The sequence below is a fragment of the Homo sapiens genome, chromosome 7 (genome assembly GCF_000001405.40).
Source record: "Homo sapiens chromosome 7, GRCh38.p14 Primary Assembly".
NCBI classification, from domain to species: Eukaryota; Metazoa; Chordata; class Mammalia; order Primates; family Hominidae; genus Homo; species Homo sapiens.
In genome coordinates this window covers 59,279,921-59,352,009 of record NC_000007.14, presented here as the reverse complement: position 1 = coordinate 59,352,009, position 72,089 = coordinate 59,279,921, and the positions used below count along the sequence as shown (strand labels likewise).

Here is a 72,089-nt window from a genome sequence, read left to right as displayed (position 1 = left end):
TAGAATGATTCTGTCTAGTTTTTATTTGAAGATATTTCCTTTTCTACTGTTGGCATCAAATCGCTTGAAATCTCCACTTGCAAACTCCACAAAAAGAGTGTTTCAAATCTGCTCTGTGTAAAGGGACGTTCCACTCTGTGAGTTGAATACACACAGCACAAAGAAGTTACTGAGAATTCTTCTGTCTAGCATGAAATGAAGAAATCCCGTTTCCAACGAAGGCCTCAATGCGGTCCATATATCCACTTGCAGACTTTACAAACAGAGTGTTTCCAAACTGCTCTATGAAAAGAAAGGTTAAACTATGTGAGTTGAACGCACACATCACAAAGAATTTTCTGAGAATGATTCTGTCTGGTTTTTATTTGAAGATATTTCCCTTTCTACTGTTGGCATCAAATGGCTAGAAATCTCCACTTGCAAATTCCGCAAAAAGAGTGTTTCAAATCTGCTCTGTCTAAAGGGACGTTCCACTCTGTGAGTTGAATGCACACAACACAAAGAATTTACTGAGAATTCTTCCGTCTAGCATTCAATGAAGAAATCCCGTTTCCAACGAAGGCCTCAAACAGGTCCATATATCCACTTGCAGAGTTTACAAACAGTGTGTTTCCAAACTCCTCTATGAAAAGAAAGGTTAAACTCTGTGAGTGGAACGCACACATCACAAAGCACTTTCTGAGAATGATTCTGTCTGGTTGTTATACGAAGATATTTCCTTTTCTGTAATTGTCCTCAAATCGCTTGAAATCTCCACCTGAAAATGCCACAGCAAGAGTGTTTCAAATCTGCTCTCTCTAAAGCAAGGTTCAACTCTGTGAGTTGAATACACACAACACAAAAAAGTTACTGAGAACTCTTCTTAGTCTAGCATGAAAGGAAGAAACCCCGTTTGCAACGAAGGCCTCAAAGAGGTCCAAATATCCACTTGCAGACATAACAAGCAGAGTGTTTCTAAACTGCTCTAAGAAAAGAAAGGTTAAACTCTGTGAGTTGAAGGCACACATCACAAAGTAGTTTCTGAGAATGATTCTGTCTAGTTTTTATTTGAAGATATTTCCTTTTCTACTGTTGGCATCAAATCGCTTGAAATCTCCACTTGCAAATTCCACAAAAAGAGTGTTTCAAATCTGCTCTGTGCAAAGGGACGTTCCACTCTGTGAGTTGAATACACACAGCACAAAGAAGTTACTGAGAATTCTTCTGTCTAGCATGAAATGAAGAAATCCCGTTTCCAACGAAGGCCTCAATGCGGTCCATATATCCACTTGCAGACTTTACAAACAGAGTGTTTCCAAACTGCTCTATGAAAAGAAAGGTTAAACTATGTGAGTTGAACGCACACATCACAAAGAATTTTCTGAGAATGATTCTGTCTGGTTTTTATTTGAAGATATTTCCCTTTCTACTGTTGGCATCAAATGGCTAGAAATCTCCACTTGCAAATTCCGCAAAAAGAGTGTTTCAAATCTGCTCTGCCTAAAGGGACGTTCTACTCTGTGAGTTGAATGCACACAACACAAAGAATTTACTGAGAATTCTTCCGTCTAGCATTCAATGAAGAAATCCCGTTTCCAACGAAGGCCTCAAACAGGTCCATATATCCACTTGCAGAGTTTACAAACAGTTTGTTTCCAAACTCCTCTATGAAAAGAAAGGTTAAACTCTGTGAGTGGAACGCACACATCACAAAGCACTTTCTGAGAATGATTCTGTCTGGTTATTATACGAAGATATTTCCTTTTCTGCAATTGTCCTCAAATCGCTTGAAATCTCCACCTGAAAATGCCACAGCAAGAGTGTTTCAAATCTGCTCTCTCTAAAGCAAGGTTCAACTCTGTGAGTTGAATACACACAACACAAAAAAGTTACTGAGAACTCTTCTTAGTCTAGCATGAAAGGAAGAAACCCCGTTTGCAACGAAGGCCTCAAAGAGGTCCAAATATCCACTTGCAGACATAACAAGCAGAGTGTTTCTAAACTGCTCTAAGAAAAGAAAGGTTAAACTCTGTGAGTTGAAGGCACACATCACAAAGTAGTTTCTGAGAATGATTCTGTCTAGTTTTTATTTGAAGATATTTCCTTTTCTACTGTTGGCATCAATTCGCTTGAAATCTCCACTTGCAAACTCCACAAAAAGAGTGTTTCAAATCTGCTCTGTGTAAAGGGACGTTCCACTCTGTGAGTTGAATACACACAGCACAAAGAAGTTACTGAGAATTCTTCTGTCTAGCATGAAATGAAGAAATCCCGTTTCCAACGAAGGCCTCAATGCGGTCCATATATCCACTTGCAGACTTTACAAACAGAGTGTTTCCAAACTGCTCTATGAAAAGAAAGGTTAAACTATGTGAGTTGAACGCACACATCACAAAGAATTTTCTGAGAATGATTCTGTCTGGTTTTTATTTGAAGATGTTTCCCTTTCTACTGTTGGCATCAAATGGCTAGAAATCTCCACTTGCAAATTCCGCAAAAAGAGTGTTTCAAATCTGCTCTGTCTAAAGGGACGTTCCACTCTGTCAGTTGAATGCACACAACACAAAGAATTTACTGAGAATTCTTCCGTCTAGCATTCAATGAAGAAATCCCGTTTCCAACGAAGGCCTCAAACAGGTCCATATATCCAATTGCAGACTTTACAAACAGTGTGTTTCCAAACTCCTCTATGAAAAGAAAGGTTAAACTCTGTGAGTTGAACGCACACATCACAAAGCACTTTCTGAGAATGATTCTGTCTGGTTGTTATACGAAGATATTTCCTTTTCTGCAATTGTCCTCAAATCGCTTGAAATCTCCACCTGAAAATGCCACAGCAAGAGTGTTTCAAATCTGCTCTCTCTAAAGCAAGGTTCAACTCTGTGAGTTGAATACACACAACACAAAATGTTACTGAGAACTCTTCTTAGTCTAGCATGAAAGGAAGAAACCCCGTTTGCAACGAAGGCCTCAAAGAGGTCCAAATATCCACTTGCAGACATAACAAGCAGAGTGTTTCTAAACTGCTCTAAGAAAAGAAAGGTTAAACTCTGTGAGTTGAAGGCACACATCACAAAGTAGTTTCTGAGAATGATTCTGTCTAGTTTTTATTTGAAGATATTTCCTTTTCTACTGTTGGCATCAAATCGCTTGAAATCTCCACTTGCAAATTCCACAAAAAGAGTGTTTCAAATCTGCTCTGTGCAAAGGGACGTTCCACTCTGTGAGTTGAATACACACAGCACAAAGAAGTTACTGAGAATTCTTCTGTCTAACATGAAATGAAGAAATCCCGTTTCCAACGAAGGCCTCAATGCGGTCCATATATCCACTTGCAGACTTTACAAACAGAGTGTTTCCAAACTGCTCTATGAAAAGAAAGGTTAAACTATGTGAGTTGAACGCACACATCACAAAGAATTTTCTGAGAATGATTCTGTCTGGTTTTTATTTGAAGATATTTCCCTTTCTACTGTTGGCATCAAATGGCTAGAAATCTCCACTTGCAAATTCCGCAAAAAGAGTGTTTCAAATCTGCTCTGTCTAAAGGGACGTTCCACTCTGTGAGTTGAATGCACACAACACAAAGAATTTACTGAGAATTCTTCCGTCTAGCATTCAATGAAGAAATCCCGTTTCCAACGAAGGCCTCAAACAGGTCCATATATCCACTTGCAGACTTTACAAACAGTGTGTTTCCAAACTCCTCTATGAAAAGAAAGGTTAAACTCTGTGAGTGGAACGCACACATCACAAAGCACTTTCTGAGAATGATTCTGTCTGGTTATTATACGAAGATATTTCCTTTTCTGCAATTGTCCTCAAATCGCTTGAAATCTCCACCTGAAAATGCCACAGCAAGAGTGTTTCAAATCTGCTCTCTCTAAAGCAAGGTTCAACTCTGTGAGTTGAATACACACAACACAAAAAAGTTACTGAGAACTCTTCTTAGTCTAGCATGAAAGGAAGAAACCCCGTTTGCAACGAAGGCCTCAAAGAGGTCCAAATATCCACTTGCAGACATAACAAGCAGAGTGTTTCTAAACTGCTCTAAGAAAAGAAAGGTTAAACTCTGTGAGTTGAAGGCACACATCACAAAGTAGTTTCTGAGAATGATTCTGTCTAGTTTTTATTTGAAGATATTTCCTTTTCTACTGTTGGCATCAAATCGCTTGAAATCTCCACTTGCAAACTCCACAAAAAGAGTGTTTCAAATCTGCTCTGTGCAAAGGGACGTTCCACTCTGTGAGTTGAATACACACAGCACAAAGAAGTTACTGAGAATTCTTCTGTCTAGCATGAAATGAAGAAATCCCGTTTCCAACGAAGGCCTCAATGCGGTCCATATATCCACTTGCAGACTTTACAAACAGAGTGTTTCCAAACTGCTCTATGAAAAGAAAGGTTAAACTATGTGAGTTGAACGCACACATCACAAAGAATTTTCTGAGAATGATTCTGTCTGGTTTTTATTTGAAGATATTTCCCTTTCTACTGTTGGCATCAAATGGCTAGAAATCTCCACTTGCAAATTCCGCAAAAAGAGTGTTTCAAATCTGCTCTGTCTAAAGGGACGTTCCACTCTGTGAGTTGAATGCACACAACACAAAGAATTTACTGAGAATTCTTCCGTCTAGCATTCAATGAAGAAATCCCGTTTCCAACGAAGGCCTCAAACAGGTCCATATATCCACTTGCAGACTTTACAAACAGTGTGTTTCCAAACTCCTCTATGAAAAGAAAGGTTAAACTCTGTGAGTTGAACGCACACATCACAAAGCACTTTCTGAGAATGATTCTGTCTGGTTGTTATACGAAGATATTTCCTTTTCTGCAATTGTCCTCAAATCGCTTGAAATCTCCACCTGAAAATGCCACAGCAAGAGTGTTTCAAATCTGCTCTCTCTAAAGCAAGGTTCAACTCTGTGAGTTGAATACACACAACACAAAAAAGTTACTGAGAACTCTTCTTAGTCTAGCATGAAAGGAAGAAACCCCGTTTGCAACGAAGGCCTCAAAGAGGTCCAAATATCCACTTGCAGACATAACAAGCAGAGTGTTTCTAAACTGCTCTAAGAAAAGAAAGGTTAAACTCTGTGAGTTGAAGGCACACATCACAAGGTAGTTTCTGAGAATGATTCTGTCTAATTTTTATTTGAAGATATTTCCTTTTCTACTGTTGGCATCAAATCGCTTGAAATCTCCACTTGCAAACTCCACAAAAAGAGTGTTTCAAATCTGCTCTGTGCAAAGGGACGTTCCACTCTGTGAGTTGAATACACACAGCACAAAGAAGTTACTGAGAATTCTTCTGTCTAGCATGAAATGAAGAAATCCCGTTTCCAACGAAGGCCTCAATGCGGTCTATATATCCACTTGCAGACTTCACAAACAGAGTGTTTCCAAACTGCTCTATGAAAAGAAAGGTTAAACTATGTGAGTTGAACGCACACATCACAAAGAATTTTCTGAGAATGATTCTGTCTGGTTTTTATTTGAAGATATTTCCCTTTCTACTGTTGGCATCAAATGGCTAGAAATCTCCACTTGCAAATTCCGCAAAAAGAGTGTTTCAAATCTGCTCTGTCTAAAGGGACGTTCCACTCTGTGAGTTGAATGCACACAACACAAAGAATTTACTGAGAATTCTTCCGTCTAGCATTCAATGAAGAAATCCCGTTTCCAACGAAGGCCTCAAACAGGTCCATATATCCACTTGCAGACTTTACGAACAGTGTGTTTCCAAACTCCTCTATGAAAAGAAAGGTTAAACTCTGTGAGTTGAACGCACACATCACAAAGCACTTTCTGAGAATGATTCTGTCTGGTTATTATACGAAGATATTTCCTTTTCTGCAATTCTCCTCAAATCGCTTGAAATCTCCACCTGAAAATGCCACAGCAAGAGTGTTTCAAATCTGCTCTCTCTAAAGCAAGGTTCAACTCTGTGAGTTGAATACACACAACACAAAAAAGTTACTGAGAACTCTTTCTTAGTCTAGCATTAAAGGAAGAAACCCCGTTTGCAACGAAGGTCTCAAAGAGGTCCAAATATCCACTTGCAGACATAACAAGCAGAGTGTTTCTAAACTGCTCTAAGAAAAGAAAGGTTAAACTCTGTGAGTTGAAGGCACACATCACAAAGTAGTTTCTGAGAATGATTCTGTCTAGTTTTTATTTGAAGATATTTCCTTTTCTACTGTTGGCATCAAATCGCTTGAAATCTCCACTTGCAAATTCCACAAAAAGAGTGTTTCAAATCTGCTCTGTGCAAAGGGACGTTCCACTCTGTGAGTTGAATACACACAGCACAAAGAAGTTACTGAGAATTCTTCTGTCTAGCATGAAATGAAGAAATCCCGTTTCCAACGAAGGCCTCAATGCGGTCCATATATCCACTTGCAGACTTTACAAACAGAGTGTTTCCAAACTGCTCTATGAAAAGAAAGGTTAAACTATGTGAGTTGAACGCACACATCACAAAGAATTTTCTGAGAATGATTCTGTCTGGTTTTTATTTGAAGATATTTCCCTTTCTACTGTTGGCATCAAATGGCTAGAAATCTCCACTTGCAAATTCCGCAAAAAGAGTGTTTCAAATCTGCTCTGTCTAAAGGGACGTTCCACTCTGTCAGTTGAATGCACACAACACAAAGAATTTACTGAGAATTCTTCCGTCTAGCATTCAATGAAGAAATCCCGTTTCCAACGAAGGCCTCAAACAGGTCCATATATCCAATTGCAGACTTTACAAACAGTGTGTTTCCAAACTCCTCTATGAAAAGAAAGGTTAAACTCTGTGAGTTGAACGCACACATCACAAAGCACTTTCTGAGAATGATTCTGTCTGGTTATTATACGAAGATATTTCCTTTTCTGCAATTGTCCTCAAATCGCTTGAAATCTCCACCTGAAAATGCCACAGCAAGAGTGTTTCAAATCTGCTCTCTCTAAAGCAAGGTTCAACTCTGTGAGTTGAATACACACAACACAAAAAAGTTACTGAGAACTCTTCTTAGTCTAGCATTAAAGGAAGAAACCCCGTTTGCAACGAAGGCCTCAAAGAGGTCCAAATATCCACTTGCAGACATAACAAGCAGAGTGTTTCTAAACTGCTCTAAGAAAAGAAAGGTTAAACTCTGTGAGTTGAAGGCACACATCACAAAGTAGTTTCTGAGAATGATTCTGTCTAGTTTTTATTTGAAGATATTTCCTTTTCTACTGTTGGCATCAAATCGCTTGAAATCTCCACTTGCAAACTCCACAAAAAGAGTGTTTCAAATCTGCTCTGTGTAAAGGGACGTTCCACTCTGTGAGTTGAATACACACAGCACAAAGAAGTTACTGAGAATTCTTCTGTCTAGCATGAAATGAAGAAATCCCGTTTCCAACGAAGGCCTCAATGCGGTCCATATATCCACTTGCAGACTTTACAAACAGAGTGTTTCCAAACTGCTCTATGAAAAGAAAGGTTAAACTATGTGAGTTGAACGCACACATCACAAAGAATTTTCTGAGAATGATTCTGTCTGGTTTTTATTTGAAGATATTTCCCTTTCTACTGTTGGCATCAAATGGCTAGAAATCTCCACTTGCAAATTCCGCAAAAAGAGTGTTTCAAATCTGCTCTGTCTAAAGGGACGTTCCACTCTGTGAGTTGAATGCACACAACACAAAGAATTTACTGAGAATTCTTCCGTCTAGCAGTCAATGAAGAAATCCCGTTTCCAACGAAGGCCTCAAACAGGTCCATATATCCAATTGCAGACTTTACAAACAGTGTGTTTCCAAACTCCTCTATGAAAAGAAAGGTTAAACTCTCTGAGTTGAACGCACACATCACAAAGCACTTTCTGAGAATGATTCTGTCTGGTTGTTATACGAAGATATTTCCTTTTCTGCAATTGTCCTCAAATCGCTTGAAATCTCCACCTGAAAATGCCACAGCAAGAGTGTTTCAAATCTGCTCTCTCTAAAGCAAGGTTCAACTCTGTGAGTTGAATACACACAACACAAAAAAGTTACTGAGAACTCTTCTTAGTCTAGCATGAACGGAAGAAACCCCGTTTGCAACGAAGGCCTCAAAGAGGTCCAAATATCCACTTGCAGACATAACAAGCAGAGTGTTTCTAAACTGCTCTAAGAAAAGAAAGGTTAAACTCTGTGAGTTGAAGGCACACATCACAAAGTAGTTTCTGAGAATGATTCTGTCTAGTTTTTATTTGAAGATATTTCCTTTTCTACTGTTGGCATCAAATCGCTTGAAATCTCCACTTGCAAACTCCACAAAAAGAGTGTTTCAAATCTGCTCTGTGCAAAGGGACGTTCCACTCTGTGAGTTGAATACACACAGCACAAAGAAGTTACTGAGAATTCTTCTGTCTAGCATGAAATGAAGAAATCCCGTTTCCAACGAAGGCCTCAATGCGGTCCATATATCCACTTGCAGACTTTACAAACAGAGTGTTTCCAAACTGCTCTATGAAAAGAAAGGTTAAACTATGTGAGTTGAACGCACACATCACAAAGAATTTTCTGAGAATGATTCTGTCTGGTTTTTATTTGAAGATATTTCCCTTTCTACTGTTGGCATCAAATGGCTAGAAATCTCCACTTGCAAATTCCGCAAAAAGAGTGTTTCAAATCTGCTCTGTCTAAAGGGACGTTCCACTCTGTGAGTTGAATGCACACAACACAAAGAATTTACTGAGAATTCTTCCGTCTAGCATTCAATGAAGAAATCCCGTTTCCAACGAAGGCCTCAAACAGGTCCATATATCCACTTGCAGACTTTACAAACAGTGTGTTTCCAAACTCCTCTATGAAAAGAAAGGTTAAACTCTGTGAGTGGAAAGCACACATCACAAAGCACTTTCTGAGAATGATTCTGTCTGGTTATTATACGAAGATATTTCCTTTTCTGCAATTGTCCTCAAATCGCTTGAAATCTCCACCTGAAAATGCCACAGCAAGAGTGTTTCAAATCTGCTCTCTCTAAAGCAAGGTTCAACTCTGTGAGTTGAATACACACAACACAAAAAAGTTACTGAGAACTCTTCTTAGTCTAGCATGAAAGGAAGAAACCCCGTTTGCAACGAAGGACTCAAAGAGGTCCAAATATCCACTTGCAGACATAACAAGCAGAGTGTTTCTAAACTGCTCTAAGAAAAGAAAGGTTAAACTCTGTGAGTTGAAGGCACACATCACAAAGTAGTTTCTGAGAATGATTCTGTCTAGTTTTTATTTGAAGATATTTCCTTTTCTACTGTTGGCATCAAATCGCTTGAAATCTCCACTTGCAAATTCCACAAAAAGAGTGTTTCAAATCTGCTCTGTGCAAAGGGACGTTCCACTCTGTGAGTTGAATACACACAGCACAAAGAAGTTACTGAGAATTCTTCTGTCTAGCATGAAATGAAGAAATCCCGTTTCCAACGAAGGCCTCAATGCGGTCCATATATCCACTTGCAGACTTTACAAACAGAGTGTTTCCAAACTGCTCTATGAAAAGAAAGGTTAAACTATGTGAGTTGAACGCACACATCACAAAGAATTTTCTGAGAATGATTCTGTCTGGTTTTTATTTGAAGATATTTCCCTTTCTACTGTTGGCATCAAATGGCTAGAAATCTCCACTTGCAAATTCCGCAAAAAGAGTGTTTCAAATCTGCTCTGTCTAAAGGGACGTTCCACTCTGTGAGTTGAATGCACACAACACAAAGAATTTACTGAGAATTCTTCCGTCTAGCATTCAATGAAGAAATCCCGTTTCCAACGAAGGCCTCAAACAGGTCCATATATCCACTTGCAGACTTTACAAACAGTGTGTTTCCAAACTCCTCTATGAAAAGAAAGGTTAAACTCTGTGAGTTGAACGGCACACATCACAAAGCACTTTCTGAGAATGATTCTGTCTGGTTATTATACGAAGATATTTCTTTTTCTGCAATTGTCCTCAAATCGCTTGAAATCTCCACCTGAAAATGCCACAGCAAGAGTGTTTCAAATCTGCTCTCTCTAAAGCAAGGTTCAACTCTGTGAGTTGAATACACACAACACAAAAAAGTTACTGAGAACTCTTCTTAGTCTAGCATGAAAGGAAGAAACCCCGTTTGCAACGAAGGCCTCAAAGAGGTCCAAATATCCACTTGCAGACATAACAAGCAGAGTGTTTCTAAACTGCTCTAAGAAAAGAAAGGTTAAACTCTGTGAGTTTGAAGGCACACATCACAAAGTAGTTTCTGAGAATGATTCTGTCTAGTTTTTATTTGAAGATATTTCCTTTTCTACTGTTGGCATCAAATCGCTTGAAATCTCCACTTGCAAACTCCACAAAAAGAGTGTTTCAAATCTGCTCTGTGTAAAGGGACGTTCCACTCTGTGAGTTGAATACACACAGCACAAAGAAGTTACTGAGAATTCTTCTGTCTAGCATGAAATGAAGAAATCCCGTTTCCAACGAAGGCCTCAATGCGGTCCATATATCCACTTGCAGACTTTACAAACAGAGTGTTTCCAAACTGCTCTATGAAAAGAAAGGTTAAACTATGTGAGTTGAACGCACACATCACAAAGAATTTTCTGAGAATGATTCTGTCTGGTTTTTATTTGAAGATATTTCCCTTTCTACTGTTGGCATCAAATGGCTAAAAATCTCCACTTGCAAATTCCGCCAAAAAGTGTTTCAAATCTGCTCTGTCTAAAGGGACGTTCCACTCTGTGAGTTGAATGCACACAACACAAAGAATTTACTGAGAATTCTTCCGTCTAGCATTCAATGAAGAAATCCCGTTTCCAACGAAGGCCTCAAACAGGTCCATATATCCAATTGCAGACTTTACAAACAGTGTGTTTCCAAACTCCTCTATGGAAAGAAAGGTTAAACTGTGTGAGTTGAACGCACACATCACAAAGCACTTTCTGAGAAAGATTCTGTCTGGTTATTATACGAAGATATTTCCTTTTCTGCAATTGTCCTCAAATCGCTTGAAATCTCCACCTGAAAATGCCACAGCAAGAGTGTTTCAAATCTGCTCTCTCTAAAGCAAGGTTCAACTCTGTGAGTTGAATACACACAACACAAAAAAGTTACTGAGAACTCTTCTTAGTCTAGCATGAAAGGAAGAAACCCCGTTTGCAACGAAGGCCTCAAAGAGGTCCAAATATCCACTTGCAGACATAACAAGCAGAGTGTTTCTAAACTGCTCTAAGAAAAGAAAGGTTAAACTCTGTGAGTTGAAGGCACACATCACAAAGTAGTTTCTGAGAATGATTCTGTCTAGTTTTTATTTGAAGATATTTCCTTTTCTACTGTTGGCATCAAATCGCTTGAAATCTCCACTTGCAAACTCCACAAAAAGAGTGTTTCAAATCTGCTCTGTGCAAAGGGACGTTCCACTCTGTGAGTTGAATACACACAGCACAAAGAAGTTACTGAGAATTCTTCTGTCTAGCATGAAATGAAGAAATCCCGTTTCCAACGAAGGCCTCAATGCGGTCCATATATCCACTTGCAGACTTTACAGAGTGTTTCCAAACTGCTCTATGAAAAGAAAGGTTAAACTATGTGAGTTGAACGCACACATCACAAAGAATTTTCTGAGAATGATTCTGTCTGGTTTTTATTTGAAGATATTTCCCTTTCTACTGTTGGCATGAAATGGCTAGAAATCTCCACTTGCAAATTCCGCAAAAAGAGTGTTTCAAATCTGCTCTGTCTAAAGGGACGTTCCACTCTGTCAGTTGAATGCACACAACACAAAGAATTTACTGAGAATTCTTCCGTCTAGCATTCAATGAAGAAATCCCGTTTCCAACGAAGGCCTCAAACAGGTCCATATATCCAATTGCAGACTTTACAAACAGTGTGTTTCCAAACTCCTCTATGAAAAGAAAGGTTAAACTCTGTGAGTTGAACGCACACAACACAAAGCACTTTCTGAGAATGATTCTGTCTGGTTATTATACGAAGATATTTCCTTTTCTGCAATTGTCCTCAAATCGCTTGAAATCTCCACCTGAAAATGCCACAGCAAGAGTGTTTCAAATCTGCTCTCTCTAAAGCAAGGTTCAACTCTGTGAGTTGAATACACACAACACAAAAAAGTTACTGAGAACTCTTCTTAGTCTAGCATGAAAGGAAGAAACCCCGTTTGCAACGAAGGCCTCAAAGAGGTCCAAATATCCACTTGCAGACATAACAAGCAGAGTGTTTCTAAACTGCTCTAAGAAAAGAAAGGTTAAACTCTGAGTTGAAGGCACACATCACAAAGTAGTTTCTGAGAATGATTCTGTCTAGTTTTTATTTGAAGATATTTCCTTTTCTACTGTTGGCATCAAATCGCTTGAAATCTCCACTTGCAAACTCCACAAAAAGAGTGTTTCAAATCTGCTCTGTGTAAAGGGACGTTCCACTCTGTGAGTTGAATACACACAGCACAAAGAAGTTACTGAGAATTCTTCTGTCTAGCATGAAATGAAGAAATCCCGTTTCCAACGAAGGCCTCAATGCGGTCCATATATCCACTTGCAGACTTTACAAACAGAGTGTTTCCAAACTGCTCTATGAAAAGAAAGGTAAAACTATGTGAGTTGAACGCACACATCACAAAGAATTTTCTGAGAATGATTCTGTCTGGTTTTTATTTGAAGATATTTCCCTTTCTACTGTTGGCATCAAATGGCTAGAAATCTCCACTTGCAAATTCCGCAAAAAGAGTGTTTCAAATCTGCTCTGTCTAAAGGGACGTTCCACTCTGTGAGTTGAATGCACACAACACAAAGAATTTACTGAGAATTCTTCCGTCTAGCATTCAATGAAGAAATCCCGTTTCCAAAGAAGGCCTCAAACAGGTCCATATATCCAATTGCAGACTTTACAAACAGTGTGTTTCCAAACTCCTCTATGAAAAGAAAGGTTAAACTCTGTGAGTTGAACGCACACATCACAAAGCACTTTCTGAGAATGATTCTGTCTGGTTATTATACGAAGATATTTCCTTTTCTGCAATTGTCCTCAAATCGCTTGAAATCTCCACCTGAAAATGCCACAGCAAGAGTGTTTCAAATCTGCTCTCTCTAAAGCAAGGTTCAACTCTGTGAGTTGAATACACACAACACAAAAAAGTTACTGAGAACTCTTCTTAGTCTAGCATGAAAGGAAGAAACCCCGTTTGCAACGAAGGCCTCAAAGAGGTCCAAATATCCACTTGCAGACATAACAAGCAGAGTGTTTCTAAACTGCTCTAAGAAAAGAAAGGTTAAACTCTGTGAGTTGAAGGCACACATCACAAAGTAGTTTCTGAGAATGATTCTGTCTAGTTTTTATTTGAAGATATTTCCTTTTCTACTGTTGGCATCAAATCGCTTGAAATCTCCACTTGCAAATTGCACAAAAAGAGTGTTTCAAATCTGCTCTGTGCAAAGGGACGTTCCACTCTGTGAGTTGAATACACACAGCACAAAGAAGTTACTGAGAATTCTTCTGTCTAGCATGAAATGAAGAAATCCCGTTTCCAACGAAGGCCTCAATGCGGTCCATATATCCACTTGCAGACTTTACAAACAGAGTGTTTCCAAACTGCTCTATGAAAAGAAAGGTTAAATTATGTGAGTTGAACGCACACATCACAAAGAATTTTCTGAGAATGATTCTGTCTGGTTTTTATTTGAAGATATTTCCCTTTCTACTGTTGGCATCAAATGGCTAGAAATCTCCACTTGCAAATTCCGTAAAAAGAGTGTTTCAAATCTGCTCTGTCTAAAGGGACGTTCCACTCTGTGAGTTGAATGCACACAACACAAAGAATTTACTGAGAATTCTTCCGTCTAGCATTCAATGAAGAAATCCCGTTTCCAACGAAGGCCTCAAAGAGGTCCATATATCCACTTGCAGACTTTACAAACAGTGTGTTTCCAAACTCCTCTATGAAAAGAAAGGTTAAACTCTGTGAGTGGAACGCACACATCACAAAGCACTTTCTGAGAATGATTCTGTCTGGTTATTATACGAAGATATTTCCTTTTCTGCAATTGTCCTCAAATCGCTTGAAATCTCCACCTGAAAATGCCACAGCAAGAGTGTTTCAAATCTGCTCTCTCTAAAGCAAGGTTCAACTCTGTGAGTTGAATACACACAACACAAAAAAGTTACTGAGAACTCTTCTTAGTCTAGCATGAAAGGAAGAAACCCCGTTTGCAACGAAGGCCTCAAAGAGGTCCAAATATCCACTTGCAGACATAACAAGCAGAGTGTTTCTAAACTGCTCTAAGAAAAGAAAGGTTAAACTCTGTGAGTTAAAGGCACACATCACAAAGTAGTTTCTGAGAATGATTCTGTCTAGTTTTTATTTGAAGATATTTCCTTTTCTACTGTTGGCATCAAATCGCTTGAAATCTCCACTTGCAAACTCCACAAAAAGAGTGTTTCAAATCTGCTCTGTGCAAAGGGACGTTCCACTCTGTGAGTTGAATACACACAGCACAAAGAAGTTACTGAGAATTCTTCTGTCTAGCATGAAATGAAGAAATCCCGTTTCCAACGAAGGCCTCAATGCGGTCCATATATCCACTTGCAGACTTTACAAACAGAGTGTTTCCAAACTGCTCTATGAAAAGAAAGGTTAAACTATGTGAGTTGAACGCACACATCACAAAGAATTTTCTGAGAATGATTCTGTCTGGTTTTTATTTGAAGATATTTCCCTTTCTACTGTTGGCATCAAATGGCTAGAAATCTCCACTTGCAAATTCCGCAAAAAGAGTGTTTCAAATCTGCTCTGTCTAAAGGGACGTTCCACTCTGTGAGTTGAATGCACACAACACAAAGAATTTACTGAGAATTCTTCCGTCTAGCATTCAATGAAGAAATCCCGTTTCCAACGAAGGCCTCAAACAGGTCCATATATCCACTTGCAGACTTTACAAACAGTGTGTTTCCAAACTCCTCTATGAAAAGAAAGGTTAAACTCTGTGAGTGGAACGCACACATCACAAAGCACTTTCTGAGAATGATTCTGTCTGGTTATTATACGAAGATATTTCCTTTTCTGCAATTGTCCTCAAATCGCTTGAAATCTCCACCTGAAAATGCCACAGCAAGAGTGTTTCAAATCTGCTCTCTCTAAAGCAAGGTTCAACTCTGTGAGTTGAATACACACAACACAAAAAAGTTACTGAGAACTCTTCTTAGTCTAGCATGAAAGGAAGAAACCCCGTTTGCAACGAAGGCCTCAAAGAGGTCCAAATATCCACTTGCAGACATAACAAGCAGAGTGTTTCTAAACTGCTCTAAGAATAGAAAGGTTAAACTCTGTGAGTTGAAGGCACACATCACAAAGTAGTTTCTGAGAATGATTCTGTCTAGTTTTTATTTGAAGATATTTCCTTTTCTACTGTTGGCATCAAATCGCTTGAAATCTCCACTTGCAAACTCCACAAAAAGAGTGTTTCAAATCTGCTCTGTGCAAAGGGAAGTTCCACTCTGTGAGTTGAATACACACAGCACAAAGAAGTTACTGAGAATTCTTCTGTCTAGCATGAAATGAAGAAATCCCGTTTCCAACGAAGGCCTCAATGCGGTCCATATATCCACTTGCAGACTTTACAAACAGAGTGTTTCCAAACTGCTCTATGAAAAGAAAGGTTAAACTATGTGAGTTGAACGCACACATCACAAAGAATTTTCTGAGAATGATTCTGTCTGGTTTTTATTTGAAGATATTTCCCTTTCTACTGTTGGCATCAAATGGCTAGAAATCTCCACTTGCAAATTCCGCAAAAAGAGTGTTTCAAATCTGCTCTGTCTTAAGGGACGTTCCACTCTGTCAGTTGAATGCACACAACACAAAGAATTTACTGAGAATTCTTCCGTCTAGCATTCAATGAAGAAATCCCGTTTCCAACGAAGGCCTCAAACAGGTCCATATATCCAATTGCAGACTTTACAAACAGTGTGTTTCCAAACTCCTCAATGAAAAGAAAGGTTAAACTCTGTGAGTTGAATGCACACATCACAAAGCACTTTCTGAGAATGATTCTGTCTGGTTGTTATACGAAGATATTTCCTTTTCTGCAATTGTCCTCAAATCGCTTGAAATCTCCACCTGAAAATGCCACAGCAAGAGTGTTTCAAATCTGCTCTCTCTAAAGCAAGGTTCAGCTCTGTGAGTTGAATACACACAACACAAAAAAGTTACTGAGAACTCTTCTTAGTCTAGCATGAAAGGAAGAAACCCCGTTTGCAACGAAGGCCTCAAAGAGGTCCAAATATCCACTTGCAGACATAACAAGCAGAGTGTTTCTAAACTGCTCTAAGAAAAGAAAGGTTAAACTCTGTGAGTTGAAGGCACACATCACAAAGTAGTTTCTGAGAATGATTCTGTCTAGTTTTTATTTGAAGATATTTCCTTTTCTACTGTTGGCATCAAATCGCTTGAAATCTCCACTTGCAAACTCCACAAATAGAGTGTTTCAAATCTGCTCTGTGTAAAGGGACGTTCCACTCTGTGAGTTGAATACACACAGCACAAAGAAGTTACTGAGAATTCTTCTGTCTAGCATGAAATGAAGAAATCCCGTTTCCAACGAAGGCCTCAATGCGGTCCATATATCCACTTGCAGACTTTACAAACAGAGTGTTTCCAAACTGCTCTATGAAAAGAAAGGTTAAACTATGTGAGTTGAACGCACACATCACAAAGAATTTTCTGAGAATGATTCTGTCTGGTTTTTATTTGAAGATATTTCCCTTTCTACTGTTGGCATCAAATGGCTAGAAATCTCCACTTGCAAATTCCGCAAAAAGAGTGTTTCAAATCTGCTCTGTCTAAAGGGACGTTCCACTCTGTGAGTTGAATGCACACAACACAAAGAATTTACTGAGAATTCTTCCGTCTAGCATTCAATGAAGAAATCCCGTTTCCAACGGAGGCCTCAAACAGGTCCATATATCCAATTGCAGACTTTACAAACAGTGTGTTTCCAAACTCCTCTATGAAAAGAAAGGTTAAACTCTGTGAGTTGAACGCACACATCACAAAGCACTTTCTGAGAATGATTCTGTCTGGTTATTATACGAAGATATTTCCTTTTCTGCAATTGTCCTCAAATCGCTTGAAATCTCCACCTGAAAATGCCACAGCAAGAGTGTTTCAAATCTGCTCTCTCTAAAGCAAGGTTCAACTCTGTGAGTTGAATACACACAACACAAAAAAGTTACTGAGAACTCTTCTTAGTCTAGCATGAAAGGAACAAACCCCGTTTGCAACGAAGGCCTCAAAGAGGTAAAAATATCCACTTGCAGACATAACAAGCAGAGTGTTTCTAAACTGCTCTATGAAAAGAAAGGTTAAACTCTGTGAGTTGAAGGCACACATCACAAAGTAGTTTCTGAGAATGATTCTGTCTAGTTTTTATTTGAAGATATTTCCTTTTCTACTGTTGGCATCAAATCGCTTGAAATCTTCACTTGCAAACTCCACAAAAAGAGTGTTTCAAATCCGCTCTGTGCAAAGGGACGTTCCACTCTGTGAGTTGAATACACACAGCACAAAGAAGTTACTGAGAATTCTTCTGTCTAGCATGAAATGAAGAAATCCCGTTTCCAACGAAGGCCTCAATGCGGTCCATATATCCACTTGCAGACTTTACAAACAGAGTGTTTCCAAACTGCTCCATGAAAGGAAAGGTTAAACTATGTGAGTTGAACGCACACATCACAAAGAATTTTCTGAGAATGATTCTGTCTGGTTTTTATTTGAAGATATTTCCCTTTCAACTGTTGGCATCAAATGGCTAGAAATCTCCACTTGCAAATTCCGCAAAAAGAGTGTTTCAAATCTGCTCTGTCTAAAGGGACGTTCCACTCTGTGAGTTGAATGCACACAACACAAAGAATTTACTGAGAATTCTTCCGTCTAGCATTCAATGAAGAAATCCCGTTTCCAACGAAGGCCTCAAACAGGTCCATATATCCAATTGCAGACTTTACAAACAGTGTGTTTCCAAACTCCTCTATGAAAAGAAAGGTTAAACTCTGTGAGTGGAACGCACACATCACAAAGCACTTTCTGAGAATGATTCTGTCTGGTTGTTATACGAAGATATTTCCTTTTCTGCAATTGTCCTCAAATCGCTTGAAATCTCCACCTGAAAATGTCACAGCAAGAGTGTTTCAAATCTGCTCTCTCTAAAGCAAGGTTAAACTCTGTGAGTTGAATACACACAACACAAAAAAGTTACTGAGAACTCTTCTTAGTCTAGCATGAAAGGAAGAAACCCCGTTTGCAACGAAGGCCTCAAAGAGGTCCAAATATCCACTTGCAGACATAACAAGCAGAGTGTTTCTAAACTGCTCTAAGAAAAGAAAGGTTAAACTCTGTGAGTTGAAGGCACACATCACAAAGTAGTTTCTGAGAATGATTCTGTCTAGTTTTTATTTGAAGATATTTCCTTTTCTACTGTTGGCATCAAATCGCTTGAAATCTCCACTTGCAAACTCCACAAAAAGAGTGTTTCAAATCTGCTCTGTGTAAAGGGACGTTCCACTCTGTGAGTTGAATACACACAGCACAAAGAAGTTACTGAGAATTCTTCTGTCTAGCATGAAATGAAGAAATCCCGTTTCCAACGAAGGCCTCAATGCGGTCCATATATCCACTTGCAGACTTTACAAACAGAGTGTTTCCAAACTGCTCTATGAAAAGAAAGGTTAAACTATGTGAGTTGAACGCACACATCACAAAGAATTTTCTGAGAATGATTCTGTCTGGTTTTTATTTGAAGATATTTCCCTTTCTACTGTTGGCATCAAATGGCTAGAAATCTCCACTTGCAAATTCCGCAAAAAGAGTGTTTCAAATCTGCTCTGTCTAAAGGGACGTTCCACTCTGTGAGTTGAATGCACACAACACAAAGAATTTACTGAGAATCCTCCGTCTAGCATTCAATGAAGAAATCCCGTTTCCAAAGAAGGCCTCAAACAGGTCCATATATCCAATTGCAGACTTTACAAACAGTGTGTTTCCAAACTCCTCTATGAAAAGAAAGGTTAAACTCTGTGAGTTGAACGCACACATCACAAAGCACTTTCTGAGAATGATTCTGTCTGGTTATTATACGAAGATATTTCCTTTTCTGCAATTGTCCTCAAATCGCTTGAAATCTCCACCTGAAAATGCCACAGCAAGAGTGTTTCAAATCTGCTCTCTCTAAAGCAAGGTTCAACTCTGTGAGTTGAATACACACAACACAAAAAAGTTGCTGAGAATCTGTCTAGCATGAAATGAAGAAATCCCGTTTCCAACGAAGGCCTCAATGCGGTCCATATATCCACTTGCAGACTTTACAAACAGAGTGTTTCCAAACTGCTCTATGAAAAGAAAGGTTAAACTATGTGAGTTGAAAGCACACATCACAAAGAATTTTCTGAGAATGATTCTGTCTGGTTTTTATTTGAAGATATTTCCCTTTCTACTGTTGGCATCAAATGGCTAGAAATCTCCACTTGCAAATTCCGCAAAAAGAGTGTTTCAAATCTGCTCTGTCTAAAGGGACGTTCCACTCTGTGAGTTGAATGCACACAACACAAAGAATTTACTGAGAATTCTTCCGTCTAGCATTCAATGAAGAAATCCCATTTCCAATGAAGGCCTCAAACAGGTCCATATATCCAATTGCAAACTTTACAAACAGTGTGTTTCCAAACTCCTCTATGAAAAGAAAGGTTAAACTCTGTGAGTTGAACGCACACATCACAAAGCACTTTCTGAGAATGATTCTGTCTAGTTTTTATTTGAAGATATTTCCCTTTGTACTGTTGGCAACAAATGGCTAGAAATCTCCACCTGCAACTTCCGCAAAAAGAGTGTTTCAAATCTGCTCTGTCTAAAGGGACGTTCCACTCTGTGAGTTGAATGCACACAACACAAAAAAGTTACTGAGAACTCTTCTTAGTCTAGCATGAAAGGAAGAAACCCCGTTTGCAACGAAGGCCTCAAAGAGGTCCAAATATCCACTTGCAGACATAACAAGCAGAGTGTTTCTAAACTGCTCTAAGAAAAGAAAGGTTAAACTCTGTGAGTTGAAGGCACACATCACAAAGTAGTTTCTGAGAATGATTCTGTCTAGTTTTTATTTGAAGATATTTCCTTTTCTACTGTTGGCATCAAATCGCTTGAAATCTCCACTTGCAAACTCCACAAAAAGAGTGTTTCAAATCTGCTCTGTGTAAAGGGACGTTCCACTCTGTGAGTTGAATACACACAGCACAAAGAAGTTACTGAGAATTCTTTTGTCTAGCATGAAATGAAGAAATCCCGTTTCCAACGAAGGCCTCAATGCGGTCCATATATCCACTTGCAGACTTTACAAACAGAGTGTTTCCAAACTGCTCTATGAAAAGAAAGGTTAAACTATGTGAGTTGAACGCACACATCACAAAGAATTTTCTGAGAATGATTCTGTCTGGTTTTTATTTGAAGATATTTCCCTTTCTACTGTTGGCATCAAATGGCTAGAAATCTCCACTTGCAAATTCCGCAAAAAGAGTGTTTCAAATCTGCTCTGTCTAAAGGGACGTTCCACTCTGTCAGTTGAATGCACACCACACAAAGAATTTACTGAGAATTCTTCCGTCTAGCATTCAATGAAGAAATCCCGTTTCCAACGAAGGCCTCAAACAGGTCCATATATCCAATTGCAGACTTTACAAACAGTGTGTTTCCAAACTCCTCTATGAAAAGAAAGGTTAAACTCTGTGAGTTGAACGCACACATCACAAAGCACTTTCTGAGAATGATTCTGTCTGGTTATTATACGAAGATATTTCCTTTTCTGCAATTGTCCTCAAATCGCTTGAAATCTCCACCTGAAAATGCCACAGCAAGAGTGTTTCAAATCTGCTCTCTCTAAAGCAAGGTTCAACTCTGTGAGTTGAATACACACAACACAAAAAAGTTACTGAGAACTCTTCTTAGTCTAGCATTAAAGGAAGAAACCCCGTTTGCAACGAAGGCCTCAAAGAGGTCCAAATATCCACTTGCAGACATAACAAGCAGAGTGTTTCTAAACTGCTCTAAGAAAAGAAAGGTTAAACTCTGTGAGTTGAAGGCACACATCACAAAGTAGTTTCTGAGAATGATTCTGTCTAGTTTTTATTTGAAGATATTTCCTTTTCTACTGTTGGCATCAAATCGCTTGAAATCTCCACTTGCAAATTCCACAAAAAGAGTGTTTCAAATCTGCTCTGTGCAAAGGGACGTTCCACTCTGTGAGTTGAATACACACAGCACAAAGAAGTTACTGAGAATTCTTCTGTCTAGCATGAAATGAAGAAATCCCGTTTCCAACGAAGGCCTCAATGCGGTCCATAGATCCACTTGCAGACTTTACAAACAGAGTGTTTCCAAACTGCTCTATGAAAAGAAAGGTTAAACTATGTGAGTTGAACGCACACATCACAAAGAATTTTCTGAGAATGATTCTGTCTGGTTTTTATTTGAAGATATTTCCCTTTCTACTGTTGGCAACAAATGGCTAGAAATCTCCACTTGCAAATTCCGCAAAAAGAGTGTTTCAAATCTGCTCTGTCTAAAGGGACGTTCCACTCTGTGAGTTGAATGCACACAACACAAAGAATTTACTGAGAATTCTTCCGTCTAGCATTCAATGAAGAAATCCCGTTTCCAAAGAAGGCCTCAAACAGGTCCATATATCCAATTGCAGACTTTACAAACAGTGTGTTTCCAAACTCCTCTATGAAAAGAAAGGTTAAACTCTGTGAGTTGAACGCACACATCACAAAGCACTTTCTGAGAATGATTTTGTCTGGTTATTATACGAAGATATTTCCTTTTCTGCAATTGTCCTCAAATCGCTTGAAATCTCCACCTGAAAATGCCACATCAAGAGTGTTTCAAATCTGCTCTCTCTAAAGCAAGGTTCAACTCTGTGAGTTGAATACACACAACACAAAAAAGTTACTGAGAACTCTTCTTAGTCTAGCATGAAAGGAAGAAACCCCGTTTGCAACGAAGGCCTCAAAGAGGTCCAAATATCCACTTGCAGACATAACAAGCAGAGTGTTTCTAAACTGCTCTAAGAAAAGAAAGGTTAAACTCTGTGAGTTGAAGGCACACATCACAAAGTAGTTTCTGAGAATGATTCTGTCTAGTTTTTATTTGAAGATATTTCCTTTTCTACTGTTGGCATCAAATCGCTTGAAATCTCCACTTGCAAACTCCACAAAAAGAGTGTTTCAAATCTGCTCTGTGCAAAGGGACGTTCCACTCTGTGAGTTGAATACACACAGCACAAAGAAGTTACTGAGAATTCTTCTGTCTAGCATGAAATGAAGAAATCCCGTTTCCAACGAAGGCCTCAATGCGGTCCATATATCCACTTGCAGACTTTACAAACAGAGTGTTTCCAAACTGCTCTATAAAAAGAAAGGTTAAACTATGTGAGTTGAACGCACACATCACAAAGAATTTTCTGAGAATGATTCTGTCTGGTTTTTATTTGAAGATATTTCCCTTTCTACTGTTGGCATCAAATGGCTAGAAATCTCCACTTGCAAATTCCGCAAAAAGAGTGTTTCAAATCTGCTCTGTCTAAAGGGACGTTCCACTCTGTGAGTTGAATGCACACAACACAAAGAATTTACTGAGAATTCTTCCGTCTAGCATTCAATGAAGAAATCCCGTTTCCAACGAAGGCCTCAAACAGGTCCATATATCCACTTGCAGACTTTACAAACAGTGTGTTTCCAAACTCCTCTATGAAAAGAAAGGTTAAACTCTGTGAGTTGAACGCACACATCACAAAGCACTTTCTGAGAATGATTCTGTCTGGTTATTATACGAAGATATTTCCTTTTCTGCAATTGTCCTCAAATCGCTTGAAATCTCCACCTGAAAATGCCACAGCAAGAGTGTTTCAAATCTGCTCTCTCTAAAGCAAGGTTCAACTCTGTGAGTTGAATACACACAACACAAAAAAGTTACTGAGAACTCTTCTTAGTCTAGCATTAAAGGAAGAAACCCCGTTTGCAACGAAGGCCTCAAAGAGGTCCAAATATCCACTTGCAGACATAACAAGCAGAGTGTTTCTAAGCTGCTCTAAGAAAAGAAAGGTTAAACTCTGTGAGTTGAAGGCACACATCACAAAGTAGTTTCTGAGAATGATTCTGTCTAGTTTTTATTTGAAGATACTTCCTTTTCTACTGTTGGCATCAAATCGCTTGAAATCTCCACTTGCAAACTCCACAAAAAGAGTGTTTCAAATCTGCTCTGTGCAAAGGGACGTTCCACTCTGTGAGTTGAATACACACAGCACAAAGAAGTTACTGAGAATTCTTCTGTCTAGCATGAAATGAAGAAATCCCGTTTCCAACGAAGGCCTCAATGCGGTCCATATATCCACTTGCAGACTTTACAAACAGAGTGTTTCCAAACTGCTCTATGAAAAGAAAGGTTAAACTATGTGAGTTGAACGCACACATCACAAAGAATTTTCTGAGAATGATTCTGTCTGGTTTTTATTTGAAGATATTTCCCTTTCTACTGTTGGCATCAAATGGCTAGAAATCTCCACTTGCAAATTCCGCAAAAAGAGTGTTTCAAATCTGCTCTGTCTAAAGGGACGTTCCACTCTGTGAGTTGAATGCACACAACACAAAGAATTTACTGAGAATTCTTCCGTCTAGCATTCAATGAAGAAATCCCGTTTCCAACGAAGGCCTCAAACAGGTCCATATATCCAATTGCAGACTTTACAAACAGTGTGTTTCCAAACTCCTCTATGAAAAGAAAGGTTAAACTCTGTGAGTTGAACGCACACATCACAAAGCACTCTCTGAGAATGATTCTGTCTGGTTGTTATACGAAGATATTTCCTTTTCTGCAATTGTCCTCAAATCGCTTGAAATCTCCACCTGAAAATGCCACAGCAAGAGTGTTTCAAATCTGCTCTCTCTAAAGCAAGGTTCAACTCTGTGAGTTGAATGCACACAACACAAAAAGAGTTACTGAGAACTCTTCTTAGTCTAGCATTAAAGGAAGAAACCCCGTTTGCAACGAAGGCCTCAAAGAGGTCCAAATATCCACTTGCAGACATAACAAGCAGAGTGTTTCTAAACTGCTCTAAGAAAAGAAAGGTTAAACTCTGTGAGTTGAAGGCACACATCACAAAGTAGTTTCTGAGAATGATTCTGTCTAGTTTTTATTTGAAGATATTTCATTTTCTACTGTTGGCATCAAATCGCTTGAAATCTCCACTTGCAAACTCCACAAAAAGAGTGTTTCAAATCTGCTCTGTGTAAAGAGACGTTCCACTCTGTGAGTTGAATACACACAGCACAAAGAAGTTACTGAGAATTCTTCTGTCTAGCATGAAATGAAGAAATCCCGTTTCCAACGAAGGCCTCAATGCGGTCCATAGATCCACTTGCAGACTTTACAAACAGAGTGTTTCCAAACTGCTCTATGAAAAGAAAGGTTAAACTATGTGAGTTGAACGCACACATCACAAAGAATTTTCTGAGAATGATTCTGTCTGGTTTTTATTTGAAGATATTTCCCTTTCTACTGTTGGCATCAAATGGCTAGAAATCTCCACTTGCAAATTCCGCAAAAAGAGTGTTTCAAATCTGCTCTGTCTAAAGGGACGTTCCACTCTGTGAGTTGAATGCACACAACACAAAGAATTTACTGAGAATTCTTCCGTCTAGCATTCAATGAAGAAATCCCGTTTCCAACGAAGGCCTCAAACAGGTCCATATATCCAATTGCAGACTTTACAAACAGTGTGTTTCCAAACTCCTCTATGAAAAGAAAGGTTAAACTCTGTGAGTTGAACGCACACATCACAAAGCACTTTCTGAGAATGATTCTGTCTGGTTGTTATACGAAGATATTTCCTTTTCTGCAATTGTCCTCAAATCGCTTGAAATCTCCACCTGAAAATGCCACAGCAAGAGTGTTTCAAATCTGCTCTCTCTAAAGCAAGGTTCAACTCTGTGAGTTGAATACACACAGCACAAAAAAGTTACTGAGAACTCTTCTTAGTCTAGCATGAAAGGAAGAAACCCCGTTTGCAACGAAGGCCTCAAAGAGGTCCAAATATCCACTTGCAGACATAACAAGCAGAGTGTTTCTAAACTGCTCTAAGAAAAGAAAGGTTAAACTCTGTGAGTTGAAGGCACACATCACAAAGTAGTTTCTGAGAATGGTTCTGTCTAGTTTTTATTTGAAGATATTTCCTTTTCTACTGTTGGCATCAAATCGCTTGAAATCTCCACTTGCAAATTCCACAAAGAGAGTGTTTCAAATCTGCTCTGTGCAAACGGACGTTCCAGTCTGTGAGTTGAATACACACAGCACAGAGAAGTTACTGAGAATTCTCTGTCTAGCATGAAATGAAGAAATCCCGTTTCCAACGAAGGCCTCAATGCGGTCCATATATCCACTTGCAGACTTTACAAACAGAGTGTTTCCAAACTGCTCTATGAAAAGAAAGGTTAAACTATGTGAGTTGAACGCACACATCACAAAGAATTTTCTGAGAATGATTCTGTCTGGTTTTTATTTGAAGATATTTCCCTTTCTACTGTTGGCATCAAATGGCTAGAAATCTCCACTTGCAAATTCCGCAAAAAGAGTGTTTCAAATCTGCTCTGTCTAAAGGGACGTTCCACTCTGTGAGTTGAATGCACACAACACAAAGAATTTACTGAGAATTCTTCCGTCTAGCATTCAATGAAGAAATCCCGTTTCCAACGAAGGCCTCAAACAGGTCCATATATCCAATTGCAGACTTTACAAACAGTGTGTTTCCAAACTCCTCTATGAAAAGAAAGGTTAAACTCTGTGAGTTGAACGCACACATCACAAAGCACTTTCTGAGAATGATTCTGTCTGGTTGTTATACGAAGATATTTCCTTTTCTGCAATTGTCCTCAAATCGCTTGAAATCTCCACCTGAAAATGCCACAGCAAGAGTGTTTCAAATCTGCTCTCTCTAAAGCAAGGTTCAACTCTGTGAGTTGAATACACACAACACAAAAAAGTTACTGAGAACTCTTCTTAGTCTAGCATGAAAGGAAGAAACCCCGTTTGCAACGAAGGCCTCAAAGAGGTCCAAATATCCACTTGCAGACATAACAAGCAGAGTGTTTCTAAACTGCTCTAAGAAAAGAAAGGTTAAACTCTGTGAGTTGAAGGCACACATCACAAAGTAGTTTCTGAGAATGATTCTGTCTAATTTTTATTTGAAGATATTTCCTTTTCTACTGCTGGCATCAAATCGCTTGAAATCTCCACTTGCAAACTCCACAAAAAGAGTGTTTCAAATCTGCTCTGTGTAAAGGGACGTTCCACTCTGTGAGTTGAATACACACAGCACAAAGAAGTTACTGAGAATTCTTCTGTCTAGCATGAAATGAAGAAATCCCGTTTCCAACGAAGGCCTCAATGCGGTCTATATATCCACTTGCAGACTTTACAAACAGAGTGTTTCCAAACTGCTCTATGAAAAGAAAGGTTAAACTATGTGAGTTGAACGCACACATCACAAAGAATTTTCTGAGAATGATTCTGTCTGGTTTTTATTTGAAGATATTTCCCTTTCTACTGTTGGCATCAAATGGCTAGAAATCTCCACTTGCAAATTCCGCAAAAAGAGTGTTTCAAATCTGCTCTGTCTAAAGGGACGTTCCACTCTGTGAGTTGAATGCACACAACACAAAGAATTTACTGAGAATTCTTCCGTCTAGCATTCAATGAAGAAATCCCGTTTCCAAAGAAGGCCTCAAACAGGTCCATATATCCAATTGCAGACTTTACAAACAGTGTGTTTCCAAACTCCTCTATGAAAAGAAAGGTTAAACTCTGTGAGTTGAACGCACACATCACAAAGCACTTTTCTGAGAATGATTCTGTCTGGTTATTATACGAAGATATTTCCTTTTCTGCAATTGTCCTCAAATCGCTTGAAATCTCCACCTGAAAATGCCACAGCAAGAGTGTTTCAAAGCTGCTCTCTCTAAAGCAAGGTTCAACTCTGTGAGTTGAATACACACAACACAAAAAAGTTACTGAGAACTCTTCTTAGTCTAGCATTAAAGGAAGAAACCCCGTTTGCAACGAAGGCCTCAAAGAGGTCCAAATATCCACTTGCAGACATAACAAGCAGAGTGTTTCTAAACTGCTCTAAGAAAAGAAAGGTTAAACTCTGTGAGTTGAAGGCACACATCACAAAGTAGTTTCTGAGAATGATTCTGTCTAGTTTTTATTTGAAGATATTTCCTTTTCTACTGTTGGCATCAAATCGCTTGAAATCTCCACTTGCAAATTCCACAAAAAGAGTGTTTCAAATCTGCTCTTTGTAAAGGGACGTTCCACTCTGTGAGTTGAATACACACAGCACAAAGAAGTTACTGAGAATTCTTCTGTCTAGCATGAAATGAAGAAATCCCGTTTCCAACGAAGGCCTCAATGCGGTCCATATATCCACTTGCAGAATTTACAAACAGAGTGTTTCCAAACTGCTCTATGAAAAGAAAGGTTAAACTATGTGAGTTGAACGCACACATCACAAAGAATTTTCTGAGAATGATTCTGTCTGGTTTTTATTTGAAGATATTTCCCTTTCTACTGTTGGCATCAAATGGCTAGAAATCTCCACTTGCAAATTCCGCAAAAAGAGTGTTTCAAATCTGCTCTGTCTAAAGGGACGTTCCACTCTGTGAGTTGAATGCACACAACACAAAGAATTTACTGAGAATTCTTCCGTCTAGCATTCAATGAAGAAATCCCGTTTCCAACGAAGGCCTCAAACAGGTCCATATATCCACTTGCAGACTTTACAAACAGTGTGTTTCCAAACTCCTCTATGAAAAGAAAGGTTAAACTCTGTGAGTTGAACGCACACATCACAAAGCACTTTCTGAGAATGATTCTGTCTGGTTATTATACGAAGATATTTCCTTTTCTGCAATTGTCCTCAAATCGCTTGAAATCTCCACCTGAAAATGCCACAGCAAGAGTGTTTCAAATCTGCTCTCTCTAAAGCAAGGTTCAACTCTGTGAGTTGAATACACACAACACAAAAAAGTTACTGAGAACTCTTTCTTAGTCTAGCATGAAAGGAAGAAACCCCGTTTGCAACGAAGGCCTCAAAGAGGTCCAAATATCCACTTGCAGACATAACAAGCAGAGTGTTTCTAAACTGCTCTAAGAAAAGAAAGGTTAAACTCTGTGAGTTGAAGGCACACATCACAAAGTAGTTTCTGAGAATGATTCTGTCTAGTTTTTATTTGAAGATATTTCCATTTCTACTGTTGGCATCAAATCGCTTGAAATCTCCACTTGCAAACTCCACAAAAAGAGTGTTTCAAATCTGCTCTGTGTAAAGGGACGTTCCACTCTGTGAGTTGAATACACACAGCACAAAGAAGTTACTGAGAATTCTTCTATCCAGCATGAAATGAAGAAATCCCGTTTCCAACGAAGGCCTCAATGGGGTCCATATATCCACTTGCAGACTTTACAAACAGAGTGTTTCCAAACTGCTCTATGAAAAGAAAGGTTAAACTATGTGAGTTGAACGCACACATCACAAAGAATTTTCTGAGAATGATTCTGTCTGGTTTTTATTTGAAGATATTTCCCTTTCTACTGTTGGCATCAAATGGCTAGAAATCTCCACTTGCAAATTCCGCAAAAAGAGTGTTTCAAATCTGCTCTGTCTAAAGGGACGTTCCACTCTGTGAGTTGAATGCACACAACACAAAGAATTTACTGAGAATTCTTCCGTCTAGCATTCAATGAAGAAATCCCGTTTCCAACGAAGGCCTCAAACAGGTCCATATATCCACTTGCAGACTTTACAAACAGTGTGTTTCCAAACTCCTCTATGAAAAGAAAGGTTAAACTCTGTGAGTTGAACGCACACATCACAAAGCACTTTCTGAGAATGATTCTGTCTGGTTATTATACGAAGATATTTCCTTTTCTGCAATTGTCCTCAAATCGCTTGAAATCTCCACCTGAAAATGCCACAGCGAGAGTGTTTCAAATCTGCTCTCTCTAAAGCAAGGTTCAACTCTGTGAGTTGAATACACACAACACAAAAAAGTTACTGAGAACTCTTCTTAGTCTAGCATGAAAGGAAGAAACCCCGTTTGCAACGAAGGCCTCAAAGAGGTCCAAATATCCACTTGCAGACATAACAAGCAGAGTGTTTCTAAACTGCTCTAAGAAAAGAAAGGTTAAACTCTGTGAGTTGAAGGCACACATCACAAAGTAGTTTCTGAGAATGATTCTGTCTAGTTTTTATTTGAAGATATTTCCTTTTCTACTGTTGGCATCAAATCGCTTGAAATCTCCACTTGCAAACTCCACAAAAAGAGTGTTTCAAATCTGCTCTGTGCAAAGGGACGTTCCACTCTGTGAGTTGAATACACACAGCACAAAGAAGTTACTGAGAATTCTTCTGTCTAGCATGAAATGAAGAAATCCCGTTTCCAACGAAGGCCTCAATGCGGTCCATATATCCACTTGCAGACTTTACAAACAGAGTGTTTCCAAACTGCTCTATGAAAAGAAAGGTTAAACTATGTGAGTTGAACGCACACATCACAAAGAATTTTCTGAGAATGATTCTGTCTGGTTTTTATTTGAAGATATTTCCCTTTCTACTGTTGGCATCAAATGGCTAGAAATCTCCACTTGCAAATTCCGCCAAAAAGTGTTTCAAATCTGCTCTGTCTAAAGGGACGTTCCACTCTGTGAGTTGAATGCACACAACACAAAGAATTTACTGAGAATTCTTCCGTCTAGCATTCAATGAAGAAATCCCGTTTCCAACGAAGGCCTCAAACAGGTCCATATATCCAATTGCAGAAATTACAAACAGTGTGTTTCCAAACTCCTCTATGAAAAGAAAGGTTAAACTCTGTGAGTTGAACGCACACATCACAAAGCACTTTCTGAGAATGATTCTGTCTGGTTATTATACGAAGATATTTCCTTTTCTGCAATTGTCCTCAAATCGCTTGAAATCTCCACCTGAAAATGCCACAGCAAGAGTGTTTCAAATCTGCTCTCTCTAAAGCAAGGTTCAACTCTGTGAGTTGAATACACACAACACAAAAAAGTTACTGAGAACTCTTCTTAGTCTAGCATTAAAGGAAGAAACCCCGTTTGCAACGAAGGCCTCAAAGAGGTCCAAATATCAACTTGCAGACATAACAAGCAGAGTGTTTCTAAACTGCTCTCAGAAAAGAAAGGTTAAACTCGGTGAGTTGAAGGCACACATCACAAAGTAGTTTCTGAGAATGATTCTGTCTAGTTTTTATTTGAAGATATTTCCTTTTCTACTGTTGGCATCAAATCGCTTGAAATCTCCACTTGCAAACTCCACAAAAAGAGTGTTTCAAATCTGCTCTGTGCAAAGGGACGTTCCACTCTGTGAGTTGAATACACACAGCACAAAGAAGTTACTGAGAATTCTTCTGTCTAGCATGAAATGAAGAAATCCCGTTTCCAACGAAGGCCTCAATGCGGTCCATATATCCACTTGCAGACTTTACAAACAGAGTGTTTCCAAACTGCTCTATGAAAAGAAAGGTTAAACTATGTGAGTTGAACGCACACATCACAAAGAATTTTCTGAGAATGATTCTGTCTGGTTTTTATTTGAAGATATTTCCCTTTCTACTGTTGGCATCAAATGGCTAGAAATCTCCACTTGCAAATTCCGCAAAAAGAGTGTTTCAAATCTGCTCTGTCTAAAGGGACGTTCCACTCTGTGAGTTGAATGCACACAACACAAAGAATTTACTGAGAATTCTTCCGTCTAGCATTCAATGAAGAAATCCCGTTTCCAACGAAGGCCTCAAACAGGTCCATATATCCAATTGCAGACTTTACAAACAGTGTGTTTCCAACCTCCTCTATGAAAAGAAAGGTTAAACTCTGTGAGTTGAACGCACACATCACAAAGCACTTTCTGAGAATGATTCTGTCTGGTTATTATACGAAGATATTTCCTTTTCTGCAATTGTCCTCAAATCGCTTGAAATCTCCACCTGAAAATGCCACAGCAAGAGTGTTTCAAATCTGCTCTCTCTAAAGCAAGGTTCAACTCTGTGAGTTGAATACACACAACACAAAAATGTTACTGAGAACTCTTCTTAGTCTAGCATGAAAGGAAGAAACCCCGTTTGCAACGAAGGCCTCAAAGAGGTCCAAATATCCACTTGCAGACATAACAAGCAGAGTGTTTCTAAACTGCTCTAAGAAAAGAAAGGTTAAACTCTGTGAGTTGAAGGCACACATCACAAAGTAGTTTCTGAGAATGATTCTGTCTAGTTTTTATTTGAAGATATTTCCTTTTCTACTGTTGGCATCAAATCGCTTGAAATCTCCACTTGCAAACTCCACAAAAAGAGTGTTTCAAATCTGCTCTGTGTAAAGGGACGTTCCACTCTGTGAGTTGAATACACACAGCACAAAGAAGTTACTGAGAATTCTTCTGTCTAGCATGAAATGAAGAAATCCCGTTTCCAACGAAGGCCTCAATGCGGTCCATATATCCACTTGCAGACTTTACAAACAGAGTGTTTCCAAACTGCTCTATGAAAAGAAAGGTTAAACTATGTGAGTTGAACGCACACATCACAAAGAATTTTCTGAGAATGATTCTGTCTGGTTTTTATTTGAAGATATTTCCCTTTCTACTGTTGGCATCAAATGGCTAGAAATCTCCACTTGCAAATTCCGCAAAAAGAGTGTTTCAAATCTGCTCTGTCTAAAGGGACGTTCCACTCTGTGAGTTGAATGCACACAACACAAAGAATTTACTGAGAATTCTTCCGTCTAGCATGCAATGAAGAAATCCCGTTTCCAACGAAGGCCTCAAACAGGTCCATATATCCAATTGCAGACTTTACAAACAGTGTGTTTCCAAACTCCTCTATGAAAAGAAAGGTTAAACTCTGTGAGTTGAACGCACACATCACAAAGCACTTTCTGAGAATGATTCTGTCTGGTTATTATACGAAGATATTTCCTTTTCTGCAATTGTCCTCAAATCGCTTGAAATCTCCACCTGAAAATGCCACAGCAAGAGTGTTTCAAATCTGCTCTCTCTAAAGCAAGGTTCAACTCTGTGAGTTGAATACACACAACACAAAAAAGTTACTGAGAACTCTTCTTAGTCTAGCATGAAAGGAAGAAACCCCGTTTGCAACGAAGGCCTCAAAGAGGTCCAAATATCCAGTTGCAGACATAACAAGCAGAGTGTTTCTAAACTGCTCTAAGAAAAGAAAGGTTAAACTCTGTGAGTTGAAGGCACACATCACAAAGTAGTTTCTGAGAATGGTTCTGTCTAGTTTTTATTTGAAGATATTTCCTTTTCTACTGTTGGCATCAAATCGCTTGAAATCTCCACTTGCAAATTCCACAAAAAGAGTGTTTCAAATCTGCTCTGTGCAAACGGACGTTCCAGTCTGTGAGTTGAATACACACAGCACAGAGAAGTTACTGAGAATTCTTCTGTCTAGCATGAAATGAAGAAATCCCGTTTCCAACGAAGGCCTCAATGCGGTCCATATATCCACTTGCAGACTTTACAAACAGAGTGTTTCCAAACTGCTCTATGAAAAGAAAGGTTAAACTATGTGAGTTGAACGCACACATCACAAAGAATTTTCTGAGAATGATTCTGTCTGGTTTTTATTTGAAGATATTTCCCTTTCTACTGTTGGCATCAAATGGCTAGAAATCTCCACTTGCAAATTCCGCAAAAAGAGTGTTTCAAATCTGCTCTGTCTAAAGGGACGTTCCACTCTGTGAGTTGAATGCACACAACACAAAGAATTTACTGAGAATTCTTCCGTCTAGCATTCAATGAAGAAATCCCGTTTCCAACGAAGGCCTCAAACAGGTCCATATATCCACTTGCAGACTTTACAAACAGTGTGTTTCCAAACTCCTCTATGAAAAGAAAGGTTAAACTCTGTGAGTGGAACGCACACATCACAAAGCACTTTCTGAGAATGATTCTGTCTGGTTATTATACGAAGATATTTCCTTTTCTGCAATTGTCCTCAAATCGCTTGAAATCTCCACCTGAAAATGCCACAGCAAGAGTGTTTCAAATCTGCTCTCTCTAAAGCAAGGTTCAACTCTGTGAGTTGAATACACACAACACAAAAAAGTTACTGAGAACTCTTCTTAGTCTAGCATGAAAGGAAGAAACCCCGTATGCAACGAAGGCCTCAAAGAGGTCCAAATATCCACTTGCAGACATAACAAGCAGAGTGTTTCTAAACTGCTCTAAGAAAAGAAAGGTTAAACTCTGTGAGTTAAAGGCACACATCACAAAGTAGTTTCTGAGAATGATTCTGTCTAGTTTTTATTTGAAGATATTTCCTTTTCTACTGTTGGCATCAAATCGCTTGAAATCTCCACTTGCAAACTCCACAAAAAGAGTGTTTCAAATCTGCTCTGTGTAAAGGGACGTTCCACTCTGTGAGTTGAATACACACAGCACAAAGAAGTTACTGAGAATTCTTCTGTCTAGCATGAAATGAAGAAATCCCGTTTCCAACGAAGGCCTCAATGCGGTCCATATATCCACTTGCAGACTTTACAAACAGAGTGTTTCCAAACTGCTCTATGAAAAGAAAGGTTAAACTATGTGAGTTGAACGCACACATCACAAAGAATTTTCTGAGAATGATTCTGTCTGGTTTTTATTTGAAGATATTTCCCTTTCTACTGTTGGCATCAAATGGCTAGAAATCTCCACTTGCAAATTCCGCAAAAAGAGTGTTTCAAATCTGCTCTGTCTAAAGGGACGTTCCACTCTGTGAGTTGAATGCACACAACACAAAGAATTTACTGAGAATTCTTCCGTCTAGCATTCAATGAAGAAATCCCGTTTCCAACGAAGGCCTCAAACAGGTCCATATATCCACTTGCAGACTTTACAAACAGTGTGTTTCCAAACTCCTCTATGAAAAGAAAGGTTAAACTCTGTGAGTTGAACGCACACATCACAAAGCACTTTCTGAGAATGATTCTGTCTGGTTATTATACGAAGATATTTCCTTTTCTGCAATTGTCCTCAAATCGCTTGAAATCTCCACCTGAAAATGCCACAGCAAGAGTGTTTCAAATCTGCTCTCTCTAAAGCAAGGTTCAACTCTGTGAGTTGAATAAACACAACACAAAAAAGTTACTGAGAACTCTTCTTAGTCTAGCATGAAAGGAAGAAACCCCGTTTGCAACGAAGGCCTCAAAGAGGTCCAAATATCCACTTGCAGACATAACAAGCAGAGTGTTTCTAAACTGCTCTAAGAAAAGAAAGGTTAAACTCTGTGAGTTGAAGGCACACATCACAAAGTAGTTTCTGAGAATGATTCTGTCTAGTTTTTATTTGAAGATATTTCCTTTTCTACTGTTGGCATCAAATCGCTTGAAATCTCCACTTGCAAACTCCACAAAAAGAGTGTTTCAAATCTGCTCTGTGTAAACGGACGTTCCACTCTGTGAGTTGAATACACACAGCACAAAGAAGTTACTGAGAATTCTTCTGTCTAGCATGAAATGAAGAAATCCCGTTTCCAACGAAGGCCTCAATGCGGTCCATATATCCACTTGCAGACTTTACAAACAGAGTGTTTCCAAACTGCTCTATGAAAAGAAAGGTTAAACTATGTGAGTTGAACGCACACATCACAAAGAATTTTCTGAGAATGATTCTGTCTGGTTTTTATTTGAAGATGTTTCCCTTTCTACTGTTGGCATCAAATGGCTAGAAATCTCCACTTGCAAATTCCGCAAAAAGAGTGTTTCAAATCTGCTCTGTCTAAACGGACGTTTCACTCTGTGAGTTGAATGCACACAACACAAAGAATTTACTGAGAATTCTTCCGTCTAGCATTCAATGAAGAAAACCCGTTTCCAACGAAGGCCTCAAACAGGTCCATATATCCAATTGCAGACTTTACAAACAGTGTGTTTCCAAACTCCTCTATGAAAAGAAAGGTTAAACTTCTGTGAGTTGAACGCACACATCACAAAGCACTTTCTGAGAATGATTCTGTCTGGTTGTTATACGAAGATATTTCCTTTTCTGCAATTGTCCTCAAATCGCTTGAAATCTCCACCTGAAAATGCCACAGCAAGAGTGTTTCAAATCTGCTCTCTCTAAAGCAAGGTTCAACTCTGTGAGTTGAATACACACAACACAAAAAAGTTACTGAGAACTCTTCTTAGTCTAGCATGAAAGGAAGAAACCCCGTTTGCAACGAAGGCCTCAAAGAGGTCCAAATATCCACTTGCAGACATAACAAGCAGAGTGTTTCTAAACTGCTCTAAGAAAAGAAAGGTTAAACTCTGTGAGTTGAAGGCACACATCACAAAGTAGTTTCTGAGAATGATTCTGTCTAGTTTTTATTTGAAGATATTTCCTTTTCTACTGTTGGCATCAAATCGCTTGAAATCTCCACTTGCAAACTCCACAAAAAGAGTGTTTCAAATCTGCTCTGTGTAAAGGGACGTTCCACTCTGTGAGTTGAATACACACAGCACAAAGAAGTTACTGAGAATTCTTCTGTCTAGCATGAAATGAAGAAATCCCGTTTCCAACGAAGGCCTCAATGCGGTCCATATATCCACTTGCAGACTTTACAAACAGAGTGTTTCCAAACTGCTCTATGAAAAGAAAGGTTAAACTATGTGAGTTGAACGCACACATCACAAAGAATTTTCTGAGAATGATTCTGTCTGGTTTTTATTTGAAGATATTTCCCTTTCTACTGTTGGCATCAAATGGCTAGAAATCTCCACTTGCAAATTCCGCAAAAAGAGTGTTTCAAATCTGCTCTGTCTAAAGGGACGTTCCACTCTGTCAGTTGAATGCACACAACACAAAGAATTTACTGAGAATTCTTCCGTCTAGCATTCAATGAAGAAATCCCGTTTCCAACGAAGGCCTCCAACACGTCCATATATCCAATTGCAGACTTTACAAACAGTGTGTTTCCAAACTCCTCTATGAAAAGAAAGGTTAAACTCTGTGAGTTGAACGCACACATCACAAAGCACTTTCTGAGAATGATTCTGTCTGGTTATTATACGAAGATATTTCCTTTTCTGCAATTGTCCTCAAATCGCTTGAAATCTCCACCTGAAAATGCCACAGCAAGAGTGTTTCAAATCTGCTCTCTCTAAAGCAAGGTTCAACTCTGTGAGTTGAATACACACAACACAAAAAAGTTACTGAGAACTCTTCTTAGTCTAGCATGAAAGGAAGAAACCCCGTTTGCAACGAAGGCCTCAAAGAGGTCCAAATATCCACTTGCAGACATAACAAGCAGAGTGTTTCTAAACTGCTCTAAGAAAAGAAAGGTTAAACTCTGTGAGTTGAAGGCACACATCACAAAGTAGTTTCTGAGAATGATTCTGTCTAGTTTTTATTTGAAGATATTTCCTTTTCTACTGTTGGCATCAAATCGCTTGAAATCTCCACTTGCAAACTCCACAAAAAGAGTGTTTCAAATCTGCTCTGTGTAAAGGGACGTTCCACTCTGTGAGTTGAATACACACAGCACAAAGAAGTTACTGAGAATTCTTCTGTCTAGCATGAAATGAAGAAATCCCGTTTCCAACGAAGGCCTCAATGCGGTCCATATATCCACTTGCAGACTTTACAAACAGAGTGTTTCCAAACTGCTCTATGAAAAGAAAGGTTAAACTATGTGAGTTGAACGCACACATCACAAAGAATTTTCTGAGAATGATTCTGTCTGGTTTTTATTTGAAGATATTTCCCTTTCTACTGTTGGCATCAAATGGCTAGAAATCTCCACTTGCAAATTCCGCAAAAAGAGTGTTTCAAATCTGCTCTGTCTAAAGAGACGTTCCACTCTGTCAGTTGAATGCACACAACACAAAGTATTTACTGAGAATTCTTCCGTCTAGTCATTCAATGAAGAAATCCCGTTTCCAACGAAGGCCTCAAAGAGGTCCATATATCCACTTGCAGACTTTACAAACAGTGTGTTTCCAAACTCCTCTATGAAAAGAAAGGTTAAACTCTGTCAGTTGAACGCACACATCACAAAGCACTTTCTGAGAATGATTCTGTCTGGTTATTATACGAAGATATTTCCTTTTCTGCAATTGTCCTCAAATCGCTTGAAATCTCCACCAGAAAATGCCACAGCAAGAGTGTTTCAAATCTGCTCTCTCTAAAGCAAGGTTCAACTCTGTGAGTTGAATACACACAACACAAAAAAGTTACTGAGAACTCTTCTTAGTCTAGCATGAAAGGAAGAAACCCCGTTTGCAACGAAGGCCTCAAAGAGGTCCAAATATCCACTTGCAGACATAACAAGCAGAGTGTTTCTAAACTGCTCTAAGAAAAGAAAGGTTAAACTCTGTGAGTTGAAGGCACACATCACAAAGTAGTTTCTGAGAATGATTCTGTCTAGTTTTTGTTTGCAGATATTTCCTTTTCTACTGTTGGCATCAAATCGCTTGAAATCTCCACTTGCAAATTCCACAAAAAGAGTGTTTCAAATCTGCTCTGTGCAAAGGGACGTTCCACTCTGTGAGTTGAATACACACAGCACAAAGAAGTTACTGAGAATTCTTCTGTCTAGCATGAAATGAAGAAATCCCGTTTCCAACGAAGGCCTCAATGCGGTCCATATATCCACTTGCAGACTTTACAAACAGAGTGTTTCCAAACTGCTCTATGAAAAGAAAGGTTAAACTATGTGAGTTGAACGCACACATCACAAAGAATTTTCTGAGAATGATTCTGTCTGGTTTTTATTTGAAGATATTTCCCTTTCTACTGTTGGCATCAAATGGCTAGAAATCTCCACTTGCAAATTCCGCAAAAAGAGTGTTTCAAATCTGCTCTGTCTAAAGGGACGTTCCACTCTGTGAGTTGAATGCACACAACACAAAGAATTTACTGAGAATTCTTCCGTCTAGCATTCAATGAAGAAATCCCGTTTCCAACGAAGGCCTCAAACAGGTCCATATATCCACTTGCAGACTTTACAAACAGTGTGTTTCCAAACTCCTCTATGAAAAGAAAGGTTAAACTCTGTGAGTTGAACGCACACATCACAAAGCACTTTCTGAGAATGATTCTGTCTGGTTATTATACGAAGATATTTCCTTTTCTGCAGTTGTCCTCAAATCGCTTGAAATCTCCACCTGAAAATGCCACAGCAAGAGTGTTTCAAATCTGCTCTCTCTAAAGCAAGGTTCAACTCTGTGAGTTGAATACACACAACACAAAAAAGTTACTGAGAACTCTTCTTAGTCTAGCATGAAAGGAAGAAACCCCGTTTGCAACGAAGGCCTCAAAGAGGTCCAAATATCCACTTGCAGACATAACAAGCAGAGTGTTTCTAAACTGCTCTAAGAAAAGAAAGGTTAAACTCTGTGAGTTGAAGGCACACATCACAAAGTATTTTCTGAGAATGATTCTGTCTAGTTTTTATTTGAAGATATTTCCTTTTCTACTGTTGGCATCAAATCGCTTGAAATCTCCACTTGCAAATTCCACAAAAAGAGTGTTTCAAATCTGCTCTGTGCAAAGGGACGTTCCACTCTGTGAGTTGAATACACACAGCACAAAGAAGTTACTGAGAATTCTTCTGTCTAGCATGAAATGAAGAAATCCCGTTTCCAACGAAGGCCTCAATGCGGTCCATATATCCACTTGCAGACTTTACAAACAGAGTGTTTCCAAACTGCTCTATGAAAAGAAAGGTTAAACTATGTGATTTGAACGCACACATCACAAAGAATTTTCTGAGAATGATTCTGTCTGGTTTTTATTTGAAGATATTTCCCTTTCTACTGTTGGCATCAAATGGCTAGAAATCTCCACTTGCAAATTCCGCAAAAAGAGTGTTTCAAATCTGCTCTGTCTAAAGGGACGTTCCACTCTGTGAGTTGAATGCACACAACACAAAGAATTTACTGAGAATTCTTCCGTCTAGCATTCAATGAAGAAATCCCGTTTCCAACGAAGGCCTCAAACAGGTCCATATATCCACTTGCAGACTTTACAAACAGTGTGTTTCCAAACTCCTCTATGAAAAGAAAGGTTAAACTCTGTGAGTTGAACGCACACATCACAAAGCACTTTCTGAGAATGATTCTGTCTGGTTATTATACGAAGATATTTCCTTTTCTGCAATTGTCCTCAAATCGCTTGAAATCTCCACCTGAAAATGCCACAGCAAGAGTGTTTCAAATCTGCTCTCTCTAAAGCAAGGTTCAACTCTGTGAGTTGAATACACACAACACAAAAAAGTTACTGAGAACTCTTCTTAGTCTAGCATGAAAGGAAGAAACCCCGTTTGCAACGAAGGCCTCAAAGAGGTCCAAATATCCACTTGCAGACATAACAAGCAGAGTGTTTCTAAACTGCTCTAAGAAAAGAAAGGTTAAACTCTGTGAGTTGAAGGCACACATCACAAAGTAGTTTCTGAGAATGATTCTGTCTAGTTTTTATTTGAAGATATTTCCTTTTCTACTGTTGGCATCAAATCGCTTGAAATCTCCACTTGCAAACTCCACAAAAAGAGTGTTTCAAATCTGCTCTGTGCAAAGGGACGTTCCACTCTGTGAGTTGAATACACACAGCACAAAGAAGTTACTGAGAATTCTTGTCTAGCATGAAATGAAGAAATCCCGTTTCCAACGAAGGCCTCAATGCGGTCTATATATCCACTTGCAGACATCACAAACAGAGTGTTTCCAAACTGCTCTATGAAAAGAAAGGTTAAACTATGTGAGTTGAACGCACACATCACAAAGAATTTTCTGAGAATGATTCTGTCTGGTTTTTATTTGAAGATATTTCCCTTTCTACTGTTGGCATCAAATGGCTAGAAATCTCCACTTGCAAATTCCGCAAAAAGAGTGTTTCAAATCTGCTCTGTCTAAAGGGACGTTCCACTCTGTGAGTTGAATGCACACCACACAAAGAATTTACTGAGAATTCTTCCGTCTAGCATTCAATGAAGAAATCCCGTTTCCAACGAAGGCCTCAAACAGGTCCATATATCCACTTGCAGACTTTACAAACAGTGTGTTTCCAAACTCCTCTATGAAAAGAAAGGTTAAACTCTGTGAGTGGAACGCACACATCACAAAGCACTTTCTGAGAATGATTCTGTCTGGTTATTATACGAAGATATTTCCTTTTCTGCAATTGTCCTCAAATCGCTTGAAATCTCCACCTGAAAATGCCACAGCAAGAGTGTTTCAAATCTGCTCTCTCTAAAGCAAGGTTCAACTCTGTGAGTTGAATACACACAACACAAAAAAGTTACTGAGAACTCTTCTTAGTCTAGCATGAAAGGAAGAAACCCCGTTTGCAACGAAGGCCTCAAAGAGGTCCAAATATCCACTTGCAGACATAACAAGCAGAGTGTTTCTAAACTGCTCTAAGAAAAGAAAGGTTAAACTCTGTGAGTTGAAGGCACACATCACAAAGTAGTTTCTGAGAATGATTCTGTCTAGTTTTTATTTGAAGATATTTCCTTTTCTACTGTTGGCATCAGATCGCTTGAAATCTCCACTTGCAAATTCCACAAAAAGAGTGTTTCAAATCTGCTCTGTGCAAAGGGACGTTCCACTCTGTGAGTTCAATACACACAGCACAAAGAAGTTACTGAGAATTCTTCTGTCAAGCACGAAATGAAGAAATCCCGTTTCCAACGAAGGCCTCAATGCGGTCTATATATCCACTTGCAGACTTTACAAACAGAGTGTTTCCAAACTGCTCTATGAAAAGAAAGGTTAAACTATGTGAGTTGAACGCACACATCACAAAGAATTTTCTGAGAATGATTCTGTCTGGTTTTTATTTGAAGATATTTCCCTTTCTACTGTTGGCATCAAATGGCTAGAAATCTCCACTTGCAAATTCCGCAAAAAGAGTGTTTCAAATCTGCTCTGTCTAAAGGGACGTTCCACTCTGTGAGTTGAATGCACACAACACAAAGAATTTACTGAGAATTCTTCCGTCTAGCATTCAATGAAGAAATCCCGTTTCCAACGAAGGCCTCAAACAGGTCCATATATCCAATTGCAGACTTTACAAACAGTGTGTTTCCAAACTCGTCTATGAAAAGAAAGGTTAAACTCTGTGAGTTGAACGCACACATCACAAAGCACTTTCTGAGAATGATTCTGTCTGGTTGTTATACGAAGATATTTCCTTTTCTGCAATTGTCCTCAAATCGCTTGAAATCTCCACCTGAAAATGCCACAGCAAGAGTGTTTCAAATCTGCTCTCTCTAAAGCAAGGTTCAACTCTGTGAGTTGAATACACACAACACAAAAAAGTTACTGAGAACTCTTCTTAGTCTAGCATGAAAGGAAGAAACCCCGTTTGCAACGAAGGCCTCAAAGAGGTCCAAATATCCACTTGCAGACATAACAAGCAGAGTGTTTCTAAACTGCTCTAAGAAAAGAAAGGTTAAACTCTGTGAGTTGAAGGCACACATCACAAAGTAGTTTCTGAGAATGATTCTGTCTAGTTTTTATTTGAAGATATTTCCTTTTCTACTGTTGGCATCAAATCGCTTGAAATCTCCACTTGCAAACTCCACAAAAAGAGTGTTTCAAATCTGCTCTGTGTAAAGGGACGTTCCACTCTGTGAGTTGAATACACACAGCACAAAGAAGTTACTGAGAATTCTTCTGTCTAGCATGAAATGAAGAAATCCCGTTTCCAACGAAGGCCTCAATGCGGTCCATATATCCACTTGCAGACTTTACAAACAGAGTGTTTCCAAACTGCTCTATGAAAAGAAAGGTTAAACTATGTGAGTTGAATGCACACATCACAAAGAATTTTCTGAGAATGATTCTGTCTGGTTTTTATTTGAAGATATTTCCCTTTCTACTGTTGGCATCAAATGGCTAGAAATCTCCACTTGCAAATTCCGCAAAAAGAGTGTTTCAAATCTGCTCTGTCTAAAGGGACGTTCCACTCTGTGAGTTGAATGCACACAACACAAAGAATTTACTGAGAATTCTTCCGTCTAGCATTCAATGAAGAAATCCCGTTTCCAACGAAGGCCTCAAACAGGTCCATATATCCACTTGCAGACTTTACAAACAGTGTGTTTCCAAACTCCTCTATGAAAAGAAAGGTTAAACTCTGTGAGTGGAACGCACACATCACAAAGCACTTTCTGAGAATGATTCTGTCTGGTTATTATACGAAGATATTTCCTTTTCTGCAATTGTCCTCAAATCGCTTGAAATCTCCACCTGAAAATGCCACAGCAAGAGTGTTTCAAATCTGCTCTCTCTAAAGCAAGGTTCAACTCTGTGAGTTGAATACACACAACACAAAAAAGTTACTGAGAACTCTTCTTAGTCTAGCATGAAAGGAAGAAACCCCGTTTGCAACGAAGGCCTCAAAGAGGTCCAAATATCCACTTGCAGACATAACAAGCAGAGTGTTTCTAAACTGCTCTAAGAAAAGAAAGGTTAAACTCTGTGAGTTGAAGGCACACATCACAAAGTAGTTTCTGAGAATGATTCTGTCTAGTTTTTATTTGAAGATATTTCCTTTTCTACTGTTGGCATCAAATCGCTTGAAATCTCCACTTGCAAACTCCACAAAAAGAGTGTTTCAAATCTGCTCTGTGTAAAGGGACGTTCCACTCTGTGAGTTGAATACACACAGCACAAAGAAGTTACTGAGAATTCTTCTGTCTAGCATGAAATGAAGAAATCCCGTTTCCAACGAAGGCCTCAATGCGGTCCATATATCCACTTGCAGACTTTACAAACAGAGTGTTTCCAAACTGCTCTATGAAAAGAAAGGTTAAACTATGTGAGTTGAACGCACACATCACAAAGAATTTTCTGAGAATGATTCTGTCTGGTTTTTATTTGAAGATATTTCCCTTTCTACTGTTGGCATCAAATGGCTAGAAATCTCCACTTGCAAATTCCGCAAAAAGAGTGTTTCAAATCTGCTCTGTCTAAAGGGACGTTCCACTCTGTGAGTTGAATGCACACAACACAAAGAATTTACTGAGAATTCTTCCGTCTAGCATTCAATGAAGAAATCCCGTTTCCAACGAAGGCCTCAAACAGGTCCATATATCCACTTGCAGACTTTACAAACAGTGTGTTTCCAAACTCCTCTATGAAAAGAAAGGTTAAACTCTGTGAGTGGAACGCACACATCACAAAGCACTTTCTGAGAATGATTTCTGTCTGGTTATTATACGAAGATATTTCCTTTTCTGCAATTGTCCTCAAATCGCTTGAAATCTCCACCTGAAAATGCCACAGCAAGAGTGTTTCAAATCTGCTCTCTCTAAAGCAAGGTTCAACTCTGTGAGTTGAATACACACAACACAAAAAAGTTACTGAGATCTCTTCTTAGTCTAGCATGAAAGGAAGAAACCCCGTTTGCAACGAAGGCCTCAAAGAGGTCCAAATATCCACTTGCAGACATAACAAGCAGAGTGTTTCTAACCTGCTCTAAGAAAAGAAAGGTTAAACTCTGTGAGTTGAAGGCACACATCACAAAGTAGTTTCTGAGAATGATTCTGTCTAGTTTTTATTTGAAGATATTTCCTTTTCTACTGTTGGCATCAAATCGCTTGAAATCTCCACTTGCAAACTCCACAAAAAGAGTGTTTCAAATCTGCTCTGTGCAAAGGGACGTTCCACTCTGTGAGTTGAATACACACAGCACAAAGAAGTTACTGAGAATTCTTCTGTCTAGCATGAAATCAAGAAATCCCGTTTCCAACGAAGGCCTCAATGCGGTCCATATATCCACTTGCAGACTTTACAAACAGAGTGTTTCCAAACTGCTCTATGAAAAGAAAGGTTAAACTATGTGAGTTGAACGCACACATCACAAAGAATTTTCTGAGAATGATTCTGTCTGGTTTTTATTTGAAGATATTTCCCTTTCTACTGTTGGCATCAAATGGCTAGAAATCTCCACTTGCAAATTCCGCAAAAATAGTGTTTCAAATCTGCTCTGTCTAAAGGGACGTTCCACTCTGTGAGTTGAATGCACACCACACAAAGAATTTACTGAGAATTCTTCCGTCTAGCATTCAATGAAGAAATCCCGTTTCCAACGAAGGCCTCAAACAGGTCCATATATCCAATTGCAGACTTTACAAACAGTGTGTTTCCAAACTCCTCTATGAAAAGAAAGGTTAAACTCTGTGAGTTGAACGCACACATCACAAAGCACTTTCTGAGAATGATTCTGTCTGGTTATTATACGAAGATATTTCCTTTTCTGCAATTGTCCTCAAATCGTTTGAAATCTCCACCTGAAAATGCCACAGCAAGAGTGTTTCAAATCTGCTCTCTCTAAAGCAAGGTTCAACTCTGTGAGTTGAATACACACAACACAAAAAAGTTACTGAGAACTCTTCTTAGTCTAGCATTAAAGGAAGAAACGCCGTTTGCAACGAAGGCCTCAAAGAGGTCCAAATATCCACTTGCAGACATAACAACCAGAGTGTTTCTAAACTGCTCTAAGAAAAGAAAGGTTAAACTCTGTGAGTTGAAGGCACACATCACAAAGTAGTTTCTGAGAATGATTCTGTCTAGTTTTTATTTGAAGATATTTCCTTTTCAACAGTTGGCATCAAATCGCTTGAATTCTCCACTTTTAAATTCCACAAAAAGAGTGTTTCAAAACTGCTCTATGTAATGGGACATTCCAATCTGTCAGTTGAATACACACAACACAAAAAAGTTACTGAGAATTCTTCTGTCTAGCATGAAATTAAGAAATCCCGTTTCCAACGAAGGCCTCAAAGCGGTCCATATATCCACTTGCAGACATTACCAACAGAGTGTTTCCAGACTGGTCTATGAAAAGAAAGGTTAAACTATGTGAGTTGAACGCACACATCACAAAGAATTTTCTGAGGATGATTCTGTCTAGTTTTTATTTGAAGATATTTCCCTTTCTACCGTTGGCATCAAATGGCTAGAAATCTCCACTTGCAAATTCCGCAAAAAGAGTGTTTCAAATCTGCTCTGTCTAAAGGGACGTTCCACTCTGTGAGTTGAATGCACACAACACAAAGAATTTACTGAGAATTCTTCCGTCTAGCATTCAATGAAGAAATCCCGTTTCCAACGAAGGCCTCAAACAGGTCCATATATCCACTTGCAGACTTTACAAACAGTGTGTTTCCAAACTCCTCTATGAAAAGAAAGGTTAAACTCTGTGAGTTGAACGCACACATCACAAAGCACTTTCTGAGAATGATTCTGTCTGCTTATTATACGAAGATATTTCCTTTTCTGCAATTGTCCTCAAATCGCTTGAGATCTCCACCTGAAAATGCCACAGCAAGAGTGTTTCAAATCTGCTCTCTCTAAAGCAAGGTTCAACTCTGTGAGTTGAATACACACAACACAAAAAAGTTACTGAGAACTGTTCTTAGTCTAGCATGAAAGGAAGAAACCCCGTTTGCAACGAAGGCCTCAAAGAGGTCCAAATATCCACTTGCAGACATAACAAGCAGAGTGTTTCTAAACTGCTCTAAGAAAAGAAAGGTTAAATTCTGTGAGTTGAAGGCACACATCACAAAGTAGTTTCTGAGAATGATTCTGTCTAGTTTTTATTTGAAGATATTTCCTTTTCTACTGTTGGCATCAAATCGCTTGAAATCTCCACTTGCAAACTCCACAAAAAGAGTGTTTCAAATCTGCTCTGTGCAAAGGGACGTTCCACTCTGTGAGTTGAATACACACAGCACAAAGAACTTACTGAGAATTCTTCTGTCTAGCATGAAATGAAGAAATCCCGTTTCCAACGAAGGCCTCAAAGCGGTCCATATATCCACTTGCAGACATTACCAACAGAGTGTTCCCAAACTGCTCTATGAAAAGGAAGGTTAAACTATGTGAGTTGAACGCACACATCACAAAGAATTTTCTGAGAATGATTCTGTCTGGTTTTTATTTGAAGATATTTCCCTTTCTACTGTTGGCATCAAATGGCTAGAAATCTCCACTTGCAAATTCCGCAAAAAGAGTGTTTCAAATCTGCTCTGTCTAAAGGGACGTTCCACTCTGTGAGTTGAATGCACACAACACAAAGAATTTACTGAGAATTCTTCCGTCTAGCATTCAATGAAGAAATCCCGTTTCCAACGAAGGCCTCAAACAGGTCCATATATCCAATTGCAGACTTTACAAACAGTGTGTTTCCAAACTCCTCTATGAAAAGAAAGGTTAAACTCTGTGAGTTGAACGCACACATCACAAAGCACTTTCTGAGAATGATTCTGTCTAGTTTTTATTTGAAGATATTTCCCTTTCTACTGTTGGCATCAAATGGCTAGAAATCTCCACTTGCAACTTCCGCAAAAAGAGTGTTTCAAATCTGCTCTGTCTAAAGGGACGTTCCACTCTGTGAGTTGAATGCACACAACACAAAGAATTTACTGAGAATTCTTCCGCCTAGCATTCAATGAAGAAATCCCGTTTCCAACGAAGGCCTCAAACAGGTCCATATATCCAATTGCAGACTTTACAAACAGTGTGTTTCCAAACTCCTCTATGAAAAGAAAGGTTAAACTCTGTGAGTTGAACGCACACATCACAAAGCACTTTCTGAGAATGATTCTGTCTGGTTATTATACGAAGATATTTCCTTTTCTGCAATTGTCCTCAAATCGCTTGAAATCTCCACCTGAAAATGCCACAGCAAGAGTGTTTCAAATCTGCTCTCTCTAAAGCAAGGTTCAACTCTGTGAGTTGAATACACACAACACAAAAAAGTTACTGAGAACTCTTCTTAGTCTAGCATTAAATGAAGAAGTCCCGTTTGCAACGAAGGCCTCAAAGAGGTCCAAATATCCACTTGCAGACATTACAAGCAGAGTGTTTCTAAACTGCTCTAAGAAAAGAAAGGTTAAACTCGATGAGTTGATGGCACACATCACAAAGTAGTTTCTGAGAATAATTCTGTCTAGTTTTTATTTGAAGATATTTCCTTTTCTACTGCTGGCATCAAATCGCTTGAAATCTCCACTTGCAAACTCCACAAAAAGAGTGTTTCAAGTCTGCTCTGTGTAAAGGGACGTTCCACTCTGTGAGTTGAATACACACAGCACAAAGAAGTTACTGAGAATTCTTCTGTCTAGCACGAAATGAAGAAATCCCGTTTCCAACGAAGGCCTCAATGCGGTCTATATATCCACTTGCAGACTTTACAAACAGAGTGTTTCCAAACTGCTCTATGAAAAGAAAGGTTAAACTATGTGAGTTGAACGCACACATCACAAAGAATTTTCTGAGAATGATTCTGTCTGGTTTTTATTTGAAGATATTTCCCTTTCTACTGTTGGCATCAAATGGCTAGAAATCTCCACTTGCAAATTCCGCAAAAAGAGTGTTTCAAATCTGCTCTGTCTAAAGGGACGTTCCACTCTGTGAGTTGAATGCACACAACACAAAGAATTTACTGAGAATTCTTCCGTCTAGCATTCAATGAAGAAATCCCGTTTCCAACGAAGGCCTCAAACAGGTCCATATATCCAATTGCAGACTTTACAAACAGTGTGTTTCCAAACTCCTCTATGAAAAGAAAGGTTAAACTCTGTGAGTTGAACGCACACATCACAAAGCACTTTCTGAGAATGATTCTGTCTGGTTGTTATACGAAGATATTTCCTTTTCTGCAATTGTCCTCAAATCGCTTGAAATCTCCACCTGAAAATGCCACAGCAAGAGTGTTTCAAATCTGCTCTCTCTAAAGCAAGGTTCAACTCTGTGAGTTGAATACACACAACACAAAAAAGTTACTGAGAACTCTTCTTAGTCTAGCATGAAAGGAAGAAACCCCGTTTGCAACGAAGTCCTCAAAGAGGTCCAAATATCCACTTGCAGACATAACAAGCAGAGTGTTTCTAAACTGCTCTAAGAAAAGAAAGGTTAAACTCTGTGAGTTGAAGGCACACATCACAAAGTAGTTTCTGAGAATGATTCTGTCTAGTTTTTATTTGAAGATATTTCCTTTTCTACTGTTGGCATCAAATCGCTTGAAATCTCCACTTGCAAATTCCACAAAAAGAGTGTTTCAAATCTGCTCTGTGTAAAGGGACGTTCCACTCTGTGAGTTGAATACACACAGCACAAAGAAGTTACTGAGTATTCTTCTGTCTAGCATGAAATGAAGAAATCCCGTTTCCAACGAAGGCCTCAATGCGGTCCATATATCCACTTGCAGACTTTACAAACAGAGTGTTTCCAAACTGCTCTATGAAAAGAAAGGTTAAACTATGTGAGTTGAACGCACACATCACAAAGAATTTTCTGAGAATGATTCTGTCTGGTTTTTATTTGAAGATATTTCCCTTTCTACTGTTGGCATCAAATGGCTAGAAATCTCCACTTGCAAATTCCGCAAAAAGAGTGTTTCAAATCTGCTCTGTCTAAAGGGACGTTCCACTCTGTGAGTTGAATGCACACAACACAAAGAATTTACTGAGAATTCTTCCGTCTAGCATTCAATGAAGAAATCCCGTTTCCAACGAAGGCCTCAAACAGGTCCATATATCCACTTGCAGACTTTACAAACAGTGTGTTTCCAAACTCCTCTATGAAAAGAAAGGTTAAACTCTGTGAGTGGAACGCACACATCACAAAGCACTTTCTGAGAATGATTCTGTCTGGTTATTATACGAAGATATTTCCTTTTCTGCAATTGTCCTCAAATCGCTTGAAATCTCCACCTGAAAATGCCACAGCAAGAGTGTTTCAAATCTGCTCTCTCTAAAGCAAGGTTCAACTCTGTGAGTTGAATACACACAACACAAAAAAGTTACTGAGAACTCTTCTTAGTCTAGCATGAAAGGAAGAAACCCCGTTTGCAACGAAGGCCTCAAAGAGGTCCAAATATCCACTTGCAGACATAACAAGCAGAGTGTTTCTAAACTGCTCTAAGAAAAGAAAGGTTAAACTCTGTGAGTTGAAGGCACACATCACAAAGTAGTTTCTGAGAATGATTCTGTCTAGTTTTTATTTGAAGATATTTCCTTTTCTACTGTTGGCATCAAATCGCTTGAAATCTCCACTTGCAAACTCCACAAAAAGAGTGTTTCAAATCTGCTCTGTGCAAAGGGACGTTCCACTCTGTGAGTTGAGTACACACAGCACAAAGAAGTTACTGAGAATTCTTCTGTCTAGCATGAAATGAAGAAATCCCGTTTCCAACGAAGGCCTCAATGCGGTCCATATATCCACTTGCAGACTTCACAAACAGAGTGTTTCCAAACTGCTCTATGAAAAGAAAGGTTTAACTATGTGAGTTGAACGCACACATCACAAAGAATTTTCTGAGAATGATTCTGTCTGGTTTTTATTTGAAGATATTTCCCTTTCTACTGTTGGCATCAAATGGCTAGAAATCTCCACTTGCAAATTCCGCAAAAAGAGTGTTTCAAATCTGCTCTGTCTAAAGAGACGTTCCACTCTGTCAGTTGAATGCACACAACACAAAGAATTTACTGAGAATTCTTCCGTCTAGCATTCAATGAAGAAATCCCGTTTCCAACGAAGGCCTCAAACAGGTCCATATATCCAATTGCAGACTTTACAAACAGTGTGTTTCCAAACTCCTCTATGAAAAGAAAGGTTAAACTCTGTGAGTTGAACGCACACATCACAAAGCACTTTCTGAGAATGATTCTGTCTGGTTATTATACGAAGATATTTCCTTTTCTGCAATTGTCCTCAAATCGCTTGAAATCTCCACCTGAAAATTCCACAGCGAGAGTGTTTCAAATCTCCTCTCTCTAAAGCAAGGTTCAACTCTGTGAGTTGAATACACACAACACAGAAAAGTTACTGAGAACTCTTCTTAGTCTAGCATTAAAGGAAGAAACCCCGTTTGCAACGAAGGCCTCAAAGAGGTCCAAATATCCACTTGCAGACATAACAAGCAGAGTGTTTCTAAACTGCTCTAAGAAAAGAAAGGTTAAACTCTGTGAGTTGAAGGCACACATCACAAAGTAGTTTCTGAGAATGATTCTGTCTAGTTTTTATTTGAAGATATTTCCTTTTCTACTGTTGGCATCAAATCGCTTGAAATCTCCACTTGCAAATTCCACAAAAAGAGTGTTTCAAATCTGCTCTGTGTAAAGGGACGTTCCACTCTGTGAGTTGAATACACACAGCACAAAGAAGTTACTGAGAATTCTTCTGTCTAGCATGAAATGAAGAAATCCCGTTTCCAACGAAGGCCTCAATGCGGTCCATATATCCACTTGCAGACTTTACAAACAGAGTGTTTCCAAACTGCTCTATGAAAAGAAAGGTTAAACTATGTGAGTTGAACGCACACATCACAAAGAATTTTCTGAGAATGATTCTGTCTGGTTTTTATTTGAAGATATTTCCCTTTCTACTGTTGGCATCAAATGGCTAGAAATCTCCACTTGCAAATTCCGCAAAAAGAGTGTTTCAAATCTGCTCTGTCTAAAGGGACGTTCCACTCTGTGAGTTGAATGCACACAACACAAAGAATTTACTGAGAATTCTTCCGTCTAGCATTCAATGAAGAAATCCCGTTTCCAACGAAGGCCTCAAACAGGTCCATATATCCAATTGCAGACTTTACAAACAGTGTGTTTCCAAACTCCTCTATGAAAAGAAAGGTTAAACTCTGTGAGTTGAACGCACACATCACAAAGCACTTTCTGAGAATGATTCTGTCTGGTTGTTATACGAAGATATTTCCTTTTCTGCAATTGTCCTCAAATCGCTTGAAATCTCCACCTGAAAATGCCACAGCAAGAGTGTTTCAAATCTGCTCTCTCTAAAGCAAGGTTCAACTCTGTGAGTTGAATACACACAACACAAAAAAGTTACTGAGAACTCTTCTTAGTCTAGCATTAAAGGAAGAAACCCCGTTTGCAACGAAGGCCTCAAAGAGGTCCAAATATCCACTTGCAGACATAACAAGCAGAGTGTTTCTAAACTGCTCTAAGAAAAGAAAGGTTAAACTCTGTGAGTTGAAGGCACACATCACAAAGTAGTTTCTGAGAATGATTCTGTCTAGTTTTATTTGAAGATATTCCTTTTCTACTGTTGGCATCAAATCGCTTGAAATCTCCACTTGCAAACTCCACAAAAAGAGTGTTTCAAATCTGCTCTGTGCAAAGGGACGTTCCACTCTGTGAGTTGAATACACACAGCACAAAGAAGTTACTGAGAATTCTTCTGTCTAGCATGAAATGAAGAAATCCCGTTTCCAACGAAGGCCTCAATGCGGTCCATATATCCACTTGCAGACTTTACAAACAGAGTGTTTCCAAACTGCTCTATGAAAAGAAAGGTTAAACTATGTGAGTTGAACGCACACATCACAAAGAATTTTCTGAGAATGATTCTGTCTGGTTTTTATTTGAAGATATTTCCCTTTCTACTGTTGGCATCAAATGGCTAGAAATCTCCACTTGCAAATTCCGCAAAAAGAGTGTTTCAAATCTGCTCTGTCTAAAGGGACGTTCCACTCTGTGAGTTGAATGCACACAACACAAAGAATTTACTGAGAATTCTTCCGTCTAGCATTCAATGAAGAAATCCCGTTTCCAACGAAGGCCTCAAACAGGTCCATATATCCACTTGCAGACTTTACAAACAGTGTGTTTCCAAACTCCTCTATGAAAAGAAAGGTTAAACTCTGTGAGTGGAACGCACACATCACAAAGCACTTTCTGAGAATGATTCTGTCTGGTTGTTATACGAAGATATTTCCTTTTCTGCAATTGTCCTCAAATCGCTTGAAATCTCCACCTGAAAATGTCACAGCAAGAGTGTTTCAAATCTGCTCTCTCTAAAGCAAGGTTCAACTCTGTGAGTTGAATACACACAACACAAAAAAGTTACTGAGAACTCTTCTTAGTCTAGCATGAAAGGAAGAAACCCCGTTTGCAACGAAGGCCTCAAAGAGGTCCAAATATCCACTTGCAGACATAACAAGCAGAGTGTTTCTAAACTGCTCTAAGAAAAGAAAGGTTAAACTCTGTGAGTTGAAGGCACACATCACAAAGTAGTTTCTGAGAATGATTCTGTCTAGTTTTTATTTGAAGATATTTCCTTTTCTACTGTTGGCATCAAATCGCTTGAAATCTCCACTTGCAAACTCCACAAAAAGAGTGTTTCAAATCTTCTCTGTGTAAAGGGACGTTCCACTCTGTGAGTTGAATACACACAGCACAAAGAAGTTACTGAGAATTCTTCTGTCTAGCATGAAATGAAGAAATCCCGTTTCCAACGAAGGCCTCAATGCGGTCCATATATCCACTTGCAGACTTTACAAACAGAGTGTTTCCAAACTGCTCTATGAAAAGAAAGGTTAAACTATGTGAGTTGAACGCACACATCACAAAGAATTTTCTGAGAATGATTCTGTCTGGTTTTTATTTGAAGATATTTCCCTTTCTACTGTTGGCATCAAATGGCTCGAAATCTCCACTTGCAAATTCCGCAAAAAGAGTGTTTCAAATCTGCTCTGTCTAAAGGGACGTTCCACTCTGTGAGTTGAATGCACACAACACAAAGAATTTACTGAGAATTCTTCCGTCTAGCATTCAATGAAGAAATCCCGTTTCCAACGAAGGCCTCAAACAGGTCCATATATCCAATTGCAGACTTTACAAACAGTGTGTTTCCAAACTCCTCTATGAAAAGAAAGGTTAAACTCTGTGAGTTGAACGCACACATCACAAAGCACTTTCTGAGAATGATTCTGTCTGGTTATTATACGAAGATATTTCCTTTTCTGCAATTGTCCTCAAAACGCTTGAAATCTCCACCTGAAAATGCCACAGCAAGAGTGTTTCAAATCTGCTCTCTCTAAAGCAAGGTTCAACTCTGTGAGTTGAATACACACAACACAAAAAAGTTACTGAGAACTCTTCTTAGTCTAGCATGAAAGGAAGAAACCCCGTTTGCAACGAAGGCCTCAAAGAGGTCCAAATATCCACTTGCAGACATAACAAGCAGAGTGTTTCTAAACTGCTCTAAGAAAAGAAAGGTTAAACTCTGTGAGTTGAAGGCACACATCACAAAGTAGTTTCTGAGAATGATTCTGTCTAGTTTTTATTTGAAGATATTTCCTTTTCTACTGTTGGCATCAAATCGCTTGAAATCTCCACTTGCAAATTCCACAAAAAGAGTGTTTCAAATCTGCTCTGTGCAAAGGGACGTTCCACTCTGTGAGTTGAATACACACAGCACAAAGAAGTTACTGAGAATTCTTCTGTCTAGCATGAAATGAAGAAATCCCGTTTCCAACGAAGGCCTCAATGCGGTCCATAGATCCACTTGCAGACTTTACAAACAGAGTGTTTCCAAACTGCTCTATGAAAAGAAAGGTTAAACTATGTGAGTTGAACGCACACATCACAAAGAATTTTCTGAGAATGATTCTGTCTGGTTTTTATTTGAAGATATTTCCCTTTCTACTGTTGGCATCAAATGGCTAGAAATCTCCACTTGCAAATTCCGCAAAAAGAGTGTTTCAAATCTGCTCTGTCTAAAGGGACGTTCCACTCTGTGAGTTGAATGCACACAACACAAAGAATTTACTGAGAATTCTTCCGTCTAGCATTCAATGAAGAAATCCCGTTTCCAACGGAGGCCTCAAACAGGTCCATATATCCAATTGCAGACTTTACAAACAGTGTGTTTCCAAACTCCTCTATGAAAAGAAAGGTTAAACTCTGTGAGTTGAACGCACACATCACAAAGCACTTTCTGAGAATGATTCTGTCTGGTTATTATACGAAGATATTTCCTTTTCTGCAATTGTCCTCAAATCGCTTGAAATCTCCACCTGAAAATTCCACAGCGAGAGTGTTTCAAATCTGCTCTCTCTAAAGCAAGGTTCAACTCTGTGAGTTGAATACACACAACACAAAAAAGTTACTGAGAACTCTTCTTAGTCTAGCATTAAAGGAAGAAACCCCGTTTGCAACGAAGGCCTCAAAGAGGTCCAAATATCCACTTGCAGACATAACAAGCAGAGTGTTTCTAAACTGCTCTAAGAAAAGAAAGGTTAAACTCTGTGAGTTGAAGGCACACATCACAAAGTAGTTTCTGAGAATGATTCTGTCTAGTTTTTATTTGAAGATATTTCCTTTTCTACTGTTGGCATCAAATCGCTTGAAATCTCCACTTTCAAACTCCACAAAAAGAGTGTTTCAAATCTGCTCTGTGCAAAGGGACGTTCCACTCTGTGAGTTGAATACACACAGCACAAAGAAGTTACTGAGAATTCTTCTGTCTAGCATGAAATGAAGAAATCCCGTTTCCAACGAAGGCCTCAATGCGGTCCATATATCCACTTGCAGAGTTTACAAACAGAGTGTTTCCAAACTGCTCTATGAAAAGAAAGGTTAAACTATGTGAGTTGAACGCACACATCACAAAGAATTTTCTGAGAATGATTCTGTCTGGTTTTTATTTGAAGATATTTCCCTTTCTACTGTTGGCATCAAATGGCTAGAAATCTCCACTTGCAAATTCCGCAAAAAGAGTGTTTCAAATCTGCTCTGTCTAAAGGGACGTTCCACTCTGTGAGTTGAATGCACACAACACAAAGAATTTACTGAGAATTCTTCCGTCTAGCATTCAATGAAGAAATCCCGTTTCCAACGAAGGCCTCAAACAGGTCCATATATCCAATTGCAGACTTTACAAACAGTGTGTTTCCAAACTCCTCTATGAAAAGAAAGGTTAAACTCTGTGAGTTGAACGCACACATCACAAAGCACTTTCTGAGAATGATTCTGTCTGGTTATTATACGAAGATATTTCCTTTTCTGCAATTGTCCTCAAATCGCTTGAAATCTCCACCTGAAAATGCCACAGCAAGAGTGTTTCAAATCTGCTCTCTCTAAAGCAAGGTTCAACTCTGTGAGTTGAATACACACAACACAAAAAAGTTACTGAGAACTCTTCTTAGTCTAGCATGAAAGGAAGAAACCCCGTTTGCAACGAAGGCCTCAAAGAGGTCCAAATATCCACTTGCAGACATAACAAGCAGAGTGTTTCTAAACTGCTCTAAGAAAAGAAAGGTTAAACTCTGTGAGTTGAAGGCACACATCACAAAGTAGTTTTTGAGAATGATTCTGTCTAGTTTTTATTTGAAGATATTTCCTTTTCTACTGTTGGCATCAAATCGCTTGAAATCTCCACTTGCAAACTCCACAAAAAGAGTGTTTCAAATCCGCTCTGTGCAAAGGGACGTTCCACTCTGTGAGTTGAATACACACAGCACAAAGAAGTTACTGAGAATTCTTCTGTCTAGCATGAAATGAAGAAATCCCGTTTCCAACGAAGGCCTCAATGCGGTCCATATATCCACTTGCAGACTTTACAAACAGTGTTTCCAAACTGCTCTATGAAAAGAAAGGTTAAACTATGTGAGTTGAACGCACACATCACAAAGAATTTTCTGAGAATGATTCTGTCTGGTTTTTATTTGAAGATATTTCCCTTTCTACTGTTGGCATCAAATGGCTAGAAATCTCCACTTGCAAATTCCGCAAAAAGAGTGTTTCAAATCTGCTCTGTCTAAAGGGACGTTCCACTCTGTGAGTGGAATGCACACAACACGAAGAATTTACTGAGAATTCTTCCGTCTAGCATTCAATGAAGAAATCCCGTTTCCAACGAAGGCCTCAAACAGGTCCATATATCCACTTGCAGACTTTACAAACAGTGTGTTTCCAAACTCCTCTATGAAAAGAAAGGTTAAACTCTGTGAGTTGAACGCACACATCACAAAGCACTTTCTGAGAATGATTCTGTCTGGTTATTATACGAAGATATTTCCTTTTCTGCAATTGTCCTCAAATCGCTTGAAATCTCCACCTGAAAATGCCACAGCAAGAGTGTTTCAAATCTGCTCTCTCTAAAGCAAGGTTCAACTCTGTGAGTTGAATACACACAACACAAAAAAGTTACTGAGAACTCTTCTTAGTCTAGCATGAAAGGAAGAAACCCCGTTTGCAACGAAGGCCTCAAAGAGGTCCAAATATCCACTTGCAGACATAACAAGCAGAGTGTTTCTAAACTGCTCTAAGAAAAGAAAGGTTAAACTCTGTGAGTTGAAGGCACACATCACAAAGTAGTTTCTGAGAATGATTCTGTCTAGTTTTTATTTGAAGATATTTCCTTTTCTACTGTTGGCATCAAATCGCTTGAAATCTCCACTTGCAAACTCCACAAAAAGAGTGTTTCAAATGTGCTCTGTGTAAAGGGACGTTCCACTCTGTGAGTTGAATACACACAGCACAAAGAAGTTACTGAGAATTCTTCTGTCTAGCATGAAATGAAGAAATCCCGTTTCCAACGAAGGCCTCAATGCGGTCCATATATCCACTTGCAGACTTTACAAACAGAGTGTTTCCAAACTGCTCTATGAAAAGAAAGGTTAAACTATGTGAGTTGAACGCACACATCACAAAGAATTTTCTGAGAATGATTCTGTCTGGTTTTTATTTGAAGATATTTCCCTTTCTACTGTTGGCATCAAATGGCTAGAAATCTCCACTTGCAAATTCCGCAAAAAGAGTGTTTCAAATCTGCTCTGTCTAAAGGGACGTTCCACTCTGTGAGTTGAATGCACACAACACAAAGAATTTACTGAGAATTCTTCCGTCTAGCATTCAATGAAGAAATCCCGTTTCCAACGAAGGCCTCAAACAGGTCCATATATCCAATTGCAGACTTTACAAACAGTGTGTTTCCAAACTCCTCTATGGAAAGAAAGGTTAATCTCTGTGAGTTGAACGCACACATCACAAAGCACTTTCTGAGAATGATTCTGTCTGGTTATTATACGAAGATATTTCCTTTTCTGCAATTGTCCTCAAATCGCTTGAAATCTCCACCTGAAAATGCCACAGCAAGAGTGTTTCAAATCTGCTCTCTCTAAAGCAAGGTTCAACTCTGTGAGTTGAATACACACAACACAAAAAAGTTACTGAGAACTCTTCTTAGTCTAGCATGAAAGGAAGAAACCCCGTTTGCAACGAAGGCCTCAAAGAGGTCCAAATATCCACTTGCAGACATAACAAGCAGAGTGTTTCTAAACTGCTCTAAGAAAAGAAAGGTTAAACTCTGTGAGTTGAAGGCACACATCACAAAGTAGTTTCTGAGAATGATTCTGTCTAGTTTTTATTTGAAGATATTTCCTTTTCTACTGTTGGCATCAAATCGCTTGAAATCTCCACTTGCAAACTCCACAAAAAGAGTGTTTCAAATCTGCTCTGTGCAAAGGGACGTTCCACTCTGTGAGTTGAATACACACAGCACAAAGAAGTTACTGAGAATTCTTCTGTCTAGCATGAAATGAAGAAATCCCGTTTCCAACGAAGGCCTCAATGCGGTCCATATATCCACTTGCAGACTTTACAAACAGAGTGTTTCCAAACTGCTCTATGAAAAGAAAGGTTAAACTATGTGAGTTGAACGCACACATCACAAAGAATTTTCTGAGAATGATTCTGTCTGGTTTTTATTTGAAGATATTTCCCTTTCTACTGTTGGCATCAAATGGCTAGAAATCTCCACTTGCAAATTCCGCAAAAAGAGTGTTTCAAATCTGCTCTGTCTAAAGGGACGTTCCACTCTGTGAGTTGAATGCACACAACACAAAGAATTTACTGAGAATTCTTCCGTCTAGCATTCAATGAAGAAATCCCGTTTCCAACGAAGGCCTCAAACAGGTCCATATATCCAATTGCAGACTTTACAAACAGTGTGTTTCCAAACTCCTCTATGAAAAGAAAGGTTAAACTCTGTGAGTTGAACGCACTCATCACAAAGCGCTTTCTGAGAATGATTCTGTCTGGTTATTATACGAAGATATTTCCTTTTCTGCAATTGTCCTCAAATCGCTTGAAATCTCCACCTGAAAATGCCACAGCAAGAGTGTTTCAAATCTGCTCTCTCTAAAGCAAGGTTCAACTCTGTGAGTTGAATACACACAACACAAAAAAGTTACTGAGAACTCTTCTTAGTCTAGCATGAAAGGAAGAAACCCCGTTTGCAACGAAGGCCTCAAAGAGGTCCAAATATCCACTTGCAGACATAACAAGCAGAGTGTTTCTAAACTGCTCTAAGAAAAGAAAGGTTAAACTCTGTGAGTTGAAGGCACACATCACAAAGTAGTTTCTGAGAATGATTCTGTCTAGTTTTTATTTGAAGATATTTCCTTTTCTACTGTTGGCATCAAATCGCTTGAAATCTCCACTTGCAAACTCCACAAAAAGAGTGTTTCAAATCTGCTCTGTGCAAAGGGACGTTCCACTCTGTGAGTTGAATACACACAGCACAAAGAAGTTACTGAGAATTCTTCTGTCTAGCATGAAATGAAGAAATCCCGTTTCCAACGAAGGCCTCAATGCGGTCCATATATCCACTTGCAGACTTTACAAACAGAGTGTTTCCAAACTGCTCTATGAAAAGAAAGGTTAAACTATGTGAGTTGAACGCACACATCACAAAGAATTTTCTGAGAATGATTCTGTCTGGTTTTTATTTGAAGATATTTCCCTTTCTACTGTTGGCATCAAATGGCTAGAAATCTCCACTTGCAAATTCCGCAAAAAGAGTGTTTCAAATCTGCTCTGTCTAAAGGGACGTTCCACTCTGTGAGTTGAATGCACACAACACAAAGAATTTACTGAGAATTCTTCCGTCTAGCATTCAATGAAGAAATCCCGTTTCCAACGAAGGCCTCAAACAGGTCCATATATCCACTTGCAGACTTTACAAACAGTGTGTTTCCAAACTCCTCTATGAAAAGAAAGGTTAAACTCTGTGAGTGGAACGCACACATCACAAAGCACTTTCTGAGAATGATTCTGTCTGGTTATTATACGAAGATATTCCCTTTTCTGCAATTTTCCTCAAATCGCTTGAAATCTCCACCTGAAAATGCCACAGCAAGAGTGTTTCAAATCTGCTCTCTCTAAAGCAAGGTTCAACTCTGTGAGTTGAATACACACAGCACAAAGAAGTTACTGAGAATTCTTCTGTCTAGCATGAAATGAAGAAATCCCGTTTCCAACGAAGGCCTCAATGCGGTCCATATATCCACTTGCAGACTTTACAAACAGAGTGTTTCCAAACTGCTCTATGAAAAGAAAGGTTAAACTATGTGAGTTGAACGCACACATCACAAAGAATTTTCTGAGAATGATTCTGTCTGGTTTTTATTTGAAGATATTTCCCTTTCTACTGTTGGCATCAAATGGCTAGAAATCTCCACTTGCAAATTCCGCAAAAAGAGTGTTTCAAATCTGCTCTGTCTAAAGGGACGTTCCACTCTGTGAGTTCAATGCACACAACACAAAGAATTTACTGAGAATTCTTCCGTCTAGCATTCAATGAAGAAATCCCGTTTCCAACGAAGGCCTCAAACAGGTCCATGTATCCACTTGCAGACTTTACAAACAGTGTGTTTCCAAACTCCTCTATGAAAAGAAAGGTTAAACTCTGTGAGTTGAACGCACACATCACAAAGCACTTTCTGAGAATGATTCTGTCTGGTTATTATACGAAGATATTTCCTTTTCTGCAATTGTCCTCAAATCGCTTGAAATCTCCACCTGAAAATGCCACAGCAAGAGTGTTTCAAATCTGCTCTCTCTAAAGCAAGGTTCAACTCTGTGAGTTGAATACACACAACACAAAAAAGTTACTGAGAACTCTTCTTAGTCTAGCATTAAAGGAAGAAACCCCGTTTGCAACGAAGGCCTCAAAGAGGTCCAAATATCAACTTGCAGACATAACAAGCAGAGTGTTTCTAAGCTGCTCTCAGAAAAGAAAGGTTAAACTCTGTGAGTTGAAGGCACACATCACAAAGTAGTTTCTGAGAATGATTCTGTCTAGTTTTTATTTGAAGATACTTCCTTTTCTACTGTTGGCATCAAATCGCTTGAAATCTCCACTTGCAAACTCCACAAAAAGAGTGTTTCAAATCTGCTCTGTGCAAAGGGACGTTCCACTCTGTGAGTTGAATACACACAGCACAAAGAAGTTACTGAGAATTCTTCTGTCTAGCCTTATATGAAAAAAACCCGTTTCCAACGAAGGCCTCAAAGAGGTCTGAATATCCACTTGCAGACTTTACAAACAGAGTGTTTCCTAACTGCTCTATGAAAAGAAAGGTTAAACTCTGTGAGTTGAACGCACACATCACAAAGGAGTTTCTGAGAATCATTCTGTCTGGTTTTTATTTGAAGATGTTTCCCTTTCTACTGTTGGCATCAAATGGCTAGAAATCTCCACTTGCAAATTCCGCAAAAAGAGTGTTTCAAATCTGCTCTGTGTAAAGGGACGTTCCACTCTGTCAGTTGAATGCACACAACACAAAGAATTTACTGAGAATTCTTCCGTCTAGCATTCAATGAAGAAATCCCGTTTCCAACGAAGGCCTCAAACAGGTCCATATATCCACTTGCAGACTTTACAAACAGAGTGTTTCCAAACTGCTCTATGAAAAGAAAGGTTAAACTATGTGAGTTGAACGCACACATCACAAAGAATTTTCTGAGAATGATTCTGTCTGGTTATTATACGAAGATATTTCCTTTTCTGCAATTGTCCTCAAATCGCTTGAAATCTCCACCTGAAAATGCCACAGCAAGAGTGTTTCAAATCTGCTCTCTCTAAAGCAAGGTTCAACTCTGTGAGTTGAATACACACAACACAAAAAAGTTACTGAGAACTCTTCTTAGTCTAGCATGAAAGGAAGAAACCCCGTTTGCAACGAAGGCCTCAAAGAGGTCCAAATATCCACTTGCAGACATAACAAGCAGAGTGTTTCTAAACTGCTCTAAGAAAAGAAAGGTTAAACTCTGTGAGTTGAAGGCACACATCACAAAGTAGTTTCTGAGAATGATTCTGTCTAGTTTTTATTTGAAGCATATTTCCTTTTCTACTGTTGGCATCAAATCGCTTGAAATCTCCACTTGCAAATTCCACAAAAAGAGTGTTTCTAATCTGCTCTGTGCAAAGGGACGTTCCACTCTGTGAGTTGAATACACACAGCACAAAGAAGTTACTGAGAATTCTTCTGTCTAGCATGAAATGAAGAAATCCCGTTTCCAACGAAGGCCTCAATGCGGTCCATATATCCACTTGCAGACTTTACAAACAGAGTGTTTCCAAACTGCTCTATGAAAAGAAAGGTTAAACTATGTGAGTTGAACGCACACATCACAAAGAATTTTCTGAGAATGATTCTGTCTGGTTTTTATTTGAAGATATTTCCCTTTCTACTGTTGGCATCAAATGGCTAGAAATCTCCACTTGCAAATTCCGCAAAAAGAGTGTTTCAAATCTGCTCTGTCTAAAGGGACGTTCCACTCTGTGAGTTGAATGCACACAACACAAAGAATTTACTGAGAATTCTTCCGTCTAGCATTCAATGAAGAAATCCCGTTTCCAACGAAGGCCTCAAACAGGTCCATATATCCACTTGCAGAGTTTACAAACAGTGTGTTTCCAAACTCCTCTATGAAAAGAAAGGTTAAACTCTGTGAGTGGAACGCACACATCACAAAGCACTTTCTGAGAATGATTCTGTCTGGTTATTATACGAAGATATTTCCTTTTCTGCAATTGTCCTCAAAACGCTTGAAATCTCCACCTGAAAATGCCACAGCAAGAGTGTTTCAAATCTGCTCTCTCTAAAGCAAGGTTCAACTCTGTGAGTTGAATACACACAACACAAAAAAGTTACTGAGAACTCTTCTTAGTCTAGCATGAAAGGAAGAAACCCCGTTTGCAACGAAGGCCTCAAAGAGGTCCAAATATCCACTTGCAGACATAACAAGCAGAGTGTTTCTAAACTGCTCTAAGAAAAGAAAGGTTAAACTCTGTGAGTTGAAGGCACACATCACAAAGTAGTTTCTGAGAATGATTCTGTCTAGTTTTTATTTGAAGATATTTCCTTTTCTACTGTTGGCATCAAATCGCTTGAAATCTCCACTTGCAAATTCCACAAAAAGAGTGTTTCAAATCTGCTCTGTGCAAACGGACGTTCCAGTCTGTGAGTTGAATACACACAGCACAGAGAAGTTACTGAGAATTCTTCTGTCTAGCATGAAATGAAGAAATCCCGTTTCCAACGAAGGCCTCAATGCGGTCCATATATCCACTTGCAGACTTTACAAACAGAGTGTTTCCAAACTGCTCTATGAAAAGAAAGGTTAAACTATGTGAGTTGAACGCACACATCACAAAGAATTTTCTGAGAATGATTCTGTCTGGTTTTTATTTGAAGATATTTCCCTTTCTACTGTTGGCATCAAATGGCTAGAAATCTCCACTTGCAAATTCCGCAAAAAGAGTGTTTCAAATCTGCTCTGTCTAAAGGGACGTTCCACTCTGTGAGTTGAATGCACACAACACAAAGAATTTACTGAGAATTCTTCCGTCTAGCATTCAATGAAGAAATCCCGTTTCCAACGAAGGCCTCAAACAGGTCCATATATCCACTTGCAGACTTTACAAACAGTGTGTTTCCAAACTCCTCTATGAAAAGAAAGGTTAAACTCTGTGAGTTGAACGCACACATCACAAAGCACTTTCTGAGAATGATTCTGTCTGGTTATTATACGAAGATATTTCCTTTTCTGCAATTGTCCTCAAAACGCTTGAAATCTCCACCTGAAAATGCCACAGCAAGAGTGTTTCAAATCTGCTCTCTCTAAAGCAAGGTTCAACTCTGTGAGTTGAATACACACAACACAAAAAAGTTACTGAGAACTCTTCTTAGTCTAGCATGAAAGGAAGAAACCCCGTTTGCAACGAAGGCCTCAAAGAGGTCCAAATATCCACTTGCAGACATAACAAGCAGAGTGTTTCTAAACTGCTCTAAGAAAAGAAAGGTTAAACTCTGTGAGTTGAAGGCACACATCACAAAGCACTTTCTGAGAATGATTCTGTCTAGTTTTTATTTGAAGATATTTCCCTTTCTACTGTTGGCATCAAATGGCTAGAAATCTCCACTTGCAACTTCCGCAAAAAGAGTGTTTCAAATCTGCTCTGTCTAAAGGGACGTTCCACTCTGTGAGTTGAATACACACAACACAAAGAATTTACTGAGAATTCTTCCGTCTAGCATTCAATGAAGAAATCCCGTTTCCAACGAAGGCCTCAAACAGGTCCATATATCCACTTGCAGACGTTACAAACAGTGTGTTTCCAAACTCCTCTATGAAAAGAAAGGTTAAACTCTGTGAGTTGAACGCACACATCACAAAGCACTTTCTGAGAATGATTCTGTCTGGTTATTATACGAAGATATTTCCTTTTCTGCAATTGTCCTCAAATCGCTTGAAATCTCCACCTGAAAATGCCACAGCAAGAGTGTTTCAAATCTGCTCTCTCTAAAGCAAGGTTCAACTCTGTGAGTTGAATACACACAACACAAAAAAGTTACTGAGAACTCTTCTTAGTCTAGCATGAAAGGAAGAAACCCCGTTTGCAACGAAGGCCTCAAAGAGGTCCAAATATCCACTTGCAGACATAACAAGCAGAGTGTTTCTAAACTGCTCTAAGAAAAGAAAGGTTAAACTCTGTGAGTTGAAGGCACACATCACAAAGTAGTTTCTGAGAATGATTCTGTCTAGTTTTTATTTGAAGATATTTCCTTTTCTACTGTTGACATCAAATCGCTTGAAATCTCCACTTGCAAACTCCACAAAAAGAGTGTTTCAAATCTGCTCTGTGTAAAGGGACGTTCCACTCTGTGAGTTGAATACACACAGCACAAAGAAGTTACTGAGAATTCTTCTGTCTAGCATGAAATGAAGAAATCCCATTTCCAACGAAGGCCTCAAAGCGGTCCATATATCCACTTGCAGACTTTACCAACAGAGTGTTTCCAAACTGCTCTATGAAAAGAAAGGTTAAACTATGTGAGTTGAACGCACACATAAGAAAGAATTTTCTGAGAATGATTCTGTCTGGTTTTTATTTGAAGATATTTCCCTTTCTACTGTTGGCATCAAATGGCTAGAAATCTCCACTTGCAAATTCCGCAAAAAGAGTGTTTCAAATCTGCTCTGTCTAAAGGGACGTTCCACTCTGTGAGTTGAATGCACACAACACAAAGAATTTACTGAGAATTCTTCCGTCTAGCATTCAATGAAGAAATCCCGTTTCCAACGAAGGCCTCAAACAGGTCCATATATCCACTTGCAGACTTTACAAACAGTGTGTTTCCAAACTCCTCTATGAAAAGAAAGGTTAAACTCTGTGAGTTGAACGCACACATCACAAAGCACTTTCTGAGAATGATTCTGTCTGGTTATTATACGAAGATATTTCCTTTTCTGCAATTGTCCTCAAATCGCTTGAAATCTCCACCTGAAAATGCCACAGCAAGAGTGTTTCAAATCTGCTCTCTCTAAAGCAAGGTTCAACTCTGTGAGTTGAATACACACAACACAAAAAAGTTACTGAGAACTCTTCTTAGTCTAGCATGAAAGGAAGAAACCCCGTTTGCAACGAAGGCCTCAAAGAGGTCCAAATATCCACTTGCAGACATAACAAGCAGAGTGTTTCTAAACTGCTCTAAGAAAAGAAAGGTTAAACTCTGTGAGTTGAAGGCACACATCACAAAGTAGTTTCTGAGAATGATTCTGTCTAGTTTTTATTTGAAGATATTTCCTTTTCTACTGTTGGCATCAAATCGCTTGAAATCTCCACTTGCAAACTCCACAAAAAGAGTGTTTCAAATCTGCTCTGTGTAAAGGGACGTTCCACTCTGTGAGTTGAATACACACAGCACAAAGAAGTTACTGAGAATTCTTCTGTCTAGCATGAAATGAAGAAATCCCGTTTCCAACGAAGGCCTCAATGCGGTCCATATATCCACTTGCAGACTTTACAAACAGAGTGTTTCCAAACTGCTCTATGAAAAGAAAGGTTAAACTATGTGAGTTGAACGCACACATCACAAAGAATTTTCTGAGAATGATTCTGTCTGGTTTTTATTTGAAGATATTTCCCTTTCTACTGTTGGCATCAAATGGCTAGAAATCTCCACTTGCAAATTCCGCAAAAAGAGTGTTTCAAATCTGCTCTGTCTAAAGGGACGTTCCACTCTGTGAGTTGAATGCACACAACACAAAGAATTTACTGAGAATTCTTCCGTCTAGCATTCAATGAAGAAATCCCGTTTCCAACGAAGGGCTCAAACAGGTCCATATATCCACTTGCAGACTTTACAAACAGTGTGTTTCCAAACTCCTCTATGAAAAGAAAGGTTAAACTCTGTGAGTTGAACGCACACATCAAAAAGCACTTTCTGAGAATGATTCTGTCTGGTTATTATACGAAGATATTTCCTTTTCTGCAATTGTCCTCAAATCGCTTGAAATCTCCACCTGAAAATGCCACAGCAGGAGTGTTTCAAATCTGCTCTCTCTAAAGCAAGGTTCAACTCTGTGAGTTGAATACACACAACACAAAAAAGTTACTGAGAACTCTTCTTAGTCTAGCATGAAAAGAAGAAACCCCGTTTGCAACGAAGGCCTCAAAGAGGTCCAAATATCCACTTGCAGACATAACAAGCAGAGTGTTCCTAAACTGCTCTAAGAAAAGAAAGGTTAAACTCTGTGAGTTGAAGGCACACATCACAAAGTAGTTTCTGAGAATGATTCTGTCTAGTTTTATTTGAAGATATTTCCTTTTCTACTGTTGGCATCAAATCGCTTGAAATCTCCACTTGCAAATTCCACAAAAAGAGTGTTTCAAATCTGCTCTGTGCAAAGGGACGTTCCACTCTGTGAGTTGAATACACACAGCACAAAGAAGTTACTGAGAATTCTTCTGTCTAGCATGAAATGAAGAAATCCCGTTTCCAACGAAGGCCTCAATGCGGTCCATATATCCACTTGCAGACTTTACAAACAGAGTGTTTCCAAACTGCTCTATGAAAAGAAAGGTTAAACTATGTGAGTTGAACGCACACATCACAAAGAATTTTCTGAGAATGATTCTGTCTGGTTTTTATTTGAAGATATTTCCCTTTCTACTGTTGGCATCAAATGGCTAGAAATCTCCACTTGCAAATTCCGCAAAAAGAGTGTTTCAAATCTGCTCTGTCTAAAGGGACGTTCCACTCTGTGAGTTGAATGCACACAACACAAAGAATTTACTGAGAATTCTTCCGTCTAGCATTCAATGAAGAAATCCCGTTTCCAACGAAGGCCTCAAACAGGTCCATATATCCACTTGCAGACTTTACAAACAGTGTGTTTCCAAACTCCTCTATGAAAAGAAAGGTTAAACTCTGTGAGTGGAACGCACACATCACAAAGCACTTTCTGAGAATGATTCTGTCTGGTTATTATACGAAGATATTTCCTTTTCTGCAATTGTCCTCAAAACGCTTGAAATCTCCACCTGAAAATGCCACAGCAAGAGTGTTTCAAATCTGCTCTCTCTAAAGCAAGGTTCAACTCTGTGAGTTGAATACACACAACACGGAAAAGTTACTGAGAACTCTTCTTAGTCTAGCATGAAAGGAAGAAACCCCGTTTGCAACGAAGGCCTCAAAGAGGTCCAAATATCCACTTGCAGACATAACAAGCAGAGTGTTTCTAAACTGCTCTAAGAAAAGAAAGGTTAAACTCTGTGAGTTGAAGGCACACATCACAAAGTAGTTTCTGAGAATGATTCTGTCTAGTTTTTATTTGAAGATATTTCCTTTTCTACTGTTGGCATCAAATCGCTTGAAATCTCCACTTGCAAACTCCACAAAAAGAGTGTTTCAAATCTGCTCTGTGTAAAGGGACGTTCCACTCTGTGAGTTGAATACACACAGCACAAAGAAGTTACTGAGAATTCTTCTGTCTAGCATGAAATGAAGAAATCCCGTTTCCAACGAAGGCCTCAATGCGGTCCATATATCCACTTGCAGACTTTACAAACAGAGTGTTTCCAAACTGCTCTATGAAAAGAAAGGTTAAACTATGTGAGTTGAACGCACACATCACAAAGAATTTTCTGAGAATGATTCTGTCTGGTTTTCATTTGAAGATATTTCCCTTTCTACTGTTGGCATCAAATGGCTAGAAATCTCCACTTGCAAATTCCGCAAAAAGAGTGTTTCAAATCTGCTCTGTCTAAAGGGACGTTCCACTCTGTGAGTTGAATGCACACAACACAAAGAATTTACTGAGAATTCTTCCGTCTAGCATTCAATGAAGAAATCCCGTTTCCAACGAAGGCCTCAAACAGGTCCATATATCCACTTGCAGACTTTACAAACAGTGTGTTTCCAAACTCCTCTATGAAAAGAAAGGTTAAACTCTGTGAGTGGAACGCACACATCACAAAGCACTTTCTGAGAATGATTCTGTCTGGTTATTATACGAAGATATTTCCTTTTCTGCAATTGTCCTCAAATCGCTTGAAATCTCCACCTGAAAATGCCACAGCAAGAGTGTTTCAAATCTGCTCTCTCTAAAGCAAGGTTCAACTCTGTGAGTTGAATACACACAACACAAAAAAGTTACTGAGAACTCTTCTTAGTCTAGCATGAAAGGAAGAAACCCCGTTTGCAACGAAGGCCTCAAAGAGGTCCAAATATCCACTTGCAGACATAACAAGCAGAGTGTTTCTAAACTGCTCTAAGAAAAGAAAGGTTAAACTCTGTGAGTTGAAGGCACACATCACAAAGTAGTTTCTGAGAATGATTCTGTCTAGTTTTTATTTGAAGATATTTCCTTTTCTACTGTTGGCATCAAATCGCTTGAAATCTCCACTTGCAAACTCCACAAAAAGAGTGTTTCAAATCTGCTCTGTGTAAAGGGACGTTCCACTCTGTGAGTTGAATACACACAGCACAAAGAAGTTACTGAGAATTCTTCTGTCTAGCATGAAATGAAGAAATCCCGTTTCCAACGAAGGCCTCAATGCGGTCCATATATCCACTTGCAGACTTTACAAACAGAGTGTTTCCAAACTGCTCTATGAAAAGAAAGGTTAAACTATGTGAGTTGAACGCACACATCACAAAGAATTTTCTGAGAATGATTCTGCCTGGTTTTTATTTGAAGATATTTCCCTTTCTACTGTTGGCATCAAATGGCTAGAAATCTCCACTTGCAAATTCCGCAAAAAGAGTGTTTCAAATCTGCTCTGTCTAAAGGGACGTTCCACTCTGTGAGTTGAATGCACACAACACAAAGAATTTACTGAGAATTCTTCCGTCTAGCATTCAATGAAGAAATCCCGTTTCCAACGAAGGCCTCAAACAGGTCCATATATCCACTTGCAGACTTTACAAACAGTGTGTTTCCAAACTCCTCTATGAAAAGAAAGGTTAAACTCTGTGAGTGGAACGCACACATCACAAAGCACTTTCTGAGAATGATTCTGTCTGGTTATTATACGAAGTAGTTCCTTTTCTGCAATTGTCCTCAAATCGCTTGAAATCTCCACCTGAAAATGCCACAGCAAGAGTGTTTCAAATCTGCTCTCTCTAAAGCAAGGTTCAACTCTGTGAGTTGAATACACACAACACAAAAAAGTTACTGAGAACTCTTCTTAGTCTAGCATGAAAGGAAGAAACCCCGTTTGCAACGAAGGCCTCAAAGAGGTCCAAATATCCACTTGCAGACATAACAAGCAGAGTGTTTCTAAACTGCTCTAAGAAAAGAAAGGTTAAACTCTGTGAGTTGAAGGCACACATCACAAAGTAGTTTCTGAGAATGATTCTGTCTAGTTTTTATTTGAAGATATTTCCTTTTCTACTGTTGGCATCAAATCGCTTGAAATCTCCACTTGCAAACTCCACAAAAAGAGTGTTTCAAATCTGCTCTGTGTAAAGGGACGTTCCACTCTGTGAGTTGAATACACACAGCACAAAGAAGTTACTGAGAATTCTTCTGTCTAGCATGAAATGAAGAAATCCCGTTTCCAACGAAGGCCTCAATGCGGTCCATATATCCACTTGCAGACTTTACAAACAGAGTGTTTCCAAACTGCTCTATGAAAAGAAAGGTTAAACTATGTGAGTTGAACGCACACATCACAAAGAATTTTCTGAGAATGATTCTGTCTGGTTTTTATTTGAAGATATTTCCCTTTCTACTGTTGGCATCAAATGGCTAGAAATCTCCACTTGCAAATTCCACAAAAAGAGTGTTTCAAATCTGCTCTGTCTAAAGGGACGTTCCACTCTGTGAGTTGAATGCACACAACACAAAGAATTTACTGAGAATTCTTCCGTCTAGCATTCAATGAAGAAATCCCGTTTCCAACGAAGGCCTCAAACAGGTCCATATATCCACTTGCAGACTTTACAAACAGTGTGTTTCCAAACTCCTCTATGAAAAGAAAGGTTAAACTCTGTGAGTTGAACGCACACATCACAAAGCACTTTCTGAGAATGATTCTGTCTGGTTATTATACGAAGATATTTCCTTTTCTGCAATTGTCCTCAAATCGCTTGAAATCTCCACCTGAAAATGCCACAGCAAGAGTGTTTCAAATCTGCTCTCTCTAAAGCAAGGTTCAACTCTGTGAGTTGAATACACACAACACAAAAAAGTTACTGAGAACTCTTCTTAGTCTAGCATGAAAGGAAGAAACCCCGTTTGCAACGAAGGCCTCAAAGAGGTCCAAATATCCACTTGCAGACATAACAAGCAGAGTGTTTCTAAACTGCTCTAAGAAAAGAAAGGTTAAACTCTGTGAGTTGAAGGCACACATCACAGAGTAGTTTTTGAGAATAATTCTGTCTAGTTTTTATTTGAAGATATTTCCTTTTCTACTGTTGGCATCAAATCGCTTGAAATCTCCACTTGCAAACTCCACAAAAAGAGTGTTTCAAATCCGCTCTGTGCAAAGGGACGTTCCACTCTGTGAGTTGAATACACACAGCACAAAGAAGTTACTGAGAATTCTTCTGTCTAGCATGAAATGAAGAAATCCCGTTTCCAACGAAGGCCTCAATGCGGTCCATATATCCACTTGCAGACTTTACAAACAGAGTGTTTCCAAACTGCTCTATGAAAAGAAAGGTTAAACTATGTGAGTTGAACGCACACATCACAAAGAATTTTCTGAGAATGATTCTGCCTGGTTTTTATTTGAAGATATTTCCCTTTCTACTGTTGGCATCAAATGGCTAGAAATCTCCACTTGCAAATTCCGCAAAAAGAGTGTTTCAAATCTGCTCTGTCTAAAGGGACGTTCCACTCTGTGAGTTGAATGCACACAACACAAAGAATTTACTGAGAATTCTTCCGTCTAGCATTCAATGAAGAAATCCCGTTTCCAACGAAGGCCTCAAACAGGTCCATATATCCACTTGCAGACTTTACAAACAGTGTGTTTCCAAACTCCTCTATGGAAAGAAAAGTTAAACTCTGTGAGTTGAACGCACACATCACAAAGCACTTTCTGAGAATGATTCTGTCTGGTTATTATACGAAGATATTTCTTTTTCTGCAATTGTCCTCAAATCGCTTGAAATCTCCACCTGAAAATGTCACAGCAAGAGTGTTTCAAATCTGCTCTCTCTAAAGCAAGGTTCAACTCTGTGAGTTGAATACACACAACACAAAAAAGTTACTGAGAACTCTTCTTAGTCTAGCATGAAAGGAAGAAACCCCGTTTGCAACGAAGGCCTCAAAGAGGTCCAAATATCCACTTGCAGACATAACAAGCAGAGTGTTTCTAAACTGCTCTAAGAAAAGAAAGGTTAAACTCTGTGAGTTGAAGGCACACATCACAAAGTAGTTTCTGAGAATGATTCTGTCTAGTTTTTATTTGAAGATATTTCCTTTTCTACTGTTGGCATCAAATCGCTTGAAATCTCCACTTGCAAACTCCACAAAAAGAGTGTTTCAAATCTGCTCTGTGTAAAGGGACGTTCCACTCTGTGAGTTGAATACACACAGCACAAAGAAGTTACTGAGAATTCTTCTGTCTAGCATGAAATGAAGAAATCCCGTTTCCAACGAAGGCCTCAAAGCGGTCCATATATCCACTTGCAGACTTTACAAACAGAGTGTTCCCAAACTGCTCTATGAAAAGAAAGGTTAAACTATGTGAGTTGAACGCACACATCACAAAGAATTTTCTGAGAATGATTCTGTCTGGTTTTTATTTGAAGATATTTCCCTTTCTACTGTTGGCATCAAATGGCTAGAAATCTCCACTTGCAAATTCCGCAAAAAGAGTGTTTCAAATCTGCTCTGTCTAAAGGGACGTTCCACTCTGTGAGTTGAATGCACACAACACAAAGAATTTACTGAGAATTCTTCCGTCTAGCATTCAATGAAGAAATCCCGTTTCCAACGAAGGCCTCAAACAGGTCCATATATCCACTTGCAGAGATTACAAACAGTGTGTTTCCAAACTCCTCTATGAAAAGAAAGGTTAAACTCTGTGAGTGGAACGCACACATCACAAAGCACTTTCTGAGAATGATTCTGTCTGGTTATTATACGAAGATATTCCCTTTTCTGCAATTTTCCTCAAATCGCTTGAAATCTCCACCTGAAAATGCCACAGCAAGAGTGTTTCAAATCTGCTCTCTCTAAAGCAAGGTTCAACTCTGTGAGTTGAATACACACAGCACAAAGAAGTTACTGAGAATTCTTCTGTCTAGCATGAAATGAAGAAATCCCGTTTCCAACGAAGGCCTCAATGCGGTCCATATATCCACTTGCAGACTTTACAAACAGAGTGTTTCCAAACTGCTCTATGAAAAGAAAGGTTAAACTATGTGAGTTGAACGCACACATCACAAAGAATTTTCTGAGAATGATTCTGTCTGGTTTTTATTTGAAGATATTTCCCTTTCTACTGTTGGCATCAAATGGCTAGAAATCTCCACTTGCAAATTCCGCAAAAAGAGTGTTTCAAATCTGCTCTGTCTAAAGGGACGTTCCACTCTGTGAGTTGAATGCACACAACACAAAGAATTTACTGAGAATTCTTCCGTCTAGCATTCAATGAAGAAATCCCGTTTCCAACGAAGGCCTC

At 39.0% G+C, this 72,089-nt stretch overlaps 1 annotated feature.

The window, feature by feature from the left end:
- Positions 1-72,089: part of a centromere (Linear centromere model derived predominantly from reads generated in PMID: 17803354. This region does not represent an actual centromere sequence, as long-range ordering of repeats and unmapped WGS contigs is not provided by the model. For details of model production, see http://arxiv.org/abs/1307.0035.) that runs on past both edges of the window.